General features: G+C 38.7%; 2 protein-coding genes across 2 annotated transcripts; both read right to left on the bottom strand.

Moving 5' to 3' along the window:
* Positions 1-14416: 14416 nt before the first annotated feature.
* CA2 (carbonic anhydrase 2) lies at positions 14417-29193 on the bottom strand. Its single transcript, XM_060127575.1, has 7 exons — positions 28797-29193; positions 27489-27686; positions 20787-20905; positions 20267-20359; positions 19209-19271; positions 16487-16642; positions 14417-15125 (listed from the first exon to the last, which is right to left on the bottom strand). Exons 1-7 carry the CDS (start codon positions 28828-28830, stop codon positions 15006-15008), a joined length of 783 nt encoding a protein of 260 aa, XP_059983558.1. The 5' UTR covers positions 28831-29193; the 3' UTR covers positions 14417-15005.
* A 14228-nt stretch (positions 29194-43421) lies between these two features.
* CA3 (carbonic anhydrase 3) lies at positions 43422-52761 on the bottom strand. Its single transcript, XM_060127786.1, has 7 exons — positions 52539-52761; positions 51604-51801; positions 49293-49411; positions 47502-47594; positions 46371-46433; positions 45357-45512; positions 43422-44403 (listed from the first exon to the last, which is right to left on the bottom strand). The coding sequence occupies exons 1-7, from the start codon at positions 52570-52572 to the stop codon at positions 44284-44286; spliced, it is 783 nt and encodes a 260-aa protein (XP_059983769.1). The 5' UTR covers positions 52573-52761; the 3' UTR covers positions 43422-44283.
* Positions 52762-72089: the final 19328 nt, after the last annotated feature.

Genomic DNA, 72089 nt, shown 5'->3' with positions numbered 1-72089 from the left:
CACTTACCATAGTACAAGTTTGTGTAAGTTTTTAATTTAAGGATATGTACTTAAAATTTCCATATTATTGTATAAATTTTATAACCATATTATATTTAAGTATTACCCTATTGAGGTTTCTTCTACATTCATACTATTACAAATAATGATGGATGAATGTTCTTAAAATTAAGTTTACTTTATGAAAATATAGATATAATTTTCTCAGATCTTCATATATTTATGAATCAAAGAGTATGAAAATTACCAAGGTCTTTCATAACAGTTGGTGGTCTTGCTGCATAAGTCCCATAGCTCTCTAAGAGGATACAGTTTCTACCAGCAATGTCTGAGAATGTCTGTTTCATCACACCTATTCAGCATTACTAATAGCTAATAGATAGCAAATTTTCTAGACCAAAAATTATATTTTAGGAAATTCCCTGGGGGTCTAGTGGTTAGGACTCTGTGCTTTTACTACCAAGAGCCTGGGTTCAATCCCTGGTTGGGGAACTAAGATCCCACAAGCCGTGTGGCATATATATATATATATATATATATATATATATATATATATATATATATATAACTTTATAAACAGTCCTAAGATAGAAGTCTTGTTTCTCTCTCAACCTTACAGAGAAACTAAAGCATCTAGTAAGACAGCTGACAACTATTAATGGAAGAAGCCCCTGCTGTGTGCCGGCCACTGTTCTAGGTGCTGTTGATACAAAAAGTTCTTACATTCTAGAGGCCAGAGAAATACAATAAACCAAGGCATATAAATAAATAAGATCTTTTCAAATAGTGGTAGGTGCCTTGCAGAAAATAAAATAGAATGATACTCTGGAGAGTGACAGAGATAGAGAACTGGGGGAGCTATTTTAACTAGGATAGTAAGGTAAGGGCTTCATAAAATGGCATCATTTCAGCTGAAACCTCAAATGAGAGGAAAGGGCCATTTGAAAACCTCAGAGAAAAGCATTCCAAGGAGGAAGAATAGCATGTGTAAAGGCCTTGAGGCACACACAAAAAATGGAAGTATACTGGAATGCAGTGAAACAGGAAAAGAGGGCAGCAAGTTCAAAGCGGAAGGCTCAAGCCAGATCGCATAGGGCCTTGAAGACAGGTTTAGATTTTCTTGTCAATTCCATGGGAAGTCATTGGAGGGTTTCACGGAGGAGAGTAATAAGATCTAATTTATGCTTTAGATCAGCAAGGCTGGTGTCTGTGTGGACAATAAACAGCAGAGTAACCAGAATAGAGGCAGAAGTCATGTTGAGATGTTATTGCAGTACTTCAGGGAAGATACAGTGATGGTTTGGACAGGATTGCATGGAAAGTGTTAGGGAAAGAGAAATCAGATGTGATTTCTAAGTCTATGGCATGAGCAATTGGGTGAGAGGTGATGCCATTTGCTGAACTGGAAAAGGCCGTGAGAATAGAGAAGATTGCAGAGCTCAATTGGTCTTTTTGGTCATACTGAAGTTTAAGGTGCCTGTTAGACATCCAAGTAGCAAAGTCAAACAGACGAATGGAAAGGAAAGGCTGTGGTTCTGGGAAGAGGTCTCAAGTGGAGATTAAAAATTGGGAGCCTTCAACATGTAGGTAGCCTTTAAAGTTGAAATCCTGGATGAGATAAACTAGGTAGAAAGTGTACCTAGAGGGAAAATGGGCAAAGAATAGGTTTGTGTGAGGCTAACATGGGACAGGCAGTACACTGTCAGGAAAACTGTGAGTGTGGCATCACTGAAGTTAACTGAAGTGAGTGTTAAAAAAATAGGGGTGATGCACTGTATCAAATGCATCAAGATGACAAGTAAGGTGAGGAGAGAGAAGGGTGTCTTTGTAGTCTTCCCTAGTGCCACGTCAGTGGTCCACTGGAGACAAAATGCTGATTGGAGTGAGCCAAGGAGAGAAGGGAAGGAGGAAGTGGAGACAGCAGGTATAGGCAACTCTTAGAGATTTGCTGTGAACAAGGATATGGATTTGTAGCTGAATTGGTTGACATAACTTGCCCAGGTGTGCACAGATAGTAAGTGAGTAGTCCCTTGCTTTGAACCTCAGAGTTTCTGACCCTGAATATAGGACAAGCTTTTAATCAAATATACTATGTTTTAATTTGTATCTAAAGAGTTTTGTGTATTTGCTTAACATCATCTCTTTAATTTTCATCTTTAACTAAATATTACTACAATCAATCAGACAGGTTAGTCAATTAGCCTAATATTGAGACCTATCAGAGTCAATGCTTAGATAAGAGGTTTGGGAATACTAGATGGCTGGGAAGGGTCCAAAGAAAGAAGAAGTGTGGCACAGATTTAATCACTGAAAAGATCCATGTCTGTCACTAGAAAGAATTAACAGTATCTTGTGTACTTTTGGAGTCCCATTTTCAAAAGAGAATACTTCCCATTTCCCAAGCACATGCCTTGTTGTAGAAAGAGCAGAGTTACAAGTGATTTCACCATGCTTCCTCTGAAAGCTTATATAGGACATGGGGAGAAAACTACTTTTCTTTGGTCTGCTTTAAGGTCAGCCAGTATATATGAAATAAGAAATGAATGTCACACGAAGTAGAGTTGACTCAGAATAATAAAATATACTGCCACTTAGGTTTGAGGATGTGGTTCTTGAGGTAAAATTTAAAAGTAGACTTTTAAAGATTGCATGTGATTTTATTGATAACAAGCATTGGAAAGGATGAAGTGAAGGAGGAAAGGAAAGGCACTAACAATTATTGTTCAGTCATGTGCCAAGCACTATGCTAAGTACCCTAAAATGTGTTCTTTTTTGATTCTCACCAAAGAATCAAAAAAGAACATTTTTTGATAAATACTAACCCTTTTAGGGTTATTATTTACCTACACTTTTCAAGATGGAAACGTTGAAACTCAGGAAAGTTAATTCCCTAATGTACCGTATCAGGGAGCCAATGCATGGTCTATCCAAATTCCAACTGCAACAATTAACTATAATGTCATCATCCACATTAGCAAAAACTTTGTCACATAACTATGACAAATGGCTTTATTTCTTATTTACATTTATTTTGAAGAAGAAAAATAATGACATTATGTAGGAATTCTTAGAGTTCTACTCAACACCATTTCATTCCATCTGACTGTGACCACAAGTGTTGGGCTACACCCCACAGGCCTACAAGCCTTGTAGTTGTCCAGCCTCAAGACCGAGGAAAGAGCCTCGAGACAGAGACATAATGGTTCATTGGATAGGGGATCTTACACGCCTGAGGCAAAAGAGTCCTGGAGCAACACCACACTGTGGATGGCAGAAGGCAGGCAGGACAGGACAGCAGTCTTTGCCACCAAGAGGAGGGGAAGGTTACCAGTTATAGAGGGAACTGACATCAGGCTGGCTCATCTGTTACCAGGGAAGCCAGCAGAGGAATATGCCCCTCACTGCCCCTTTGATAAACTGTCATAGTGGTGATGTTCTGATATAAAGATTTGAACAATCACTAGCTGGGGCCGGGGATGAATATGTAGGCATTTGCTGATTCAGCCCTATGATTAAGAGGGAAGGTCAGTGGGGGAATAGGGTGTAGGTGAGGCAGGGACTTGTCTAGAAGGGGATGTACAGAGATCAAGAGAGCAGCCATCTTGAGTGGCCTGATCATGCAAATCACATGTTATTCATGTAAGTGTGACACATGAGGGAAGAAATTCCTGCACCCCTGACTCAAAATGGGTTTGTGATCCATTTACAAGATCTTTCAGGAAGAGAGAAATGAAAATTAAATATAGTTCTGCTAGTATATTAATGAAAGAGACACATTTAAGTGGTCCTTTATTTAGATAAAAAAAACAATCCATAGAGGATTTCTCTGTGCATTCCTGGAAGACTGGAAGTCTTTAGCTCAGAGCTCAGCACCTAATAGGAGGAGCTCAAAAATATTCATGGAAATAAAGTGATCTCTGATTATGTGTGTACTAGGCACTTTGGATAATACAAAGGAAAAATAGCTCAGGCTACCTTAAGAACAGGGAGGCTAGGAATTCACGTAAATAGAAACAGAGAGCTGGCAGAGACCCAGGCAGACCTGGGGACCAGCTTCTCCCTCCTGTCTTTTGGGCTTCCAGATCTTTGCCTGTGGGCTCCCTGTGCTGTTTTCTTCCCCTCTTTCTATTAGGCAATCCTCTTTGTAATCTCGACTCTGATTTGTAAAGGTCTGCCTGATAGGCTCACCTACTCACTGTTATCTCTTTGGGCAGAAATCTTTATTCCAGGCCATTTCTTGGTCCAGATTTGAGCTGGGTCCCCAGTTCAGTCCAATAGGTGGTCAACAGTGCTCAGAGAACAACCAAGCCCCGCTTTTCTGAATGGAAAACAGCAGAAAGACAACTTCAGCTGGAAGGCGACTTGGCAAGGTGATCATGACCGATGCATTAGTTCCTGTGATCTTTCACCTAATGATCTGATTTAATTTGTGAGGACGGCACAGAGTTTGGCTAACTCTCCGCCCGGGTCATTTCAGTACAAGTCTAATGCTTTGCTTCCTGTCCTTGAAGAGCAAAGGAAAATTATATGAAGTATTGATTCAGAATTCTTTTTAAAAAGGAACTTACCTGAAATCTAGATGTGCCAGAATTTTAGACACTTAAGGAAGAAGTTTGAAAGTGAATTGTTTCTCCTTAAAGATTCAATGAGTTGACACAAAACCAAATTCATGCACTACTTACTTTATACAAAAAGCAGTTTTTCAACTAACAGAGCTATTAGAGCATTAATTTATAAAATGTAGAAATTTGATACACTGGTAGCAGTAGGTCGTATTCTAATGTATATAGAAATAGTTTTGCCCCAACTGTAAAAGAACGTGCCTTGTAACTGAAACTCTAGAATAACAAACATGCTGATGAAACACACAACATGAGTAAGAGACTCACTGCTTCCTAAGAAAATGAAGGTTTCTAACAAAATGCATTTGAAGATATTAGGGATGTGAGTGTAGCTTGATAAGTTTATTTTTTTTCAGTTTGGCACATACACAAATACTCTGTAAAAATTTCTGCCTCTTGGGAAAGTTTACATACAGTATGAACACATGGGAACTCTAAATTGTGCTTTCCTTTTTCCCCTCTTCTTTTTAAAAATTTCTGGACTTCCCTGGCGGTCCAGTGGTTAAGACTCCCCACTTCCACTGCAGGGGGCACTGGTGTAATCCCTGGTTAGGGAACTAAGATCCTGTATGCCGGCCAAGAAATAAAAATAAAATAAAATTTAAAAATTTCTGTTGCAGTGATTAAACCTTGCCATGTATATTCCATTAAATCCTTTAGAAGGAACTAATCATAATTAAGTAAAGTATATGTCCAAATAAGGAATATTTAGGAATTTCTGAAGAATACAATTTCACTTTGTCATTGAACAAAAATATTATGTAAAAGGACATTTAATTAGTGTTATGGGTTAAATTGTGTCTCTCCTCCCTCAAAAAGGAATGTTGAAGTCTTAACCCCAGTACTTCAGAATGTGGCCTTTTTTGGAAATCAGGTGATTGCAGACATAATTAGTTAAGATGAGGTTGTGCTGGAGTAGGGTGGGCCCCTAAGCCAATATGATTGATGTCCTTATAAAAAGGGGAAATTTGGACACAGACACACAGGGGAATATCAAGAGTGTTAGAGTTATGCTACCATGAGTCAAGGAACTATGAGAGGGACCTGGAACAGATCCTTCCCTAGTGCCTTCAGAGACCCTGACCTTGATCTTGGACTTCCAGCCTCTAGGACTGTGAGACAGTAAAGTGTTGCTTAAGCCACTCAGTTTATGGTACTGTGTTAACAGAAACCCTAGTAAACTAACATAGATGGTCAGCTGCTGCTGGTGGGTGGCTTTAGGAATCTCCTTCATTCAAGGAATCCATAAGAACGTTGAGCTTGCAGCTGTGGAGGAGCAGAGCTGGACAATACCCCACCCGTCTATTAGGATGAGTTAATGTATGTAAGAGCTGAAAATCTGCCTTTGAAAAGACACAGGAACACTGACCTCTTTGGGATCCAAGTTTATAGAAACATGCACACTGTGTAGCACATGATTAAAATCAGAATGAACCATGGAAGAGATAATACTACTGGGGCAGATGAAGTCTGGCCCCTGAGCTGCCTGCAGCATGAAGGCCAAACAGTCCTGGTGCTATGGAAGCATCCTGGAGGTAATGACGTGTGTGTGTGTGTGTGTGTGTGTGTGTGTGTGTGTGTGTGTGTGTGAGAGAGAGAGAGAGAGAGAGAGAGAGAGAGAATGCACAGACAGTTCTGTAGTGGGTGGGACAGCCCCAAGCAAGTTTAATGCCCTTCTTTTTCCAAGAGCATCACAACCTGTGTAGGCAGAAAGAGGTCTGCACTAAGGCCGTGGGACTAACAAGGCTCAAGCTGAAAGCCCTGGCCAGGGTGACAGTACCACCAGTGATGTGGTGAGTTCCCAGCCCCGACTGCAATAGCAGATCTCCCATTCCCTCACTGGGAGTAGGAACGATGGAAACACAGAATCAGAAACCTTCAGGGGTGCATCACCTATGGAATTTGCCCACAAGGAATGTCTGAATTTTTCTGCTTCCTCAGCAGGCAATAATAGTATATTATGCCCAAGGGATAATTTTGGAATAATTGTAGGCACCCATCAGACCTGCACAAATATCTGGAGAGAAAGAATCTATCAGCGCAGATCAAAGTTTCTGCAAGCCTATTAGATAAGACTGAAGCATCAAAACTTTAAACATTAATATAAATATTTCCAGACTTGTATGCAAATCTGGATATAGCAATCTTACTAGTATACATTTAAAGTCAATTTATTGTCTTTAATATGTATATAAAATTAATTATTTCAAGGACAATGGCATTTTAAAAAAGCCATATATTGTAACTTCATGGCTGTAACAACTATTTTGTAGTTAGTAAATTTACCTGAGAAGCAGGTAAATGAAAACTAAGCGAAAACAGTGAAGGTTTGCTCACTGGCACAGTGGAAAACCTTAGGGTTTTCCACTGTGAAAACTTGGGGGTGGCCCAAAAGAGGTTTCTTGAACACTACAAGATCAGCGGAAAAAATAAACGGAAGAACCTGTCAGGGCTGACAGCTCTATCTCTACACCAAAGAAGGCGTCAGATACTGTGTCTTCACACACTCATTCCATTCCACAGTTAATGAGCCATTTATCTGCTCTATGGCCTCCACTGTTGGAGATGTCATGGTGGGTGTTCCACAGCTATACCCAGAAGACTCAGACATTGCACTGGGCTCGCAGCATGATCAGTGCGTGTTCTGAAGTGAAAAACCCCAATACAATTGTTGAAGGCAGCATATGAAAGCCACCCCTTTGGTGATGCATTTCTAGAAGCCTGGAAAAAATCCAGTGGCTTTCTGCATGGTTGAGTCAATGAATTTTTAATATCCATAGTTAGCACTTATGGAGCACTTGCCATGAGCAAAGTGTGGTGATTAAGAGTTTTACCTAGATTATCACTTTTAATCCCCGAAACAGCCCTCACAAGTAGGTACCCTTATTATCTCCATGGAACGGATGAGGAAACTGAAGCTCTGGGGGGTTAAGTACCTTACCTATCATCTCTCAGTGAGTGATAGCTGAGCCTGTGTTCAAATGTCAGCAGCCAGACCCTCACACTCTTACCCTCTGCCTAACCGTACCTCAGGCAGCAGATGAAGGCTGATGTGATCCTCAATAAAGAGGATTTTGTCTGACAGGAAAATAGATCTTATTCTGAGCATGCATACAAGAGCGACTATCTCTTGAGCACTTACCATGTGCCAGACTACAATGGTGCTCTTCGTACAAACCGCATTTACTTCTGACATCAACCCTCTGATATATATTATCACCATTTTACACGTGAAAGAACAGGTTTGAGTCACGAAGCAACTTTTTCAAGGTCACACAGTCTGAAAAACATCTCTCAGTTGGACGCTAAAGGCTATATACTTCCTGCTCTAAACTTCTTTCTTGATGTTTCTTTTTGGTTTGTTTCTGATACCGTACCTATAAAACTCTATGGATAACAATGATGCGTATAAAACACCTTTTTCCTCGAAGCTGATATTTGTATTTTCATGCCCCAGCCGGCTAAGATAAGCTAAGAAAGTGCTCTCTATAGTAGTTAATCTCCCCCTTTTACTTGTTTACATTTAAAACAAGTAAAAATGTCAATCTGAAACGGATTCATTATCTCCTTTTCTGGTTGCATAAGAGCTCTGTAGACTTTGAAGCAAAGGGGAAAAAAGCTTGTTTTTCATTCATCTAGTATGTACTTCACAGAACAATCAGGGCACACATGAATTCTTGGGCGCATTGTCCAAGAATGCAGCACAGGTGGCATCCTGATCCCTAGGAGAAAGAGAGGAAAGATGACATACGGAGTCATTCACAGCTGTTTGCAAGCAGCAGCCTGGTCTGAGTTGGACTAATACTGAAGACTTTTCATCTTTAGTCACTTTTGGGGTCTATAACTTCTTACTTGTCATAGCTGATATATATATATATATATATTTTTTTTTTTTTTTCTTTCAGTACGCATGGCTCTCACTGTTGTGGCCTCTCCCGTTGCGGAGCACAGGCTCTGGACGCACAGGCTCAGTGGCCATGGCCCACGGGCCCAGCTGCTCCGCAGCATGTGGGATCTTCCCGGACCGGGGCACGAACTCGCGTCCCCTGCATCGGCAGGCGGACTCTCAACCACTGCGCCACCAGGGAAGCCCCTAGCTGATATTTTTTATTGTTTTCTAAGCATGATAGTATTCCTTTTACATGGATTATCTTCCAAAAACATTATGTGACAGCTAGTATTATAATCCTCAATTTACAGATGAGGAAAAGGAGATTTACAGAGATTAAATAACTTGCCCCACTTCATGCTCTAAGAGACAAAAAGCCAGGCATTGAATCTAGACAATCCATTATGATTAACCACAACATTTGCTGCCTTTCAATCCTGCTCATGTTGGTGCCACAACCTTGTTTAAGGACCCATCCATCTTTCAAGTGAGATTGTAAATGTCTCTTCTCTTTTGAGCCTGTTTTCAACTGACAGGGGAGAAGTGAATAATGAAACAGTGGATATTGTAAAAGGAATTTATATTTGACTTTTTAAAAAACTGTGATAAAATCCACATAAAATTTATCATTTTAATCTTTGTTAAGTTGCCAGTCACTCTGTGTGTGGGTGTATGTTTAACAAAAATTGTTTTGAAATTCTATATATATGCACAGGTCTCAGAGCTGAAAGGCATCATACCTCCTGCCAGAACTTTCTGAGAATAAACTTCAGACAACAAAACACACAGACTTGAAAACTTTTACAAAGGAGAAACTCAGGTGGAGTGAAGGGAGGGAGAGAAAGACAGACTAGTGACTGAGTGTTGGAGAGCCCTGCTTGGGAGGGTGTGCTGGCCTCTGCCACACAAGCCAGAATCATTCTTCTAAGAGGAAGTCCAGGAACAATGTCTTCTCTAAAAACACTGGGGAATCTTTCAAAAACACTGGGGACATCCGGTAGAAGCTGGCAGTTCCAGTCCCCGTGGAGGAAAGTGTGCAGGGGGCGGGGACTGCACTGGGCCCACTCTCTCCACAAGCAACCGCAGGCCCCTGGGGCTGAGGGCTGAGCCTCCTTCCAAGCATAATAGACCATGTAAACTTGTAAGGCAAGTCCTCAATAGCAGAGCCACCATGCTGCTCTGCAGAATATAACTCCATCAGGTATCCTGGTGATGTGATTCTCCCCCAAATCCCACAGAAAGACCATGCGACCCTAGGGTGTCACACATATAAAGGAAGTTGTGTGATTCTCTACTTGTTAAACATAAACCTTTCAGTACCAGAGACTACAGAGTTTTCGCTTGTTTCATTCCATCAAATTGTTAGAAATATTAGAAGAAAAGTAATGATGCTACGTGTCGTTGACTTATTTAAGCACTATTTACTTCATAATGAAGGTAGGGTTTCAGGACAGAGAGAGAATGGAGAGAAAAGGGGAAGAAACACAAATTAAATATCGTCTAGATTTTTACCAATTAGGCTAAAGAGAGCTCTTGAAGTCTCCATAACAACATATTGCTAGGTATAACAACGATAGTAATTTTGAAATATTTTCTGATAGACCTTCCTCTACTGGTGAAACCAACTTTCTTTATGTGCATTTTATCTGCTGTTATGACTGTGGGGAAGGGTCCTAGTGAATATTGCTTCCAGAAGAAAACAGTATAAGGGCAGCCCCATCATATATGAAGAAGAGACAGACTACCTTTCTGACCAATGTAAAGAGGAGAATGGGAGGGGAAGCTAGAAAAGAGGTCAGGTACCAATGTCCTCATCCTCACTGCCACCTTCTTTCAGGGTCAAATCTGGGTGATGAGGGGAAAGCAAGGCCCCCAGTACCTGGGTCAGAAGAGGGAGGCTGTCTCTGTTTGATTCTTCCTGTGTGAAAGGGGCTTCCCTTATACTCTGTTCCCTTTTGGAAACAGCATTCACCTGGACACTCTCCTAGGGCTATAATGGGAGAGTACAGGACTTTGCAATCGGGGCAGTGGTGGGGATAAATTCAGCTATAGACACCTCCAAAGACCAGATGAAACAAGTGTCAGCAGACACAGACTGAGGTCAGGGCCAGCCTAGGCAGGCCACCCCACGGCAGAGGCCATGCGGCCTGGTGAGGAATTAAGAGATAGAAAACCTTTAAAAATCTGCTTCAAACCAGAATAGATTGAGATTCTCTTTGGTGGCAGGTTTGAGTTTTCAACCACCCCACCACCACTACACAGAGCATTGTGGATGAGGGTGGGCCTGGGGAAGATGAGATGAGCCTCAGTAAGTAAAGAGCTACATTTTCTTTGCACACAAAGTGCAGAGTGCACGTCTGAGAGCAGGGCACCTTCCAACACCCACCCACTTGACTCATTTCAGATCTAGGACAAAGTTCACTCCCCTCAGAAGGCTTTTCCTGATTAATTCCATCCCACACGTGTTTGCCAAACACCAGCCATGTACACAGAGCTCAGCAGTGAAACAAAAGCTGCCCTCCAGGGGCTTTCAAGGCTGGAAGGGAGACAGATGTGTCACGATTGTAGTCCCAGGTGGAGAAGGTACTGGTGTTAGAAGCCATAGAATCACAAACTCTTCTGAATGAGAGATTGGGGGTTGATGTTAAGAGTTGATGTTAGAGCTTGGCATCCAAGGACGGGTAAGATTTCACAGTTAGGGATGGAGAGGAGGAACATTCTAGGCCAAGGAATGATTTCTACCAGGGCTCCAAGGCTGGACAGGTAAACTTTTGGCTATTCACAGTTTATTTTCATATGGATTTTCCATATAATTCCTGCATCTGTATTATGTTCCCATTGCTGCTATAACAAATCACCACAAACTTATGGCATAAAACAACAGATTTATTATTTCACCTTTCTAGAAGTCAGAAGTCCAAAGTGAGCCTTACAGGGCTAAAATCCAGGTGTCAGCAGGGCTGGTTCTGGAGGCTCCAGAGGAGAGTCTGTTCCTTGCCTCTTCCAGATTCCGGAGGCTGCCAGCTCCCTTTGCTTGTGGCTGCATCAACCCAATCTCTGCTTCTGTTGCCCCATCTCCTTCCTCTGCTTCTGACCTTCTTGTCTCCCTCTGATAATAACCCTAGTGATTACAATGGGCCCATGAGGATAGTTCAGGATAATCACCTCATTTCAAAATCCTTAATATAATCAAATCTGTAAAGTCTCTTTTACAATGTAGGGTAACATATTCACAATTTTGGGATGTAGGCATCTTTGGAGGGCCCCTGTATGCCTACTACAGTATCATTTATGTTACTTCCCTTCTTTTTATTCAGTGAGAATAACTGAGTTAGAATCCTATTAGTGAAATGCAAAAGAAAAATTCAAATATACTTTAAAAAATGTAAACATACTTATACCAATTACAATATCCATTAAGGCAGGGGTCCGCAAACCCCGGGCCATGGACAGGTACCAGTTGGTGGCCTGTTAGGAACCGGGCTGCACAGCAGGAGGTGAGCAGCGGGCAATCGAGCAAGTGAAGCTTCATCTGTATATACAGCCGCTCCCCATCGCTTGCATTACTGCCTGAGCTCCACCTCCTGTCAGCATCATGGTGAGTTGTATAGTTATTTCATTATATATTACAATGTAATAATAATACAAATAAAGTGTACAATAAATGTAATGCACTTGAATCATCCCCAAACCATCCCCCCCAAGTGGTCTGTGGAAAAATTGTCTTCCGAGAAACCGGTGCCCGGTGCCAAAAAGGTTGGGGACTGCTGCATTAAGGTGTCAAGGTGAACACCATTTAAAACTAACAATTGTCCTTGGAGAAATAAAGATTATATAATCAAAATCCTCAACAGTTAACATTAAATTGTTTCCTGCCTCCCAACATTACTTTATTAGTACTTCTCAAACGGAGGCTACCTGGGTCCCAACAGGTACACCTGATAACCAGAGGTGACAATAAGTTGCAGGATAAACACTGCTCCAGTGCCAATTTTATTAATTGTAATGAGCCAGTTAAAACATTTTATGTTAAAAATGAACATGGCTGGGCTTCCCTGATGGCACAGTGGTTGAGAGTCCGCCTGCCGATGCAGGGGACACGGGTTCGTGCCCCGGTCCAGGAGGGTCCCGCGTGCCGCGGAGCGGCTGGGCCCGTGAACCATGGCCACTGAGCCTGCGCGTCCGGAGCTTGTGCTCCGCAACGGGAGAGGCCACAACAGTGAGAGGCCCGTGTACCGCAAAAAAAAAAAAAAATGAACATGGCTATAATACAGAGTAGAATGGAAATTTTGAGTAAATTTAGTAAAACATGAGACTTTAAAGAAGCAATGATCAGCTCCAAACTGTGCCTAAGGAATTTCTTCTCTGCTTTAAGGAATATTTTGATGGAACATCTGAAAAGCACTGGTATAAATTAGAATAATTTGTGAAAGTTTTTTGTTTCTCAAAAAAAATTCAAGAAAATGTCTCCTGATTACATTTAATCCCAGCTGAAAGTGATATAAAATGTTTTCATTGCAGAATATAGAGATCATTTATTAGGCACCAAGAACATCATAATTCATCTATATATAGAACTCAGTTGTTGACAAGTTTCTGCTTCCATATATAACTGAAAACCAATATGTAGAAATATACACAAATTAAACTCTTCGTATTTAGAAGAGGCCCTCTGCAGCTCACGTGGAGTATTTACTTTTTTTTTTTTGATTTGAAAAATAAGGGATTTTTTTAACATCTTTATTGGAGTATAATTGCTTTACAATGGTGTGTTAATTTCTGCTGTATAACAAAGTGGATCAGCTATACGTATACATACATCCCCATATCTCCTCCTTCTTGCGTTAGCTCATACACGATTCTGTTTAAGGTTGGCTTTGTGGGTTCCATACTCAAAGCAATAAACAACAAATTAGAGGAGAAACCTTGTTCCAGGAAACTAAGTTGACAGACTCATACACACACACACACACACATACACACAATACATTTAAAATGTGTTATTTTCGACCACCTCTTATACACCAGACATTACCCCATATAATTATGAACATCCTGCGTGTTATTTTCTTTTTACACTCAGGATCAGAGAGGTTGAGAAGAGCTGGGATTCAAAACAAATCATCGAACTCCAAAGCTTGTGATCTTTCTTCTGCAGAAAACTCAGCTTAGTTCCTTAGGAAAGCAGGTGAGAGTGAGTTTAGAGAGTTTGCTATCTCTGTTAACAAAGAGTTTTTGTTCCTCGAAGTGTGGAACCTGAGTTATGTGTTAAATTTGGCTTCCCATAATAACTCATTAGCCAAACATCCCATGGTCCTGGCACGGAGCTAGATCCAAAACAGCCATAGTAGTAGGAGATTGGTATTTCATCCATCCACTCTTATTCCTACCTGTAATAGGGTAATTTACCTTCCTAAGATTCAAATGACTCTTTTACTTCTGGGTACCACTTGGTTTCCCTTTTTGAATAAAATGGATTTGTATTTATTGTATTTCCAGGGAGCATGTGTTGATTCAGGATATCCCCCCACCCCCCTTCTGCTGTTCATATCACCACTTCCTCTCTCCTTTGCAGGATCAGTCCTCATGGAGATCACATGAGTGAGTGCTCACAAGTCACTTAAAATAGTGCTTGGCAAATAATAAATGACCTTCAGGGGTTTTCCTTTTATGGAGACTCCATCAATTATGAGAAAGTCAATTATGATGGCTTATTATTAACAGTGAATTAATATGAATTATAAAAGTACACATTTGCTCCTCCACTATTACCCACTGCCCAGCATAAAATAAAATAACCCAAAATAGAATTCCAGATTTTATTAGAGAATATATCTAAAATACAATATTTATTAAGTTATGATATATTATTTGAATGGAAATATACTCTGTATCACAACTATAACAATCTTTACAGATAATACTTCATTTACATCCCTATATTTCAAAAGTCACTAAATTACAACATAATTCATATTTAACATAACATTGCTACAAATATATAAGAATTAAAAAAATTTTCTTTAATTTACCATATTGGAACCACAAACATTTATTTTATCTGATTTACATTACATAGGATCATGACTATTTTACCTGATTTATATTACACAGCTCAATTTATCTCATTATATGGCTTTGCATTCAATCATCCTACTTTCTTATGTTTTAAAAATAGCATTTTAGTGAACAATTGTGAATGCTCATTAGCCCACGTGCTACAAACAAAGTCAAGTTACTTTTCTCCTACTCCTTATATTATTCTCTGTTACAAAAAGGCTACTACCATAAGCAAAGCACCAGTCACAGCAATTCTGTCAAGCCTGACAATTGGTCTAGGTTTTCACATTTTAGTAGTAAGCACGTCAGGTCTAGAAGGGTCTAGAAAACCAAATAGATACAAAGCAGCCAGGGTCCAATTCACCAAGGTAGACTTGTGCTTAGCTAAAGGGAAACCCAAAGACTCTTCACTGGACACGGGCTCTGGGACCATTTTATTTGAAGGAAGCTTTGATTTGTCTGTTTTTCAGTGGCTGAGTCGGACGCCAGTTGTTCACCATCAGGTGTTCAGGTTCGCCCTCTGCGTTGAAGTTAAGGGTACAGAATTTCGATAACTAAAAGACAAAATCAAAGATGAAAAAATTAAAAATAAAAGTTTCACAGGAGTATTCAATTATGTGTTTGTGTTAAATCTTGAAATACATTCCCCAATATTCACAGTTCCATGTTGCAATGTTCAAAATTTAATTTGATTCCCAATAGATATATAATCACATATAGATCACATATATATGCTTTTATACAACAAATCAATTTCTATAAAATACACACAAAATCTTGCTGTCATTTGAAAGGAAATTTTTGGTGAGCTTGTTTTTTTTCCTCTTTTAATTCTATAATCAAACATCAAAAGCCTATAAAATAATTGAGATGTCAAGTAATAATAACAATTCTAGATCCCAATTAAGGTTTGGTTTTCTACCCCAGGGAAGATAAACGACAGCATCTGTACAATTAGATGAAGTGATCCAGGATCTGCAAATTCCGGGGCCTAATGATGGGCTGACATCTCTTCTTAAATTTATAGAAACACAGGAATGAATCTGCCCAAGCTGGGATTTCAAATCCTTATCATTGGTTAATTTTGATTCCCTATTAAATTTGTGTCAGTTCCTGGCACAGTGATGTGACATAGGCAGCCCTCAACAAGTTTCTTTCTTCTTTGAGGTTGTTTTGGCAAATTGGCACTTCCCTTTCCTTAAGCATGACTTGATCTAAATGAAGAAGGGTGGTTTGGGAAGTAATGTAGCTGCCCATGAATCAATAGCCTTGAACCTGATCTCTTTGGTCCACTAATATTCCCTCGATCACCCCCCAGGAAGTCAACTTCATGTAAGCCAACTACTGTAACAGGCACAGCCATGGTCACTGCATGCACTGATCACTTGAACAGCACAAACTACACTGTATAGGAAATGTGTATCTGGTCTAAGCTGCTAAAGCAACCTGGAATGACTTTTAATAGACATATTTTCTCTAAGGGATGACTCTTGCCTTTGTCAGGATCCAGAAATGTATTCTGACATAAATAAACTGCAGTAAGCTCTTAGGTGAGTGAGCAGTAGGCTGGGAATTATCACCCATACCTATGCACCCTTGAATATAAAATCTCTTTGTTCCCAGCCTCAGTTTCTTCATAGCTTACAAAAAAAGCATTTATTAGGTGACAGACACCTTTCTCATGTAATCTTCAATTTTATCCAACTTTAGAGTAAAAAAGAAAAAACTGCCTAAGGTTATAGTTAACAACAACAAATACTTATTGAGTGCTGATCATATCTGCTAAGCACTGTTGTTGGCACTAGTTGCACAGCTAGAAGCATCAGGAGGAGGATTAAAGCCCAGGTCTGTCTGACTCCAAAGGCCAAGTCCTTCTGCCTGGACTAAATGTTCCACCTGACTTTAGCAAACAGACCTGCTCACTGCTAACAGAGATGGGTTCTTTGAGCACGAGCCAGGTCACACTTTCCAGGAGAGGAGGGGTGGTCAGTGAACCAGGGTAGGTCCAGTAGTCCAAGCTTTCAGGAAGGAGGCCACGAGGATCAAAGTTAGTGAAGTCGGCACTCTTACCCTGGAACAAGGAAATACACGTGTTAGAAATGTCACATGATCAGAGTAGGGGGGAGGCAGGAGAATAGGAAACAGAAATATTCCCCTCTGGTACCCAGAAAACTTTCAATTTTTTTAAAGAGAAGTTCCATGTTCACCAGAAAACAGAATAAAACAAATTAACAGAAGACATTTGACATGGAAATTTAGACTGGCAGATAGGAGCAAGAGAACCTGACTATTAATTTCACCTATCCATTTTCTCACCTTGTCCTCTAAAACAGAGGTACCCAACCATTTTGGCTGGTTTCATGGAAGACAATTTTTCCACGGACCAGGGGAGGGGGTGGAATGGTTTGGGGACGATTCAAGCACATTACATTTACTGTGCACTTTATTTCTTTATTACATTGTAATATATAGTGAAATAATTATACAACTCACCATAATGCAGAATCAGTGGGAGCCCTGAGCTTGTTTTCACTTGACACCCACTGATAGGATTTTGATATGAGTCTGCAAGCAATTGATTTATCATGGTCTCTGTGCAGTCAAACCTCTCTGCTAATAATAATCTGTATTTGCAGCCACTCCCCAGTGCTAGCATCACTGCCTCAGCTCCACCTCAGGTCATCAGGCATTAGATTCTCATAAAGAGTGTGCAACCTAGATCCCTCGCATGTGCAGTTCACAGTAGGATTTGCACTCCTATGAGAATCTAATGCCACCACTGATCTGTAAGGAGGCGGAGCTCAGGCGGTAATGTGAGCTATGGGGAGCAGCTGTAAATACAGATGAAGCTTTGCTTACTTGCCCACCACTCACCTCCTGCTGTGTGGCCCAGTTCCTAACAGGCCACGGACTTGTCTGTGGCCGGGAGTTGGGGACCCCTGCTCTAAAATAATCCCTTATATTTTTCTTTAAGTCATTCATTGATCATAGCCAGTATTTAAAGTGAAATTGCTGCCGCTGAAATGAGGCAATTTTAGGTTGCTGTAACAGAAAATATATAGTATCCTTGATGAGGAGGTAATTGTCTTGCTGTCCTATTTGATGGCTGGGTTAGAACTGAAGAACTGTATTCAGTTCTGGACACCATGCTTTTAGAGCAACAGAAGCAACAGGAAAGAGTTACTGGAAGAGTGACAAGTTTGCTGCAAAGACACAACTGTCATGTAAGACTAGTTAAAGGGGACTAAAGATAATTAGCCTTGGGGTAGGTAAAAGGCTGATAGAGAATAGGATCAAGTGGAAGGAAGATTAGGTTTTGCTTTGTTTCTTTTTTTTTTTTGAGGTATAATTGACATGTTATATCAGTTTCAGGAATACAATGTAAAGATTCAATATTTGAATATGTTGTGAAATGATCACCCACGATAAGTCAACACCTGTCAACATATATAGTTACAGAATTTTCTTTTCTTGTGTTAAGAACTTTTAAATATACTCCTCGCAACTTTCAAGTAGGCAATACAGTATTATTAACTATAGACAATATAGTACTTATTTTGACTTATTTATAAGTCATCCCCATGACTTATTTTATAACTGAAATTTGTACCTTTTGACCCCTTTCACTCATTTTGGCCTCACCCCCACCTCTGGCAACCACCAATCTATTCTCTGTATTTTTGAGTTGGTTTTTTGTTTGTTTGCTTGTTTTGTTTTGCTTATTTATTTAGATTCCACATATGAGTTCATATGGTATTTGTCTTTCTTTCTTTGACTTATCTCACTTAGCCTAATGCCCTCAAGGTCCATCCATGTTGTCACAAATGGCATGATTTCATTCTTTTTTATGGCTGAATCCATTATATCTATCTATCTATATACCACATTTTCTTTATACATTTATTTGTTACTGGATGCTTAGGCTGTTTCTATCTTGGCAATTGTAAATAATGCTCCAGTGAACGAGGGGGTGCATATATCTTTTTTGAATTAGTGTTGTAGGATCAGGTTTATTCTATGTGAATCAAGGGAGTCAAGCTCAGGGTAACAGGTAAGCATTTCAGAAGATAGATGCTGCTTCGATTTGAGGATGAGTTTTATAAAGCCAGGTTGCTACTGTTGATGGTAGTATTTATAAGCAGATGCTCCATGACCTTAGCACAACTGTGCTGTGGAGCGGATTTAAACATGAATTCAAAGAGGTCATAGAATATAAATCTCCACAAAGCATGACTTGACTTGTCATGTTCACCACTGTATTTCCTAGATTAACAAAGTGACCAGAATGTAGCAAGTACTCAGCAAATATCTGCTGTATGAATGAGTGAATAATTTGACCAGATGATCTTTCAGCCTCCTTGCAATCATGATTTTCTCTGACTCTTGCATATGGATGTTCAAATGATGGGAAGCAAGATTAAATAAATACAAGTCTTAAAATTATACAAGTATTAGGATCAACTTTGGGTTGAAGATAAGTTAAATAAACGCATAAGCAACATTTTACCTCTATTAACTGCTCATCTAAGCACCACACATCAAACCGAGACTACTCAATTTGAGCAAAAGAATTTTCAAAAATGAGTGGGGTATGGAAAATAGGTACCTTATTCAGGTGGCAAAAAATTCAACTATACCTTTGCTTTAATGGAATCCAGCACATCAACGACTTTCTGGAGGCCTGGTTTAGCATCACCAATCTATAGAAAGAGATAAGGGACAAGATAGTGTATTCCAGTTGGCACTACACCAGCTTTTAATTAGGGCAGCTCTATGGTAAAATTTCTCCAAATAGCAAACCAAAACCCACCATTTGTTACACGCCACCCATCAGTCTTAGTTTGATTTCCCTTCTTTCACTGACAACCTCCTTCTGCTTCTGCCCCTGTAGTTCCCCTGAAATTACCTTCTCAAATGACACCAGTGATCTCCAACTGCCAAAGCAAAGAGCACTGTTCACGTGCTTACTTTAAGCTTCATGCAGGATTTTGTGCTATCATCTTCCCTCCTTTTAAAAATTCTCCCCTCTTTTGGCTTTCCTCCTGCTCTCCAGCCTCCCAAATCTCCCTTGACTCCTGTATTCGTTTTTAGTCATTTAATCAGCATCTTTCCTTACAGTTTGAAGTTTCTTAGGGTTGCTTGCTGAGCAGTTTTATCCTCCCTCTTCATGCTTTCCTAGGATGATTTCATATACACTTGTAGCTTCCACCTTGACACAGGACTTCCAGAATCATGAATCTGCAGCCCAGACCTTTCTCCACTGGGTTGACAACTATCCAGAGGGCAGCTCAACCTGTATGTCCTACTCTTGTTGCCTGAATTCTCCAATATGGAGTCACTGTCCTTCACTTCTCCAAAACTTGGTTTTAATTTAGCACTATCATAAAATAGTACTATCTAGCTTAAGGTTGAATGAAAAAAAAATACTAGTATTCATCCAAAATATGCCTCTTTCTCATTTCACATGTATATACCCTTCACATTTACATCCAAATGGTACCTATGAAATACCTCTGCAATTTTGTCCCCCATCTCTACTGCTACTAGCAGATGCACGGGAAAATAAGCCTGAAAATACTTCAGAGCCAAAGGCATTTCCTAGGCTCTTTGTAGAATGTCCTATTTGTTATGAATGTTCTGTCCAGTTAATCTTTTTTGAAAACAGGGAATAAAAAGAATTGGGCCATCAACTAACCTTCAGAAAAATACCCAAAACAGCCAGTCCGTCAGGCTGTTGCGCTGCTTTTCCAAACTCCCCGTACTTGGTGTTCCAATGAACCAAGTGGAGCTAAAGTAGGAGACAAAACCACAAACAACAAATGATTTACATGATAAAAGCCTACACAGCTATCTAGCGATCTTTTCTTCACAGCTAGAGGTTACTAAAGAAAGTGAAAATGTGGATAATTTTAAATCTAAACTTGTATTTTAATTCTAATTGGCATAATATCAAGTGATTCCTTCAACAACTCTAAGAAAAAGAGTTGCATACTTTTGAGGAAAAACAGAAAGTTTATTTCTAGATTTCCATTAAAACAGAATCCTCCAATTTGAATTTATTAATTTTGTGCAAATGGAGGTCTTAGAGAAAGTTTTGCAGCATTAATCGTAATATCACAAATAAAAGTTATAAAAAGCAAATGTGAAGGTCCTCTGTAAAATAGGGGTTTGAGTTTACAAAATTAAGCTTTTGAAAGAAAAAAAGTGTATCTTACCTCTGCAGCATATTTCTTTTTATCCACAGTATGCTCAGAACCTTGCTCATCAGATGAACCCCAGTGAAAGTGAAACTGAATCAACCTGTAGGTGCCAGTGAGGGGTCCTCCTTCTAGCACTAAAATTAAAATATATATATATATATATACACACACACACACACACACATTTACATACACACACACTCATACATATGCACGTGAAACACACACTACTGAATATTACAATCTTTAATCCCATTTTATAGTACTAAATTTATGCCTGAACCAACATTTTCACTCTGAAAATTCAATCTAGACTCAGGTTTAGTCTACAGAGCTGAAGAGGATCATTTCAACTGTTTTATTTTTTCCTCACTTGTGTTGACTGAAGGATGGATGCTTTTCCCATCTGTTTTCTGAGCACAGTGGCACTTCTCTTCCAGATTTTTTTGGGGCCTCCTCATAGGTTCAGGTTCAGGTTCAGAGAGAGGAAATTTTCAGGGGAACTATGAATTCCTCTGTGAATCAGTGAGGAAGTGCCCACAGCTACTCGTCAGTGCTGGTCTGCTGCACACCTGCAAGCTGAGGAATCTCTCCTCTGCCACGGCCCAGTGACTGACCTTCAGCCGGCCTTGCTAATCTCTGATACCAGTTCTTACCAGAATTTGTGAAACAATAAGCATTCCCTTGAGCTTAACAACATAAAATCAATTTTCCTTACACAGGCTTTTTCCTACACAGGCTTACAATTTTCCTTACACAGCAGATTGTCGCTGCTACTAATTAGCTTTATACCCTTAAAATGTTCTATTTGACTTTCTGATCTTAATTTGCTCATTTGTAGAATGGATACCTCCAATTATTTACTACTTCACTAAGAATTGACTGATCATCTGTGAGACGCAGTGCATAATGCTTTCTTGAAATTCTAACTTCAATAACCATCCCATGATTCTACTGTTCTGATATTAATGTAACTTTATTATAATTAAATCCATATTAGAAATCACATTCTTAGACTATAGTCTATCTGTAGATAATTAATGAGCTGTGTCTTAAGAGAGGATTAAAATAGTAAGAAATCACTGTTTCCCTCATTCCCTCCAAAAAGCCTTTTACCTAATTTATATGTATTAATGGGACTTAACTGATAAAACTTTTAAAATTAGTTTAGTTCTACTACTTCAATTTTATTTCTCTAGAACTGGGATTAGAACACCTTTTGCTATAAGTGTATTTTATTAGCTTTGATTTATAATTCCACAGAGTAATGAGCCCAAACTAATTTTGGCTTTGTAAAACCAAGGGACAAAGTCTGTACAAAAAGTTTGTTCGCTCAACTTCACCTAAATATGCTTAGATGGCAGCAATACCCATTCATCTATTCAAAGAAAAGATAAAGCTGGCTGGAAGATACTTAAGCAGTCAGGCCTTTCTAGGCTCCTGATACAACCTCTGGCTGCCAGATCTGCCTTACAATAGGCCAGGAGAAGAAAAGAATAAAAAAAAAGAAAGAGAACAAATTATAAATGGTATTACATTACAGATCTATTAAGAAACATGAATTTGGATGTATTCTGATAATATCACATCTCTTGAAACTTAACTTTTATTGTGTTTTTCTAAATCTGATAAGGAAAGAATTATCCTTATATCCCCAAAATAGACTTTTTCCAAAATGAAGGAATTCCCATTTTTCATAATTAAACAAAATACATGTTTATAAGGTAAATTGATACCAAAATTAATTCCTTTATAATAACTTTTTTAAACTACTAACTAACTGGCTGATCATAAAAACCATTTGTAACATCATTAATTCTACCAAATGGCAAAATTAGTTAAATAAAACCATAGTAAGCATCTGAGATAACTGATCATATTTCAGAAAAGATTTAGAATTAGGCAAGAGTATATGAGCTTTTATTAAATAAGGTTTTCTAATACTAAAAAAAAGAAAAAGAAACACTCTAAGTTCAAAGATTAAACACTTTCAGGGCTAATCTATTATTCCCAGATACCTGTTTGAACTCCTGTTAAAATAAAACTATGTTGCTATGTAGATTAGAAGCCCACTGTAATTAGGAAAGGTATTAAATTCTTGAAGTTTAATTGCTACAAAAAGCAGCATTTCTGGTCTTCTTCAACTAATTGGTCATTCCTCAGCAAATTCTTAGCATGGAGTTTAGTCAATGAAATCCCTCAAAACATTGTTATAATAATAAATTGCCATAAACTCTAATAAAGGTAGCATACATCTTTTTATTTGCGAAATAGGAAAGACAAGGTTAAAGATGGAGCTTACGCAATATTCTGGATCTACTTATTTTTTTACTTAATTTGATTGCTCCAAGCCATTTTCTAAACTACCCCAGTTTAAAATAAAACCTGTTTTTCTAATGCAAAAATAATTTTAAAGAATATCAGAAATTGCTGATATTCTTTTAAAAAAATTGTTTCTTTTTTCCTCTGTAAAATCTGTTAGTGGGGCTCTGAAGAGTCAATCACCTCTTGTACCACAGAAATGTTTTTTCCACAAGTGATAGAGATACATAAATGGGGTTTTCTACTCAAAGACTCAATGTCTTGTTCAAGACTTCTCCAAACTTAATTTAAATCCAAATCTCAAAACCAAGAGCCCCAGAAGAGTTTAACTTTTATGGTCTTCCATCAATTATACATACTATATATAAAACACAAAATAAGCACTAAATGTAATATTATAATCTGTCTTCCTATACATATTACTCATGTAAATTATACATTACTTGTGAAAAGTAAGAGATTCATTCCACTAATATGGAAATAAATTAGATACTTATATAAATTAAAAAATTTTTTCCTTCTTAATCACTTTATTATTACTTAATATAAGATGCATCCAAATAACAAACTAAAGACCTTAGTGAATGTCAATAATCTCTCCTAAATCCAAAATATAAATAAACTACTCCCAATAATCCTTAGTTTAAAACTAAAATTTAAGGGATTTCCTATTAATGAAGTAAATGAATAAGTCTACTAAAAACACATTTCTAGCAGGTGAATAATTTGAAATTTATTAAATCGGTTTTGGTTTTTCGGCAGTGGTCAATAATCCTAGGGCTACCTACTAAGGTTAAAAAAACAAATGTCAGTGTAGACAAATCTGAGAAATAGACACCCACATTCCATTTCTTTTTATGTAGTGAAATGTTTAGCTGTCACTTTCACTAGTGTAAGCACAATTAAGATTCAAGAGAACAGAAATTTTCAGTTTCAGGTTTATGGTAATTGTACCAGAGTAAAAAAAAAGTAACTCTTTGACGTGAACATTATTAAATACAGTGTCTAGGATGCTTTTGTCAGTTTTATAGAAGCTTAGGGTTCTGTTCACACCATTAGCAGTAGGCAGGACAAGCCCTTCCATTTTTTGTTGTTCTGTTTCCTTTTAACTTATAATTGTTTGTAAAAGGAAAATGTTAAAGCTTCAAAAGCAAGTCTCTGAAAATCAAGCAGGAATCTTGTATGACGATCCATTATATCATACAAACAATGATCTGCTTGAAATGAGCACAGGTGAACTCAGCTTCCTTCCTTCTCTTTCTTGAAATAATAAAAACAGATAAAAATATTCCAATTTCTAAAAGCAGAAATGATGTGAGAGTTGTATATGGGTTGGCCCAATAATTCGAACATTGGTTTTTCAATTATATTTGCCTCTAACTTTGCTATAAAGCAGGAGAGTTTTAAACTCATTAATAAAAGTTAATAAGTTAGCAGGAGTTAACAATTTGACTACTATTCTTTTATCCCAGATGAAGCATGTAATAAAAGATCTCAAGTAGGAAGATTTATTTTTTAATAATTTAAAAAAAAACCTAACAGGATTAACAATTTTTCATTAATTTAAGGTGGTTTATTTTTAAAGGAATTTAGAAGATTGATGAGAGCTTTAACCCAAGCTTCTAGTTAAAGCCTATTAACTCCGCATTTTAAAAGATTTCTCTCAAGCTTAAACATAGCAATAAATTCTACCAGTTCAGGTCCTTATACCCAAGTATTTAAGTTTGGGTATAAGATAACATTTAGGATACATCTGAAAATCTGAGTCTATGAGAAGTTCTAGAAGACTGAAATCTCACTGGGGGTGGAGGGGGGAAGTAAATGAACTGAAGCATTTAACTACAGAAAATAAAGGATATCTAAAAATGTTAACACCATGAAAATAATTCCTAACAAAAAGCTATGATAAACTGTCCATTTTAAAAAACTGAGTGACCAAAATGAAAAATTATTTTTTGACTTAAGTGAACATAAAAGTATATCAGTTTTTAAAAACATGGTACAAGTACAAACACACTAAATATTAACTATGATGGTCCTTCAAAGATTCTTATTCAATTTCTATTTTTAAGTGGTTGCCATTTAGTCTCATTCCAACAAACTAGGAAGGAGATGATTAGCAAGTAACTTAAACTCTTGAGCATTCTGTTTCTTCATGTTTATTTTAAGTGGGTTTGACTAGAGTATCTCTACCATTTGTTCTAACTTGAGAGTCTAGGATCTTAAAAAAAAAGTCTAAAGGGTGTTTCTCTGCATGGTATGATTGGTTTTGTTTCACTTTTTTTTCTTTTTTCTATCCTGTAGGTGTGTTTTCCCTTAACATCAGCGTTTAATATATTCTGTATTCTAGAAAAAAAAATGCTTCCTGTTTAATCAAAACAACTGCAAATGTTGAAGAGATATGGGCAAAAGTACAAAGGAGTCTTCCGTATTTAAAGAAGAACAAGTCTTTCTAACATTCACTCCTCTTGTTTTTACTGTACCTCTTGCCTAGCTCTCTCAAGTCCCCCATGTTTCCTACTTCCTTTTGTCTGGAGTCTCCTCCAAGAAACTGAAATCCTTCAAGCCTCATCCTTCAACCACAAACTTTATTCACCCTGAAAAGTCTTTTCTGCCTTGCTCAGGCCAACTCCAAACCTGCTTTCCATATTTCCTTGGGATACTTCCTTGTTGCACTTATCAAAGTGACTGTCAGCATCTATTATTTCTATGTCTTTCTACCTGAGGTATCGCCATTATGGCCTCTGGGGATGCAGGAGAGGGACCAGGACTCCATCCTGCCCTCAAGATGCCTAGCTTGTCTTAACATATAAGTGGTATTTGTAAGAATTTTGTTTTTTTGCATAAAACTAGGTGAATAATACCTCTGTCTCTAAAGACATGGGTTTGAGCCTCTATCTGAACCACTTGATTTTCATCTGTTTCACAATCTAAACATGGCCAGTTGCTTTAGTAATGTATGTGTTATTCACCAGAAGTAGTTAGACAAAGGTGGCTAGCTCTCATCAGTTCCTGCTTATGTAGAAATCCATCAGAACTTGACATATTCATGGTAAGACATATTACTATGTAATAATGTCATATATAAAATCAGTACATAGTTTAATATAATAAATGGCATGTTTGGGACAATATAAAAGTAAGATTTTAAAATGCCATCAAGTGATGGGAAGTAATTTTAAAGCTAATTAAAAACTTAATTCAAAAAACTTATCAGAGGTGCAATAGCTACAGCAATTGCCTAATAAAGGCAGTCAAATGGTGTGTAGACCCGACAAGAGCAATGGTCATTTATTGAGGAATTGTTAGGTGACAGGCACTAGGTTTTATATGTCTGTCCCATTCAATCCTTCCTCTGTAATAGATACTGCTACTCCAATTTTACAGTTAAGAAAACAAAAACTTAGGTTAAGTTACTATCACTCCCAAGAGGGGAGGAAGGAAGAATTTTTTCAAAACTGTACTGAATACTTTGGATAGCTACTGAAAGAGAATAGTCAACTCTATTATAATGACGATAATTACATTTATATACCATGTGAGTACTATAGGTCATTACTCCAACATTCTGACAGCATTATTGAATGTTGTCTCTATCTTCCCTCATTTTGCCCCAATGCTCCCTGCCCCCCACCCCCAGACTCCCACACCACCACACATAATGTGTTTGTAGCTCCATTCACTCAGTGCCCTTCAGAGGAAAGCACTCAGGAAAATAGGACACTGGCAACAAAATCAAGGGGATTGTTCTCCTATTTCTAAGCAAGAAGAAAAGAACAATTCAAAGGGCGCTCTGTAAACAGCCTCACTACAAATAAATTATGGTAATTGGTTTTGTCAGTAATGGACCAGGTATGTCCAACCAACTCTAAAACATTTTCCTTTGTGGAATGAATTTCTGGGTGGATACCAAGATACACGACCACCTTTATCACACTAGCCCAATGCTGAGAAAGTATTTGTAAATACAATGTTTCCAAGAATGTCAGGATTTTAAAGTATTAGGTTTCCATCACTCTTCTCACTGCTACCTTGCAGATCACCCTAGGATGTGCTTTTTCTTGGATAGGCATCAATTCTGGGAAACAAATATTTTAGAGTCTTAAAAGTTCAAGTTTTGCAAATCTCATCTTTGCTGATCTCTGTTGCCAGGGCACCTTGCCTTTTGTGACTTTTCCCAGGCATATCACAGTTATTCAATGCCCTACATAGAAACCAGGAATTTTACAGGGAGAGACAGCCCCTGCCACTTCAAAGTAATTAGCCTACTCCTCAGAGACTGCAACCTAATGAAGATTATCAGAGTGTAGTATTACAGGGGTCCTGCTGCTGCTCCTGTGAAGCTGGGAAAACAGCTACTGGCTGAACTGCACAAGTTATTTTTTAAACACTGACCTGCTTTGTCCTGGGAGTCATCAAACTCCACGTTGAAAGAGTGACCGTTGTTGATAATTCTGCGGGAAGTCGCTTGCTCATAGCGAAGAGACAGAGGCTTCAGGGTAGGGTCATGAACGGCTGCCTGGGTGTGGATGTCAACAGGGGACTGGCGCTCTCCATTGGCGATGGGGAAGTCCTTATGCCATTGTTCGGGTCCTGGGTTTGAGAACAGACGTGTGAACTCCCCAGTGTGGGGAAGGGCACATGCAGACCCCTAGAAAAGGGCAATGACTCTGGAGCCAAACTGCTCAGCTCCAGTTTTGGCGGCACCACCGAACAGCTGAATAACCTTTGGGAAAACATTTAATCTGTACCTTAGTTTTCTCATTTGTATTAGGGGGTAATAATAACATCTAGCTTATAAAGGTTGGTGTGAGAATTAGAATCAATACATGTAAAGCTTTTAGAACAAGTAGTGAGCGCCATATAAATATTAGCCATTTTTATGCTCCTTTTACTGAAATTGAGCAACTGACACTGGGTTTGTGATTAGGATTTGGGATATGCAAGCTCACTTAGGACACTCCAGCAGATCGGAATTCCTTCCTCTAGTCCTCGGACTAGATGTAAGGACAGAGTCAACTGCTCAGGCCCGGGCACCCCTCCTTTAATGGTCAGGATCCCCATGACCTGGGGATCCCCAAACCCCTAAAGATGTTCAAAGATGCGCCAGACACATCTTTCCCTTGCGTTTGCTGGCCCGGGAGAACCCAGATCTGCGGCCCTGATAAAACCGGGTTCCTGGTGACCTCTTAACATAAGAAGTCGAGAGCTGAAGGGAAAACTCAGAAATCAACGCAAAGGATTCAGACCAGCCCAAGAAAATGCCCCGGAACAGTTCGTGCTGAGAGTCTTAGCCACAGGTGGTGCTGAGGATGAAGTTGCTGGTGGGTGGGTGAAGGGGGTTCCCTAATTTCTCTGCGATCAACAACTAAAATGTTTCCTAACAACCCTTCCTAGTTTATTCCTGGGTCGGAATAGGATGGTCTCCGGCTCGTGACCCTGGAGTGGCTGTCCGTGGGTCCCGCGGCTGCGGCTGCGCACCCCTTTCCCCGGGCCCTGCGCGCCGCAGCGGGACTCAGGGATTCCTCGACGGTGGTCTAGGGATCTGTGCTGGGGGCATCCTGTGCCTGGGAGCGGCGGGCGGGGCGGGCGCCGGAGGCGCACCTGAGCCTCGGGTGCTCCGGACGGCAGCGGTAAACAGTAGGTGCGGGCGCTGCGGGTACCGGGGCCCCGGGCGCCGCGCCGCCCGCCGGCCGCACTCACCGTTGTGCTTGCCGTATCCCCAGTGATGGGACATGGTCGCGCCGTAGGTCCGGGCAGAGGAGTTGGCGCGGGTCTAAACGGCGGCTGCTCTGGCGCCTGCAACGTGTGTCCGCGGGTCGCGCCGTAGCCGGCTTTTATAAGGCTCCCGCCAACTTCGTGCTTGGGGGCGGCCCGGGGGAGGGGGCCCCGGGTGGACCTGGGCGACGCGGGGAGGAGGTGACAGGCGGAGGTGATCTCCCCGCGCTCGGGGCGGGCCGGGCTGGAGAGGCTCCGGGGGCGGGGAGAACGCCCTCCCGGCGGGCGCTCGGCCAGGTTCAAGAGCTCCTCTCCCAACGCCCGGCTCCCTCGGCCCGCGGCCCGGGTCCCCGGTCCCTGGGCAGCCAAGAGGCTCCGAGCTCTCTGCGCGCGTGGCGGCGGCGGCGGCGGCGGCAGCTGCTCCTGGGCTCCTGGGTTGGACTGGGCTGCGGAGCGTCTACGTGCACCCCATCCCCCTCCGGGGCGCTGAGGCTGGCGGCAGAGCTGACAGCCCGGGACCCGGGCCCGGTGCCTTTCATCCCCTGTCCCCTTTGTGACCGCATCCTTGGCCTCGGAGCCCTTCCGCCCAGCCCCATCGGCCCCACCCGCGCCGAGGTCTCCAGCCCGGAGGGTTGCTGACCGGTATCCCCGGCCCTGGGCCGGCAAGCTCGGTTAGGAGCTATGACCTTGGGGCAAATAGGGATACGGTCCCTTGAGGCGCTGGGGAGCGAGCCGCTTAGGGCTGAGAACCACGCTCCCCCTGCTGGAAGGCCGGGGAATAAATCAAGAAAGAGGAGAGAGTCTCTTTTGCATAAGTCCAAACTGAGGCGAGCAAGGGAGAATGCATTTCCTTGAGAGCTGTCAAGGTCTCATATAAAGTGCTCATCACCTCCCATCTTCTTTTTTCTCTTTAAAAAATTAACTTTGCGGGAGAGACTTCCTAGTTGAGTACATATTAATTTAAAGCAATCAAAACTTCTAAAGAATCACTTTTCTAACAGGAATTGGGTAAAAGAAAGAATTTCTTGCAAAAAGATGAGAATTTCCTCGGCTGACAAAGGAAACTTGGCATCTGGCATACCTAAAAACCAATTGAAAGAAATTTAAGACAGGATATTTTTGAGACAAGGCAGCATTATAGCTTTCCTGGGCCCTAGGCATTTTGCCTTTATGGGTCCCTTATTCATAAACATACACACACGCACAAGCTCACACACACATACATGTATTTATGGCTGTATTGATATAAAGATTAATACCTTAATATTATATATTTAAATTTTTTCTTTGATCTAAATGTTCAATTTTTTTCTTCTGATTTTAAAAGAAAATATTTTCATGGATATTGAAAAGTGTTGTGAGCCTGAGTCACTGTTTTTCCTGTACCTAATGGGTAAGTCAGGACTGTTTTGAGGTGGGGACAGAATTCATTTCCCTCAGGGGACTTTGCCACAAAAAGTGGAGAAGGATTTTCTTTCCTGTGGATCTCTGTGATCTTTGAGAGCATAGTATTAGAGTTAAAATTGGGGCAGCAAGACACAGTTTTACACAGTTCTATCAGTCTTAACATCATATTACTCTTATAGACAAATAAAAGGATAAATTATAATATTAGTGTAAATTTTTGTAATGTTGATCTCAAAATCATTATTTACTATTTATTTCAGTCAATTCTACACAAATATGATTCATATTTAGATTTACTTGTTTTTGTCCTAAGTCTCCAGAAAAGTGTATACCTCTTTGTGTTGGGGTCTTCTGGTTGATGTCACCGTGAATTCTTAGGCAATGAGCTATTTTTGATTTCTAGTAACATCAGAAAATGTAGTTTGTAGTTACAAAGAACCTTTTATTTATTCCTCTGTAGCTGCCTAGTCTCTTGTGGAGCCCAGTAAAATAATTTTGATTCTTTGCATAATTTTGAAATATTTACTTAATTCAAAAGGAGAGGGCCTTGCAGTTTCTACGAGACTCTTCACTAGGCCCTGGGGATGAAAAGTTGGTAAGTGCTAAGAGTTGAATACTAAGTCTATGAATGTAAAGTGGGTTCTAAAGATTCTGTGAAGCTAGCTAGGCTTTCAGAATCCTTGGAATCCTTGTGTCTCTCTCATTTTCTGTGGAGCTGGATTGTGGCTTTACTAACATGGAAGTAATAAGAGTATATTTTGATTATTAAATATCTTTAAAACTTCAAACACCACCAAACTGCAGTTCAGAAAATAGATTCATATTATTCAAGTGAGTTTCTCCCTTCTCTCTCACTTCTAGAAAATGAACTCATTTTCAGTGGAGCAGGCCCTCCCCACAGAGCTGTGCTTGGGGAGAATGTCACATGCTCACTGCAGGGCAGAAATTATATCTCACCTTTGGATATTCAGTAGAGATCTACATTTTTTTATTAACTTTTTTTATTACAGTGATTGTCAATACTTTTTTCTGTCCATTTTTTTTCAGTGCTGGAGATGGCTTTGTGCCTTCATGTAGATACATTCAGAATGTAACTTTATTTTACTGAGGGCATTCTTAGCAGGCAGTCATAATTCAGTTATGTTCAAAAGACTACTCTAAGATTGGATTTTTAAATATAAAAAATATTAATTTTCCTGTCCCCATGTTTCTACTAGAGGGAAAGGCTTGTTCATTTCAGAATAATTCTAAATAAAGAAACTGTACAGTATCTGAAGAAAGGCACTTTTTTCCTGCCCCAGGAGGAAGAAATGGCAGGCTATAGACTAGGGAAACATAATATAAAAATCTTGAAGTCCATACTCTAATTATCATAATAAAAAGGCTTCTAACATATTAATCTTGCTAAAAATATAAAATAAAATGGAAAAGTATTTGCTTTTCCCCCCTCAAAGTAAAGATATTTTTAATATATTTTACAAGGTGAAATATACATAGTTTATTAAACATTTAACTACAGAACTAATAAGATAATAAAAAGTTAACTAGTCTCATGTTTGTTACAATCATAGTTTTCAAGTAAATATCTATGCAGGCTAAGAGCCAATCCCTTCTTGGGGCTCCTGTAGGTCTTTGCACACATATTCATCCATCCAAGTATTTTCGATAGCACATTCTAATCAGACACTATTATGATCATCAAGTTGTAATTCACCATCCCAAGAAGCTGCTGGCTGCTCATTTGTGAAGTAGGAATAATGACACCCACCTCAGGGTTATTATAAGGATTCAATTAGAGACTACGTATAAATCATCTGCTACATCAAGGCATTCAGTAAATGGCTATTCAGTTCACCCCAGACAGTGCTAAACCGTTAGAATATAATGTAATGAATGCAAAATTAAATACCTGGGCAAGGTTCAGGGAAACAAGAAGAATGAGCTTTCCGCAGCATGCAGCTTTTTGTGGGGGGAGGGAGGAGTGTTTGGGCTATGGAGAAGTCCATTCTAGCACACTTGCATATTTGTTTTTCTTATTAAACTGAGCCACCTGAGGCTGGGAACTGTATCACATTATTCACCTCCGAATCCTAGGTATCTATGACTTTTATCTGGCATGAGCCCCCGGACGCAACTAGTAACTACCCAAGTAATGCTGTTTGAAATTATGAAGTCACTAATCCAAATGGAGGCAACAGCAGTTGCTCTGTACAGAAGCCAGTCGGTTAACAAATAACATTGTGCTGAAATTAGACTTGGTTTTGAATCTGGGCTAATTTACTAGCACTCTGACCTTGGGCAAATTGCTTGGTCTTGCAAAGATCCAATTTCCTCATTTGAAAAACTAGGATAATAAAATTACCCACCTGCTAGAGTAGGCAAGGACTAATGTACATAATTTGTATAAAAGATTTAGCACAGTGCCAATATTTAGAACTTGATAAATCCTAGTTATCATTACTACTATTATATGTTTTTTGAACTCCTGTTATGTGTTTACTATTTTTTAGGTACTATGTGGGCTATAAAAACTGTAGTCATCTATCCATTCATTCATTCAATAAATCAGTCAAGTACTGTTATGTGCCAGGCTGCAGCACACGAGCTGCAGCCATGCACCAGATCCACAGAGTCCCTGCCTTCGTGGAGCTTACATGGGGATGGATGGGGGTAGAATACAATAAATGAATAAGCAACAAGAAAAGTGAATTTCCAGTGAGGTAATGAGTAACAGGGTGGATGTTATTATAGGTGCAGTGGTTATGGTAGACCTATTGAAAGCAGTGACATTTCTGGAACCATTAAGGAAAGACCTGGGGAAGGACATTTCAAGCAGAGGAAAAAGTAAATGTAAAGACCCTGAACAAGGACATTTCTAGAACAGAAAAACTTGTGATGGGAGCACTGTGATTGAGGAACAGAAGACAAGGAGGTGAAATCAGAGGCAGGCAGGGGCAGCTACTTGCAGAGCCTTTCAGACCCTTTTCCCCGGGAAGGATTTTATACTAATTGCACAGGGAAGCCACCAGGAGGTTGGAAGGAAGGAAATGATACAAACTGCAATAATATATTGTGCTTCAGAACTAAAAGGAGTTTAGCGATTATCTAGTCTGATTATTTATTTTATGGATGAGGAAATTTGTAGAGGTTCCCAGAATGCACTTGCTGTTCCCTCACTCCCTTGCCTTTGACCATCTGACGATGACTTTTCACAAAAAGATTCAAACTCCTTTTCCTGACCCATCAAGCCATTTTAATCCTGGTTCTGGCTTCCTTCTTAGCCTCTGAGTCTCTTGACATTCTTCTACTGTAGGATGGGAGGCAGTATCACATAGTGGCCAAGAGCCCAGGCTTCCTGAGTTTGGATTCAGCTTCTACGACTTACCTTCTACTCAGCCTTGGATGATTTATTTCACCTCCTCAAGCTTCAGTTTCTACATTCAAATGTAATAAGAGTACCTAGGGTTGTTGTGAGTGTTAGATGGGCTAATTCGTGTGATTTAGTCACATAAGCTAGCATGATGCCTGATGTTGTTAGCTGCTCCGTTAGGATTCTTGTTAGTGTAGCAGAGAAGGCATAGAACTGTGCAGTGGGAATGAATTTTCTGAGAAGATGGACCTGAGTCCAGATTCTGGCTCTAACACTCACGTGCTGTTTTACCATCACCTTGAGTGAGCTACACGATCCTTCTGAACTTTACTTACTTTATTTGTTAATTAGGGGGAAATTCTAGGTCTGAAGCATTATGATGAGAACTAACATCTGGAAGATAGCAGATATGGTTCTGGAACATTTTCTTTATTGAATAAATGGTATAATTATTATTATAGTACTTCCCATTGTAAAATCATGAATTGGCTTTTCTGTTTCTCTAACTTGGATGAAAAAACTCACATTTACTTAAGGAATATGTTTGGAGTTCCTACTCTTATAAAAAAATAACATTTCTGGAAATCTGATTATGCTGCAAGCATGATTCTGAAGGTTTTACACAGCCCTGAGGCATAGATGTAGGTCATTTTGCCCCAGGTTGTCCCACTCTACAGTTTGAGTACTTAGCCATCTGCTGTGTGGCCTCAAGGTGATATAGTAACAGTGCATTCGGATTATGCATGCATTACTATTCTGTAAAACAAAGTTATATCGACATACTTGTCATTTTTCGGGTTTCCTATCAATCACTAAAGTGGCAGGAGCTGGCATCAAGTATACATCTAATAAACAGATGAGTTCAACTTCCCTTAGTAAACTGCTTTTCAGACGTTTAAAACGTTAGTTCCTAAATGTGTCTTTTTCTTTCATGGAAGCTAGTAACATTTCAACTTTTCTGTAGTAATTAAATCTATTTAATTTTTAAGAGTAGTTGGTGAATTCAAACATTGTTTCAATCAACCAGAACTGGAATGAAAATATCAAGTGAGACAATTACACTAAAAATGCAAATTATATATTTAAAATATTTTATGTTCCATGGAAGCTACCACACGTGGCACCATGCAGTATTCAATTTAATAAAAGTCCACCTCTTCTTAGAGCATTGGTTCTCACCTGGAGGCAAATCTGACAGTGTCTGGAGACATTTTGCTTGTGATGGGGGGGGTAGTGTGATACTGGCATCCAGGAATGTTGCTAAACACCCTATAATGCACAGAGCAGCCCCCTGTAACAAAGAATTACTCAGTCCAAAATGTTAATAGTACCATGATCATGAAACCCTGTCTTAAGAGTATCTGTATGGTAATGCTTTTGTAAAAGTTATGTATGTATCCAGCAACACATGAGCCCTAGGAGAGTGCTTTGCCCATAATATGCTCTCACTCATTTTTGTTGGTTGGATTGGATAGAAAAGCATAAAATCTCATGTCTGCACCTTACAATGATTGTTTATTCACTTTGCTTCAGCATGTATTCAATAATGGCTTTTCTACCAAATCATGAGAGCTGTTTATGTTAGTAGTAACTTTATCACATGATTAAACTTCTCATTTGCTTATAAATCACCACCTTGAATGGGGAATTTTTGACTTCCTTTTAGTAACAAGAACAATTTAACTTTTCCATGCAAGGGGAATTATAAGCATGACAAGCAGATTTTTCCCCCTTATCAAGGGCAGGAATCAGGATTCACTGGTGTCATAAACTAGAGGCAAAACATAGTTTCCCACCCCAAATTTTAAATTTGAATATATACTTTTAATGAATTGTTGTTGTTGTTTTAGGCTGTTGCTTAGGGTGCCCTCAAGTGTCTCCATGTAGTTATGTCTTTTCCCCCAGTGAGAACCTTAGCCTTTAGCCGTCATTTTACTTTACAGGAGTAAAGTAAATTACTTTATGCTTCTAGAGCGTCACTCATGCCAGAATAGCCCATGGAAGGCTTAGATCCAGATAAATTTGGTTTTCTGGAAACTGTCTTAAGAGTATACAAATGGGAAACCAGCACTTTTATAATCTTAAAATATATATGGATAGGCCACAGGAAACAGAGATGGACATTTTATAATTCTGTAGTTTGCTCATTTTGTACTTATCCAGGTTAATCCTAAACAGAAAGGAAGTTTATTTTATGCAAGAAAAGATATCTTGAAAACATAAAAGATATTTTGAAAGTTTTGGATGGCTAAATGAGGATTTGGGGCTAAAAGAGAAGTAGTCCATAACCTAAAAATATTGCTCCTGATGTTGAAACTCCATAGCATTTCTGTTATACTTCTTTGTTTCATATTACTTATGTGCATTTGTTTTACCACTTCACAAAAATTTTCTTTGTTTTACAAGCCGCAACATTTTCAAAGTTATTCCACACAAATTTTCTCCATATTTCTGAGTGCCTCTGTCTCTCTTTCCCTTCCTCCCCCTCCTCCTCCCCTTCTTCTTCTTCTCCTTCTTCTTCTCCTTCTTCTTCTCCTTCTCCTTCTTCTTCTTCTTCTTCTTCTTCTTCTTCTTCTTCTTCTTCTTCTTCTTCTTCTTCTTCTTCTTCTTTCTCCTTCTTCTTCCTCTTTGTCTTCTTCTTCTTCTTCTTCTGCTTCTGTTTCTGCTTCTGCTTCTTCTTTTCTTTCTTTCTTTCTTCCTCTTCTTCTTCTTCTTCTTCTTCTTCTTCTTCTTCTTCTTCTTCTTCTTCTTCTTCTTCTTCTTCTTCTTCTTCTTCTTCTTCTTCTTCTTCTTCTTCTTCTTCTTCTTCTTCTTCTTCTTCTTCTTCTTCTTCTTCTTCTTCTTCTTTTTCTTCTTCTTCTTCCTCTTCTTCCTTCTCTTTCTCTTCCTCTAGAGCATAGTGCCTTGTACAGAATACACACTTGAATGAATAAATTTCCATATTTTAAGGGACAGAAGGAATAGTATAGTAAATATCCCCTGAGTTATCTTTGATAAGATGGGATGCCTTTTTCTTTTTCTTGTCTTTCTCTTTGGCCATCTTTGACTGAGCTAAAAGAGTTTATAACCAGTTCAAAAAACCACCTAACCCAAGGTCAAAACTGGTCACTCAAAGCTGTGTGCTAGACTTCTCACAATTCACAGCAGGGCCTATTTGCACTATTTTTCTAACACGTATGATAGAGTTATCCTTTCTACTTCTACACTCAGCTAATCCCCACTGGGTGAGACAGTGAATGCAACAGTGGCCCAGTGAGGTGAGGAATCATAGAACAGAGTGAAATTGATTGGCTGGCAGGAGACTGTCTAAGCCGGTCTCGTTAGTGGATGGCTCCAAACCAGCCGCCTCCACATGCAATGCACACACCTTGGGGTGCACATGAAGGACCACTCCATGGCAGGAAAAAAAAAACATGAGAATGTTTCTCTTAATAGCTATTTTTTCACTCCCTGAAAATTTCCACTTTATTTATATTTTATAACATATATAGCAGTATAATACTGTAAGTATATAATTTATTTTTAAAATTCTATATTGGGGGTTCATGTTCTAAAACTGAGCCCTAGTGGCTACATCATCCAAAAAGAGTCTGGAGTCCACTATTGGCCTACAGGCCTAGGTGACCCAGGGCCAGGTTTTGCAGGTCGCCTGTGCCCTTGGTTCTGCTATCTTTTCCTTCTTTCCAATGACACTGATATCACTATTTACCATGTATTTCATGCCCAGTGTGCTGGGTACCATGGCCATGCCCGATAAGGCCTTCCCCTCAGCAGTCACAGCCACATTTAGTACAATTTCTCTTGAGTAATGTTTGAAGGTGGACTCTTTCTTTTCATTTTTTTTCTCTTCCTTGATGCTTCCAGGTAGATCCTTGACCTACTTTTATTTCTTTTATACTCGACACATAATTGCTTTTGAAAAGCATGAAATCCTTTAAAGAAAAGGGTTTTTTTAGTCACGTGCAAATACTTTTAAAATTATATATCAAATATTGAATGCTTCTGCCCAGCTAAAACCGCGACATTCTTAGCAAGCTGCAAACGTTCTTCTTTGCTCCTTGTGCTTATTTTATAATTCCTCTGAAACTCCCCACCCCTACGAGGGCCTAATCAATGTTCCCTATCAAGCTGCTAAGAACAAGAGGCTTAGTGCACCTCACAATCTTGACAACAGGCCCTTTGTTAGAGAAAACAAACTAATAGAAAGAAATTAGACCTCTGATGAAATATCATTAAAATACTTCCTTAAATTAAAAAAAATTATAGAGGCAACCAGAGATTTACACTTTTAGTTATGAATTGAGCTGCCAACTAGCATTTCCTACCCCCCTCCCCACCTGTCAAAACAGAACTTGAGTTTGATTTCTGGTAAATTCACTGCCTGAGTAAATGTTTTTCCTCAAAGAATCATCCACTATATTGTAAAGCTCCAGGTAGTAATTACAAGTGTGTGAGGATGTATGTGGTGTATATGTCTGTGTTGTTTGTGGAGGGCAGGACATTTCTGAATTGACCACTATTTGCTTGGGTGGGGTGGAACCTGTCAGTTGAAACTCTTTACTGAATTTTCAAAAGTATCATACTTTGCCCATAACACAAGCATTTGAGTTAAAGAGTTATCTTTATTATGTATGTGGAATTGCTATGAGCACAAAGGTGAATGTAATGGAGAACTAAAATGACAAATGAGAAAATAAAGGCAAATTTATAAAAGTTCAAGCACTAGCATGAATCGTGCCAGTTAGTATCACCAGAGCCCAATGTCACAGGCTCATTGCCAACTACCTTCAGTTTGCATATTAGAAGCATGGGTGCTAAGAGATAAATACTCTGGTAGAGAATCTCCTTTTATATCTCCTAAAATATGTCTCTTCTATACTCAGTTAAATTTGCAAATGATAAAGTTTGGATACATGTAAAACTGTTTCTCTTCTGGCACCCACACTCTCTGTACAGACAAGCCTGGGTGGCTGCAATGGAAACCCCTGCTTTTCTCCAAGAACCCTTCCAGATATCAGTCACTGACCTTCCTAGGATGAGGACATAGCTCCCACCAGCTCAGGAACTTAGACTGGCATTCATTATTTTAGGACTCTCACTGCCTCTTCCATCTGTCCATCTGTCCATCCACCCGTCCATTCCTCCCTTCATTCAACAAGTACTTTTCCAGCACTGACTATGTTCCAGATAATTGTGTTAGGTACTGGGGCCTCTGTAGTATAACAAGACAGAGAAAGTCCTTACCCACCTAAAATCTCCCTGCCCCCACTACTCATCACACTTACATCCACACATGTACACACAGAGTTACATTACAGATAGATTGATAAGTAATCTTGTTACTCTTAAAATTAATTAATTCCTGGTACAAGAACCTGAGCCCTAGGTCTTCACTGGACGAAAGTTTCCGTATTGCCAACTGTCGAAATGCACCTTTTCCTGCTTAGCTCTCAGTTCTTCCCTGGGCTGGGCCTCACCCTTCCATCTTCTCTGCTTGGCTTGCACAGTCTCCCTACCCATGTCAGGCCTCTTCTCTGGGGTCCTGTGTTCCATTAAACCAATCACACACACAGGAGGGAGAAGTGTGAAATCTTTGAACCCAAGTTGCACTGTATTTTCAGACACTTCCATTTGTCATATACTTTCATGGGACTCAATTGTCCTTGGGGGAATGACTTCCCTTGAACAAATGTGTTTGTAACCATCCAAATTTCAAATGAGCTGAGTGAGTAGGATAGAAATGTACGGGCATGCTGAAACAGAATATGTACATTTAATGGCCAAAATATTTTTCCTGAGCTTCCAGGCTCCTCTACCTGGGAATAATTTAAATACAAGGGAGAATCTGATTCCTCGTTTACTGCACAGAGTCGATTCTCACCTCGCTAAAATTAGTTTTTAAATCACTGGGTTTTATGCTTCTGTAGTGCACTTGGTCCTCTGTGACCGCACCATTACACTCACTCTTACTCCTGCTGATTATCTGTGATTATCCACCTGGTCAAGTTGTCAAGTGATTGCCATTAAATGCCTTCAAATCTGAAGTAGTTAATTAGTTCTCTAGTCATTCCCTGGATCCTGGATTTTAAGCCTCGACTGTTTTATTTCCTTTTGTACAATTGAAGCTGAGTTGCCCCCAAATGGATAAACTCATCCCCCAGGATGACTTGTGCATCTCATTCAGGATTCTGATTTTATGACATGCCTAGACAAGTCCCAAATTAATTTCAAGGCAAGAGACTTCCTGTACTTACAGTGAGGATAGATTTTCCACTTCACACAGCACTCCGAGCTACTCTATCCTGCCAACATTCCAAAGTCAGCCAAACAGAGTGAACACCATAGTTCTCTCACCTCTCTATTTTGGTTTAGTTTTTGGATGTTTTGCTAATCATACATTTCCTCAGAAGGTCAGGTGCAAAGCTCTGGAATAGAAACTTCCTCCAGAAAATTTTCTGATCCTCCCCAAATCACCCCTTCTAGCTTTGTGCTGGTTTCTAATGGAGCCACAACTTGTTTTTGCTGCTGAAAAGTATCAGACAAGAGTTATCGCCATTGTTTTTAGAAACCATTTCCCCAATGCCAAGCACAGAGGGAACTCATCAGGGGAGCCCATTATGGTAACTAACTCCTTAGTCTTATCTAAATTGATAAGATTCATGACCTTATTCATAGAAACATCAAGAAAGAAACATGACTTTAAGTATTGAATAAGCCATTGGAATTTTTCTTGGTCGACGTAAAATTAACTTACAGAAGATAATAGTTAACTGCTGTTAAGAGTTTTATTATGTCTGGAATAAATACTCTAAGAGGTTTACATATATTAACTCATTTAATACTTAACACTCTGAGCAGGTACTTTTATCACTCAGATGAGGACAGCGAAGCACAGAGAAGTTAACCTGCCTGAGGCCACGTACTGGGGGAGTGCTGTGTACCTTATACCCAGGCCTCCAGAAGACTGAACAGGATTGTAAAATGTTCATTTCTCATTTGTCTCAGTTTTAGTGTACCAACAACTAACACACAGGCCTCACTTTTGGCTATTAAAATTCTCGGAAAGGGGCTTCTCTGGTGGCACAGTGGTTAAGAATCCGCCTGCCAATGCAGGGGACATGGGTTCAAGCCCTGGTGCAGGAAGATCTCATATGCGGTGGAGCAACTAAGCCCGTGCACCACAACTACTGAGCCTGCGCTCTAGAGCCTGCAAGCCACAACTACTGAAGCCCACGCACCTAGAGCCTGTGCTCCGCAACAAGAGAAGCCACCGCAATGTGAAGCCCGTGCACCACAACAAAGAGTAGCCTCTGCTCTCTGCAACTAGAGAAAGCCTGCGTGCAGCAACGAAGACCGAATGCAGCCAAACATTAATTAATTAATTAATTAAAAAAAAACCAGATTTACCATGTGTTTTAAAAAATTATATATCAGAAATATGTAAGACTCTCTCACCATCTTTTCTGTTGTGGATAGATATTGATGGTTAATACTGAACATTTGGGAAAAGGAAATAGGGTATTCAGGATTTAAAACTAAAAACCCTCATTGCTCTGTGAATGACATTTCATTTGTCATTTTTCTAATTATTTTGCTGTCATCTAGGGACCCAAGTGAAATTTTTTAAATGTGTTGCTGCCATCCAGTGATCTAAATGAAAATAACATGCAAACTTGATTTTGTCTTATTTGCATTTTGAGTCTTTAAGTGCTACCTTAGGGGTCATTTTAAAAAAATCATTACATCTTCATATACTAAACTTGAAATTTTTAGAATTTCTAAAAATATGACATTTGCAGTTTTTCTTACTTCTCACTTATTCTTTGTCTGCTAAAATAGTGTATTTTGCTCATGTCCACAGTTCCTTTTTAATATCAAAAAAGACGGTATTAGAGGAGAAACTAAAATCTCATTAACTTTATTTATACATGGTATCTGATGTGGTTTTGGACCATATGTATTTCTTTTAGAACAATTTTATTTGTGCCAATTCTTATTTGAGTAACTGACATACTAATTTTTCACATCTATCCAAGCTTGTTTATAGTTGATCAATTTCACCCATATTTATTTAATTATGTAAATGATTATAGTTAGACACCAAAATCTTCAGTTTTACATGTTCTATGTAGAATACTTCCCATTCATCTACATAAGTATTCACTGATTGCACGTAAAGAATTTTGGATCAGTGGTTCTGAATAGTTATTTACCTCTTCATAAATATATTCTGTCTCCCCATTAAAGGGGCAGGAATTATGTACACCCTCTCAAAAGGTAGTAATGCCCTATATTCAGTAAATTCTTATTGTTGATGCCCTATTCATAGACTTTTAAGGATATAATCATCTATTATAACACACGTCATTCAAATTAGTTTCTGCCCTTTGCTGAAGTTTTAAAATATCTGAAATGATTATATCTGAAGAAAAAAAGTTGGCAAATGTGGAAACATTTTTCACCACAGCAGCTCCTAGCCATGTCCCCTCTGTAGGCTGTGTATGCCTAAAATGTAATTGTTTGGAAGACTGTGCATGATCAGGAAAATTGTCCCCCCACTGAATAAGGACACAAGTGTGGTTTCAATATTCTAATGGACATTTATAATAATTCAGCACTTTGAGTTGCAGGGAGAAGTTGAGAGGAAGTTTTAAGTTGGGTGATAATTGTGATCATTGGCAATGACTTGGATGGGGGGGGCAGGGAATATATGTTCTACTGGAAGGCTACCACCTGAAGCTAAAAGATCATTTTCCAAGGAGACCCAAACTGAATGAGATGAGCAAAAAAACAGTATTAGTTTTAATCCTGTGTTGATAAAGAAGATGAGTATTTGTCCTGGGTTCATCTATGTTCATGAAATCAAATGTTTATTTAGTGCTTATCCAGTGCCAGATACCATACTAGGCAAAAAGGGGGATGTGTACAAGATTAATGTTTGTGCCCTAATGGAGCTCATGGTCTAGGGAGATACCTTCTCTTGATTAGACATTTTCCCTTAAAACTGTTCCAGCCTGTGTAAGCTTGTGTAAGCACCATTGTAGCTAGAATTAAGTCATATGTTCCTCCACCACATAAGAGTGTACATTGGGTACATTTTTACAGTGTTCCCAGCATTACCAAGTACCCTGAGAGAATCATTTTGTGTATTACCACTAACTGATGAAAGCTCCACACCTCCTAATTTCAAGGAGTTTAATTAATACAACCAGTTTGCACTGACCAACCTGGTTTTACTTGACCCAAGTGGTAAACCATTAAGTAACATTAGCCTCCTAGGACTCTGTCACATGACTTGACTTCCAGCATTGCAGGACTCTCCTGACCCAAGACCATTTTCATTCCTTAGGGTAATTCAATTATTGCTGCCATTTTTGAAAGTAAGTTAACATATTAGCCAGTGATGTGATAAAAGATTTATCAAAGCCACTAACTGCAAAATTAGACTTTATGTCTAAAGATATTTTTGAAGGTCCCAATGTATGGATTTTTGCAGTGTTAGACTGGTGTTACCTTGATGCACACTTAAAAAAAAAATGACATAAAGGCTACAGTCTGACTTGATTCCATGCCCCTAAGTTAGCAACCATGGTACTGGTATGGACCCCAGAATCCTAAACCAACTTTGAGGTCTCTGGAAACTAGTCCACACTGTCAAATGTATGGCTACACATTCATCTTCTGGACTGCAATTTCCTTGGAAGGGCCCCAGTAATTGCTTCAGCTGCTCTACAAGGAATGTAGCTTCCAATCCAACTCAGAATTTGAGTCACTTCAGTTATAAAAAAAAACTTACAATGTTCTCCCTCCTTAAAAAATACAACACTCAACTGTTTACATTCATGTCTTTATTAGTTTTGATGATCAGTACAACTGCTTTTACTTCAAGTGCAGGCATTCACTCCTGCATGTTCTAGGAATCATTAATCCCACACTCAAATTAGAAAGATATCAGAGGCAGTTTTTATTTTAATAAGCATGCAAAGATAAAAGTAGTAAAATGAAAAATAAATGGCCCTCCTTCAGGTACAGAAAAATATTAGGATAAAGTCAACATCTTTATGAAGAAAGTGTTCAAATAATGGGTCAAATTTTTTAAAAAACTCCTAGTCTGTGTATTTTACTTTCATTGATAATCAAAACCAGGCAATCTTTACAGTAGTTTAAATGTTAATAAGTGATGGACCTCTTATTGGTTTTATTTAAAGGTTAAAACACATCATCATCTCAATTCTTGGTATCCACAGTCATTTTAATTTCTGGCTTATGCTGAATTGCTATACGATCTTCAGACACCTCTACCCCCACGTATATAATTACTCATTATTTCTTTAAGATGGATAACTCATAACATGAAAAGAGTAAACTGAAGTTCTGTGAAATTTAAGATGACACAAAAACGGTGCCCAACAGCCATTTTTCTCTACCTTTCCTCTTCCAACTCTGTTTCTTCTTCTTTGAAACCTTACTAGAAATGTTGTTTTTACAGGAAAGGTGATTATTAAAAAGGCCAAATGCTTTCATATTAGATCTTGTCAATAGTTAATTCCGGTTTCTTGGTGATCACATCTCTCATCTTCATTGCTTGGTATGGAAAAGTGAAATATACTTGGAGTAAGAAGCACCAAAAGGAGACAAGGAACCAAACTCTGCAGTGTAGGTTTCCTTTCCTGAAGAGGGCAAGCTCCAGCAGCCTCATTTGAAGGAGGCCTTCACTACCCTGCCTTTGACAGGCTGTGGAGGGCGCCAGTTCCTCACCAGGGGCACCGGGGGCTCATTTTCCGCGCTGGAGTAGAGGCTCCGCAGCTTGGCCATCTGCAAGGGGCGAGGGAAGGCTGTCAGCGTGACATTCGGACCAAGTGGACACATTAAGCATGTGACAAAGAGTTAGAAATCGCCAGCTTTCTAAACAAGCAAACTACAAAACTTGTCTCCAATGTCCAGTGAGAGTTATTTGGTTCTGAGTAACAAAAACCTTTTTTTTTTCTTTTAAATTTGTAAAAACACTTTTCTTCCTTTTATACAGGATCACCATACCCTCTGGTCAAAACCTTTTCCTCCTGAATTCTGAAACAATTATTTTAATTCGACAGATCAGTATGAAATCTATCCCTTATGTAGGAGTGGAAGACAGTGCAAACAATAAGCTCAACTGGCCCTTCATTGCATAAGTTAATGAAGTCAATTTACATGAACACTTAGAAGGGAGGCCTGAGGAGAGAGGTCCAAGGTGTTGAAAGCAGACAGACTGGAGCTGCAATCTCAGATCCTGCCCTTGGCTGTGTGATCATGAGCAAACTGCTTAACCTATCTGAGCCTCAACCTACTTAGCTGTAAAACTGGGGAACCAGTATACACCTCACAAGGATGTTCAATCCCTTCCACCAGCATCTTCTCCCCAGACCTGTATTTACCATTCCATCTCCTAAACAGGGCTCAGTATTTGGGAGTTCTCCAAATTAGCAAAGTCTAACTCATATGGATCTGTACCCTTCAGTGTTTCTAGAGCACAAACTTGGGCATTGTTCAGCATCACCACCACCTTTAAGTGTTTTTGCATTTAGCCTGGTACCCTTTGGAAGTTGAGTTTTAGAAAGTTAAACAGGCTGATCGTAATTAACCGGGGCAAACTATGAAGTCTCCCGTCGCAGAGCTGTTTGGTAAGCATCTACTGCTTTATATTTTCAGTTTAGCGTCTGTATCTCACAGAGCCCGCCGGCGACGGTAAGTCAGCGTGCTCTCAAAGCCGGCCCGCGGCCGCCGCTCACCTGTTCGTGGCTCACGGTGATCGGCTCCTTCAGCAGGAGCCACACGATGCACTCCTCGCAGGGCGGCGTGGTGAAGGAGCCGTGGTAGGTCCAGTAGTCTCGGCAGGCGGGGAACAGGCAGGACGGGTCGAAGTTCGGGAAGGGCGCCTCCTTGCCCTGGGAGACAGCGGGACCCAGCGCGGTGAGCGGGCGCATGCGCATCGCCTGCCGCAGCGTCTCACCGTTTGGGGAGAATGGATTTCAAATGCAATAGAGAAAACGGAGCTTGTGAACAAGTATGTGCCTTTCAGAAATAAAGGGCAGATGGGGAGGCCGGTTTGCATGGTATGACTTTGCCACAGCCAATTTTATTCCTTATTCACTCTAGGTAGCACTATAAATCTATCATTTCTCAAGAAAAAGGACAAACTCATTCTAAACTGTAACAGAAATATTTCATACAAGTTAATGCTGTGGTTCTCGATGATACAAAACAGGCTTGCATTTTTATTGAATATCATACTCAGAATACTTACTTTCTCTGGTGGTAAAACTATAAAGTGTTTGATTAGAACAGAAAGAATTAAAGTGAGTCTGCTAAGTAGAAGAACCTACTGTTAAGATTTAAAATATACAGGTGCCACCCAGGAGAGAAAGGGAAACACTAGGACCCAAACATTTAGTACCTCTGCATGTGTGTAAGTGTATGTGTGTGTGTGTGTGTGTGTGTGTGTGTGTGTGTTGGGAAGGGGAACACCACTCAACTTCTCTCTCAAACACTTCGTTAAAAATTTAGTTATCTGACAGGTTGACTATGAAGATTAAATAAACTTATGTATGTGAAACTGCTCTAAAAACTATAAACCATAAAAATATACATACAAATATAATAGCATTTGCTTTCATATGTATGCTTAGCATATTCATCAAACTTACTAACAGATTTTAGGTGAAAGAAATACACTTGAAAATGTAAAAAGAAAAAATTGACATACCCTGCTTTTATGTTCTGGGAGGGAAAATGATTTTTTTTACCTTCGTCTTAATTTTGTCCAGCGCATCAAGTAGCAGTTGGAACTCATGTTTCTCATGTCCTATCTGTAAAAAAAAAAAAAAAAGAAAGAGAAAACCAACAACTATATTTTTCTCTTCTCCATAATTTAGGATTGTCTTAAAAACTAATTTTAATCCATCCATCTACCACTAGTGTTTACAAATCTGTCAGAATATCTTGTACTAAGCAAAAACATAAGTTTATTCCCCCCCCAAGATTTTAGAGTATATATTTTCTGAACTAAACTTAGACTCCAGGCCTCTGAAGTACAAAACCACAAATTACATGTTGATTTACATCTATGTCCTTGACCTTCTCTGTGAAGTCAGTCTACTTTTCTTTTTAATAGAATTAGAGCTAGGATGGACTCAATGTATCTAAAACTAAACTGATTGTCTTTCTGCTCAGACCCACTCCACTTCCTGTAGTACTGTGTTCAAGCACTGAAAATGACCCAATGAATTCAGAACATAAAACAAATTAGGTCATTCAAAAAGAAAGAAGCTAGATTTTCACCTCTGGCTTAAAATCTAGATTATGTTAGCACGAAATTCATGTGTTAATGACACTAAGTCCTCTCTAAACCAAGACTGGCTCAACAACACACACATTCCATGTGCTATCTTAGCCTGGGATCATGTGAGTGGTGGCCACCCTAAGCCGAGTGGATGTCCAGCCAGGGACTCGGCATCACAGATGTTCCCAACATTGGCTTTTCTGGTTTCCCCTGCAATTGACGTGGAGTAGCAGGAAAGGGTAATGAACAATGCTGCCCTTGCCCTCACTGCCACTGAAATAAGCTCCTTCAAAGGCTCCATCTCCACTGCCCCTACACACACACCACACACATACACACACGCACACACACACACATACATCCTGCATCTTGAGAAAATTTAGAAGTGCTAGGGGTACTGAAGTATGGCAAAAGTTACTCTTCTTCTAAGGGAGAGCAAAAAATTTTGATCTGATCTTAACAGAAATATCTTGACTAGTTGAATGAATACTGAAATTCATTCCTCTCTCCCCTTTAAATAAAAGGAGGGAGTAAAACTTCAGCATTGATAAGGAACTAAACTTTGTAAAAAATATATGGTCAATTTTTACCTTACCTTCAGAAAAATGCCAACCACAGCTACTCCATCAGGTTGCTTCAGAGCACTTCCAAAACTGTTATACTTTGAATTCCAGTGAACCAAATGAAGCTGAAACCATAGAACAGAGGCTATGAGGTAAATTCCCAAAATAAGGAAATAAGTATAAAATTATTCACAATAAACCCAATAATTATACAGTCTAAGGTTGCTGAACACTCTCACAGAAGTTGACAGAATTCTAAAAATTAACATGCAATATTTTGGTAAGACTTTTAATGGTTCAAATTAAAAGTTATGATAGAATCGGTGAAAACTGAACTTTCGTTAAACCAATTCAAAATATTATTTTAGTTGTGTATAACATTAGTCCTTTTTCTGACCAAATCAAACAGTGAAACACAGAGTTATAAACAGGAATCTGCTAGCATTCTAAAGTCACAATTAACTGGGAAGTAGGAGAGGAAAAATAAGGGGACAAATTCTTACGTGTCTTCATGCCTCTCTCCTTTCAGCAACAAATGGTCTAGAACCGGGTGGTAACCTTACCTTAATAATGTTAAGGTGATAACATAGACACTAGTTAAATTAGTCAAAATTTTCACATTGCATTATATAGAATGGCAAGAGAATACAACAGTTCATGACAATTTAGAAGTATTTTATTCAAGACCAAAAGTGTGAGATAATCCCACATGTAAAGACCAAACTGCAAGCCTTGCCCACATTTGTAAGGAATATACTAAACTTTCCCCATTTGTGGGGGGAGATGTCTGGAAGGCATTCTCAATTAACTTATCCCGTCACTGGCTGTCTAGATGGGCTGTAGAGAAATGATCACAGGGAAGTACTTTGGGTCTCCTATAGTTTAGTTTAACTGTTTAGTCAAATTTAGTTAGGCTGCCTAATGATGCTGCCTAAATGAGTGTCCACAAGTGGCTCCAAGGTTTCTGTCTCAGCTCCTATGGTTGACCAGAGTCTGCCTCTGGAAGAGTTGGGCAGTACAAATGGAATTATCCTCACCTCCAGGGCATATGTCACCCCTTATAGGCTTGGCTTTATACAGAGAACATGCAGGAGGCTTGTCTTATTTCCTTGTAATTTGGTGCCTTCCTTTAATGGGTTAACTGGAACAGAGAGTAGTATTTGTTCATATTAAATTGTGTGTATCTGTATCTAGCTATCTCTGTATAAGTACATATGTACATATAAAAACATACACACACATATGCACACCCTTCATTAAGAGACTAGAGCATGAGCATTAGCCAGAATTACTAAGTGCTATTTTTAAAGCACCACAGTCTTGTAACAGAGGCAGCTTAGAGCACTGGGCAGGATGATGAACTATGAAGCCAATCAGCATAAGGTAGAGCACAGGTCTAGCACTCATGCGCTGTGTGACTTTGTTATGTAACCTCCTGTGCCTCAGTTTCCTTGTCTGTAGCCCATCTCATAGTGTGCTGAGAGGATCAAATGAATTAGTACTTGTAGGCACTTAATAAGTATTAGCTACCATTATCTTTTCAGTGCCAGTCAGGTCCCTGGCTTTTTAAACATTATTATTATTAAGCTGCTATCCAATTTCTAAATACAACCTTGAAATTCTTCACGCATGACACTAACTCACCTACACTCTCTTAACTGTCTAACCTAGAATGTTTGGCAGCTTCAGTTTATGCTAAACTATTGCAGCTCTTTTCATAACTACAGACTTGAAGCAAACGCATTGGATGCTATTCTGTCATTATTGTTGTTTTCAGTTTTCACTGGGTGAGATCCAGAGTAGGTAACGGCAATTCCTCCTACCTCCGCTGCGTACTTGACTCCATCCACGCTGTGCTCAGAGCCGTGATCATCCGAGGAGCCCCAGTGAAGATGAAACTGGCGAAGCCGGTAGGGTGCAGTGAGAGGACCACCTCTCAGCACTGTGATTCAGAGAAGCTAGGTCAGCAGTGAACTCACACTTCTTTTACGGAGCCCTGCTTTAAACAGCCCTTATAGTCTAAGCTTTATGGGCTGGGCTGATGGTGCCATTCCCAAGCACACTGGCCTCTTTCTCACAAAGTCAAGTCTTGGGATATATCAAAATAAACGCTTTCTCTTCTCTGTCCTTCTGATTTTGTTGCTTGTTTGATTATTTTTTAAATGTCAATTTAACATGTATGAAAATAAAATTAAAACAGGAGATGGGCAATGAAAACAAGCAAAGCACAGGTCTGTTGTGTGGGTGCATTGGAGAGAACAGGATAGCTGAGAGCCAGGCAGACTTAGGTTCCAATCCCGGCCCCACCCCTTGCTAGTTGTGGGATCTCAGGCAAATTGCTAAACTCCTCTGAACCCATTTCTGCATCTCTCTGAAGGTGATAATAATACTGACCTTTCAGAGCTGCTGTGAGGATTAAATGAGATTAAGGGCTTTAAACTGCTCATCACAGTGCCCAGCACAGTCATCACTGAACAAATGTGAATTCCTTCTCCATGTCTTGCCTCACTACACTTTTCTTTAGTACTACAGGCAAGAGCTCTCATCCATGTCTAATTCAGACTGTGTTTACTCAAATGAGATGAAATGGAAAATTCAGAAGTTTCCCAGGGAATCAATCAATGTGGGCTCCTAAACAAGATGATTCTCCATAGCATGAATGTGAGTTTGCTGTCCAAATACCCCAACCTGGCACTTAACTTGGTTCCACTTCATTCAGCCTGGGGAGTGATTTAGAAGTTCAAATATTTTCTAAAGGATATTGGAAACTATACAGAAACCCTAAAATCAAAATTTAGCAACATAAGCTAGATCAAAATAAAATTCAGAGTGTAGCTGTTCTAGAAAAGATTGGCCAACTGTTGGTGCTGAAATGGCACACTGAAAGCCATAGTATAGGTCTAAAACAATAGAACAAGGCTTGTATAAGCTTGGTCATGTAGGAATGAGTGGTTTGATTAACTGCATTTTTTTCTATCCAACCACTAGAAACAGTTATCATTTGGTCATATGAGTCTAATTTATTAGGATGAATTATATGAAATTGTCAATAGTCAATCATTTTTGCTTACAAAAAGTCATTTTCATGTGATCCAACCTAACAGATGCTGTTTAATTTTGTTACTAATCCTTCAGAATGGAACTTGATTTAAATGGAGAAGAGAAAAAAAGTAGCAGATACCAACGAGATTATTGTTTAAGAAAATATATTTTTATGATATTCCTTACCTGGAACCTGCTAGTAGGTAGAAATTATAACTATTACTCTTTAGCTACAACATCATTGAGAATATTCATTCCTATACATCAGTAAGGATAATTTTAATTTTTTTACAAATGTGGTTATAGGAAAATGTATTACTGTATATCAAGCACCAAAATGCTAAAGGTAGATTCTTACTTCATTCACAGTGAAATAAAGCATTTCTAATTAGCCTTCTTTTATTTCATTGATTTGCTTAATAGTGTAGGTGAAATAAAGAGATTTTTTTTTAAACATGAGATTTTTCATTTTCACACAAATACAAATCACAACTCAAGGAGAAATTGTCAGATTCTTCAAAAACACTCACCAAAATGTTTAGTCAGATGAACCCCACTGAAGCATTGAAGGCAAGTCTTCTTGATTCATACAGTGGGTCTACTCTCTCCCCTGGATTGGCCCCTACCCACACAGCAGAGGAAGAGGGTACCTACTTGGTTTCTTTGCTATGTTCCTTGCTCTGTAGAATGGAATCTGTGCCACTTTGGGGACTGGGAGCCTTGCTCTCCAGGCCTTGGTTAGGAAGCAGAAAACCCCTCAGGTGTAGACCATCAGAGCCTGAAGAACACTCATTTGGACTCATTACCATCACCTCCCTATCAAGCTTCATTTCAGGAATGCATTGCCAACTTTTAGCTTGGGCATGGGGCCATTTTGTAGCAGCCTGGGTGACCAGCATTAGAGAGTGAGACATCCCTCTTCTATGTATAAACATAATTCTTCAAGACTAGAGCAAAGTTAAATGTCATCTCCTTTTTCAGAGAAGAAGTGCACCCCGCTTCCCACCAATTCTGTTGCTGTGTCATAAATCACATTTTGCCAATATGGACGTTGAAAATGGTCACGTGTCTCTACCTAAGTGTGATACTTACTTGACCTGTCATAAGTATCATCAAACACAACCCTGCAGGTCTTCCCATTGTTCAGGATGGTCTTGGCAGAGCCGGGGTCATAAGATGCTGACCATGGCTTCAGGGAAGAGTCGTGCTTGATGTCTTTAGTGTGCAATTCAATGGGCGACTGGTTGTCTCCCTTGGCAATCGGGTAAAGTTCATGCCAGTGGTCAGGACCTGGGAAATCAAATTGAAGGGATTTATTTATTTGGTGGCACAATCCAAGCCCTCTAAGTGACTAAACCAACAAAATACACAGAGGCTAGCCAGTGATTATGAAAAGGTCTTGTATATCAGATTGGGCAATACAAGGCTTAGTGTTTAAGACCTGTTCATAGTTTTGTTAATAGTGTTCCTGGAGACTGTATTTAACTCCGTGTATTTCCTCAAATTTTCCATGTATTTGCTCAAATATAGCCTCAGAGCCTTATTTTTGAAGTGGACTTCATCACGTTTTACCAATGCCATCTTCTGTCATATAGCTGGAATAAAATAACACTGACCCTAAGTAGATTTCAGAGCATATCCATATTCCTTTTCCCATGGGTAGGCAAGAGCTGCAGGCAGAGCAGCTTAGACCAATACCAGGCTCAGAGAGGTTAAGTGCTTGCCCAATACATGGAGAAGGGGACAGTGAGAACTGGCCCTCGGTGGTCTGACTTCTCCGTCAGAGGCACTGTGATCTGGGCTAGTTACCGAACCTCTCTGCGCTTGAGTTTCCTCCAATGGGAATAATAACAGCTCCACACCACGGAGAACTAAATCAGATATAAAGTAAAAGGGTCAGCAGTGTTTGGCACTCAGGAAGTGCTCGGTAAATGTTAGTTTCCATCGACTCCACCGCACTTGCTGGAGTTGCGCACTTTCTGAGCAGCACCATCCCGGACTGACCGGGAGCCGCTGCCCACACTCACCGTTGTGGTCGGCGTAGCCCCACTCCTTGGCCATGGTCGTTTTCTTGGGCACTGGACGGCTGCTGCCTTCTCTCCTCCGCCGTGCCGGGTCCCTGCGAGCCCTCACCTTTTATATAGGTCCCCCCACACTTGCATGGCCTTATTAGGTCAGCGACGGTGGGGTGGGGGGCTAAACAGGATTGGGGTGGTATTTGGGAGGCGGAGTGGGAAAGCCAATGAATTCCAAGAGCTGGACAGCTGTCGGGGTGGGGGGAGATGGGCGGAGGGCATCCTTCCCCTTTCTCCCCTCCCCCTCCCCTCCCCTCCCCTCCCCCTCCCCTCCCCTCCCCTCCCCCTCCCCTCCCCTCCCCTCCCCTCCCCCTCCCCTCCCCTCCCCTCCCCTCCCCTCCCCTCCCCTCCCCTCTCCGGGGAAGCGCTTCTCCTGGCCCTTCTATTCCTCCCTCCCGGCTCCTAAAGCTGCACGGCTCTCTAACCCCGCGCGCCGCTGTGCAGAAATACCGGCGACTTTCGCCTCCTCCTCTCCTCCCTCCCTCCCTCCCTCCCTCCTCCAAGCTTTTTTTTTTTTTTTTTGGTAAGGGGGGATGGGGCGTGTTAGTTGTGCTTAGCCTCCAACTAAAATCTGCACCCCGCCGGCACTTGCAGCCTCTCTTAGAAGTTGCTTTTAGCGCAGGCTGCCCGTCTGGCTGCGGTCTCCAGATGCTTCTGCGGGTTGATTTCGCTCCAGCGATCCGGTTTCGGTGGCTGGAAAGAACACGTTTGTTTGCCTGACCCATGTTTGACTCCCTTGCAGGCAACTTGTAAAATCCTAGCAGCAAAGGATGGGAAGAAAGAGGCCGGAGGGCAGGCTCTCTAACTCTGTTATTCTTGAGAGATTGACGATGCCAGATCCCTGGAACCACACCAGACAGCATTTCTTAACCTCATGGGTCCCTTTGGTCCTCAGGACTCCGAGGGCTGGGTCTCGGGAATCGGGGAGAGATCTGGATGCAGGTTACCGCAGAGCAGGAGCCTGATTTACCGACTGCGTGAGCTGTAAGTCTGCTCACGAAAAGTCGAGAACCTTCTGGGTTGTTGGAAGGCCACGAACATAAAGTGAGCAATATTGTGTAAAACGTATGACCTCATTTTCCAAGACATAATGAAAGACTGGAAGAAAAGAGAGAGGAAAAGTTTTCCAGAATTGCTTTGTATTTTTTTTCTCCCCCTCCCAAGTTGTTTTATAGTACGATAACCCACACAAAAGGAGAATAGAACTGGAATATCCAGTGTGCACATGTCGAAGATATCTTTTTAAATGTCTGGTTGTAGTTCACACTGCAGAACCAGTGTAGTAGATATTTACGGTTTTAAGAATATATAAAAATTTTTCTTTGTTCCAGGTTAGTATTAATTTTATTTCTAAAAAAGACAGCAAGAAGAGATAAGCCTAATTCCAGTGCTGTCTTGAACAAGGTTGTAATATACATTTTTTAAATTACTTTGACTTTTATTGATGTTAGGTTTTTGCATTTGGGGATTACAAAACTTGAAAAGGAAATCTCTCATCATGGTAAAGATAGCTCATCCCCAAGGCATGTGGAATGACTAACCACACTCATAACCTGGACGCCAGGGGAGTCACTCCCCAGCGTATTTTTGTGACCAGGGATTATTTGATCCACACAATAGCGATGTGGAATCAAGAACTGAGATGGTTTGGAAAATCCAAGCAAACAGCAATGCAAATACCCTTAGACTCTGAGCTCAAATATGTCAGTGTTGGATTAGAAAGGCTACTGAGTTGGCATATCTGGGCCATTTTTCTGCTTCACTGTGATAGTGTGCTGCTGTAGTTTGTGGTTAATAGAGGTTATATTCTGCATAATTATTTGTATTAGTAAACTACGATCCTGTGCCAATTCACGAAATTGTTTCCATCTCTCTTTTTCTGCTATATGTGTTTAGAAGATTGGTAACTAAATTTCATGTTATTTGATACAGTAATGATACAGATAAAGTTTTTAAATAAAGTCTTTATACCAAGCAAGGCCAACAATCCAGGAATTCATCATATTGTTACTATTTATGCATAGAGTTTTAAAATGAGTTGTCATTAATTAAAATTTTAAAAAGACTGCAAAATAATAAATTAAACACTTGCACAGTAGCACATAATTTCACATAAACACTAGTTAGAATTTGCAAAGTGAAATGTATAATAGGTTTGGGCTTGTGGTCTTGAAAACTAATGTTGGTTTTTTCATTGTACTTTCTCATGAGAGTTAATCAAAATTGGAATTTCAAGACAGTTTATATCATGTCATTTTAGACCATAATATATTTTTCAGAAACCCCAAATTAATCATCTGCATCTTAATTGATTTACTCCAGCATGTTTGTCTATAAATTTCAAAATTCCCTGTTAACAGAGCAAAGAGAAAAATCTAAATTTTGTCCAAGACACTGAGATTTCTGGAGTTGAAAACTGTTAGGTATACACTGAGAAAAATAATGCCAGAAAAAGAGCTACAAATTATCCCTTAGCATGTACATAGTATTTCTCTTAGTACTATTATTGGAAAGTTGATGTATTGGGCAATTTGTAAGATTTATCCCCCAAATGAGTGTGTTCATACAGAGAAAGGAAGAGAGAGAGAGAGAGAGAACAGAGTAATCAAGGAAGATAATTTGGATAAATAAAATTATTGGGAGGAGAGAGTGTCTGAATGTAGAAGTTTGAGGTGGTATGTTAAAATTATAAACTCGAAAGATCTAAGTTGATAAAATTTAGACATATTTTTACTCTCGATTTGGCATTTTATTTTGCAAGATGCTAGGTAATATAACCAAGTCAAATCTTCTGCAAGTTGATACATTTCATGTTTATAGTGCATCAGAAACAAACAAAAGAAGTGAGAAATTGCCTATTTATTCACCTCTGCGATCAAAGCATAAATTAGGATTTGAAGTAATTACATAATTATGCTTAAATATCTTATATGTTATAGGGATATGTATTTTCTACCACATTTTTATTTTCAGAGAACAAATTCTGGGATACAAATGTAAATATGGCTAATAAAAAATCAAAAAAATAATTTTTGGCCTTCAGTTTATCTCTTTTTTAATTTATTTTTTATTGAGGTAACATTGGTTTATAACATTATGTAAGTTTCATGTGTACATCCTTACATTTCTAATTCTTTTTTAAAATTGAAGTATAGTTGATTTACAATATTATATTAGTTTCAGGTGTACAACTCAATATTTTCAGATGTATAATATTTTTATAGATTATACTCCATTTAAAATCATTATAAAATATCAGCTATATTCTCTCTGTTGTACAATATATCCTTGTAGCTTATTTATTTTAGACATTGTAGTTTATACCTCTTAATGCCCTATCCCTATCTTGCTCCTCACCCATTCCTTTTCCCCAATGGTAACCACTCGTTTGATCTCTATATCTGTGAATCTGTTTCTGTTTTGTAAATTCGTTTCCTTTATTTTTTAGAGCTCACATATAAGTGATAACACACAGTGTTTGTCTTTGTCTGATTTATTTTACTAAGCATAATACCCTTTAGGTCCATCCATGTTGTTGCAAATGGCAGAATTTCATTCTTTATTATGGCTGAGCAGCATTCCATTGTGTGTGTGTGTGTGTGTGTGTGTGTGTGACACATCTTCTTTATCCATTCATCTGTTGATGGACACTTAGATTGCTTTCATATCTTGGCTATTGTAAGTAACGCTGCTATGAATATTGGGCTGTGTGCATCTTTTCAAAGTAATGCTTTAATTTTCCTCGTATATGTACCCAGGAGTGGAATTGCTGGATCATATGGTAGTTCTATTTTTAGTTTTTTGAGGAAATTCCATACTGTTTCCCACAGTGGCTGCACCAGTTTACATTCCAACCAGCAGTGTACTTGGGTTCGCTCTTCTCTATATCCTTGCCAAACATTTGTTATTTGTACTTTTCGATGCTAGCCATTCTGACAGGAGTGAAGTGATATGTTCTTATGATTTTGATTTCCATTTCTCTAATGATTAGTAATGATGAGCACCTTTTTGTGTGCCTGCTGCACATCTATATACCTTCTTTGGAAAAATTCAGTTCTTCTGCCCATTTTTTAATCAGGTTATTTGGTTTTTTGATATTGAGTTGTATGAGCTGTTCATATATTTTGGATATTAACCCTTTATTGGACATATCATTTGCAAATATTTTCTCCCATTCAGTAGGTTGTCTTTTTGTTTTGTTGAAGTTTCCTTTTCTGCGCAAAGATTTCAAGTTTGATGAGGTCCCATTTGCTTATTTTTGCTTTTTGTTTTCATTGCCTTAGGAGATAGAGCCAAAAATATTGCTATGATTTTTGTCAAAGAGTGTTCTACCTATGTTTTCTTCTAGGAGTTTTGTAGTTTCTGGTCCTCCATTTAGGTCTTTAATCCATTTTGAGGTTTTCGGTTTTGTGAGGGTTTTTTTGTATATGTTATGAGAAAAATTTCTAATTTCATTCTTTTATTGTAGCTGTCCAATTTTCCCAGCACCACTTATTGAAGAGACTGTCTTTTCTCCATTGTATATTCTTGTCTCTTTTGTCATAGATTAATTGACAATAGGTGTGTGGGTTTATTTCTGGGCACTCTCTACTGTTCCATTGATCTATGTATCTGTTTTTGTGTCAGTACCATACTGTTTTGACAACTTTGTAATATAGTCTAAAGTCAGGGAGCATGATACCTCCAGCTCACTTTTTCTTTCTCAAGATTGCTTTGGCTATTTGGAGTCTTTTGTGGTTCCCTGTAAATTTTAGGATTATTGTTCTAGTCTGTGAAAATGTCATGGGTATTCTGATAGGGATTTCATTAAATCTGTTGATTGCTTTGGGTAGTAATGACAGTTTAACAATATTAATTCTTCTAATCCATAAACATGGGATACCTTTCCATTTATTTGTGTCATCTTCAATTTCCTTCATCAGTGTCTTATAGTTTTCAGAGTAGAAGACTTTCACCTCCTTGGTTAAGTTTATTCCTAGGTATTTTATTCTATTGATACAATTTCAAACAGAATTATTTTCTTGTTTTCTCTTTCTGAGAGTTCACTTTTAGTGTATAGAAAAGCAACTGATTTCTGTATATTAATCTTGTATCCTGAAACTTTGCTGAATTCATTGATTAGTTCTTATAGTTTTTGGGTGGAGACTTTAGGGTTTTCTATATACAGTATTGTGTCTTCTGCAAATAGTGACAATTTCACTCCTACCCTTCCCATTTGAATGCCTTTTATTTCTTTTTCTTACCTGATTGCTGTAACTAGGACATCCAATACTATATTAAACAGAAGTGTCAAGAGTGGGCATCCTTGTCTTATTCCTGTTTTTAGAGGAAAATCTGTCTGCTTTTCACCATTGAGTATGGTGTTAGCTGCGGGTTTGTCATAAATAGCCTTTATTACATTGAAATATGTTCCCTCTATACCAACTTTGATGAGAGTTTTTGTCATGAATGGGTGTTGAGTTTTGTCAAATGCTTTTTTTGCATTTATTGAGATGATCATGTGATTTTTATTCTTCCTTTTCTTAATGTAGTGTATCACTTTGGTCAATTCATGGATATTGAACTATCCTTGCATCCCAGGAATAAATCCCATTGATCATGGTGTATGATCTTTTTTATATATTGTTTAATTCAGTTTGCTAATATTTTGTTGAGGATGTTGGCATCTATATTCACCAGAGATATTAGCCTGCAATTTCTTTTTTTGTAGTGTTTTTGTCTGGTTTTGGTATGAGGTAATGGTGGTCTTGTAGAATGAATTTGGGAATGTTCCCTCCTCTTCATTTTTTTTTTTCTTGGCTGTGCTGTGTGGAATGCAGGATCTTAGTTCCCTGACCAGGGATTGAACCTGTGCCCCCTGCAATGGAAGTGCAGAATTTTAACCACTGGACCTCCAGGGAAGTCCCCTCCTCTTCAATTTTTTGAATAGCTTGAGGAGGATAGGTATTAACTGTTCTTTATATGTCAGGTAGAATTCCCCTGTGAAGCCATCCAGTCTTGGATTTTTGTTTGCTGGGAGGTTTTTTGGGGTTTTTTTAAATTATAAATTCAATTTCACTACTAATGTTTTTTCAGATTTTCTATTTCTTCCTGATTCAGGTTTGGAAGTTTGCATATGCCTAGAAATTTATCCATTTCTTTTAGGTTGTCCAATTTGTTGACATAGAACTGCTCATAGTATTCTCTTATGATTTTTTGTGTCTCTGTGGTATCTGTTGCTATTTCTCTTCTTTCATTTCTTATTTTGTTCATTTGAGTCCTCTCTTTTTCTTGATGAGCTAGCTAAAGACATCAATTTTGTTCATCTTAAAAAAATCTCTTGGTTTCATGATATTCTTTAATGTTTTTTGTCTCTATTTTATTTGTTTCCACTCTGATCTTTATTATTTCCTTCCTTCTCCTCACTTTGGGCTTTGTTTGTTCTTTTTCTTATTTATTTAGATGGTAGGTTAAGTTGTTTATTTGAGATTTTTCTTGTTTCATTAGGTAGGTCTATACTGCTATAAACTTCCCTCTTAGCACTGCTTTTCTGTGTCCCATAGATTTTGGAAATTTGTGTTGTTATTTTCATTTGTCTTGAGGTATTTTCTGATTTGCTCTTTGATTTCTTCATTGACCCATTGTTGGTTTTTTTAAATTTATTTATTTAATTTATTTTTGGCTGTGTTGTGTCTTTGTTGCTTCACGCAGGCTTTGTCTAGTCGCGGCGAGCGGGGGCTACTCTTCATTGCGATGTGCAGGCTTCTCATTGCGGTGGCTTCTCTTATTGTGGAGCATGGGCTCTAGGCACATGGGCTTTGGTAGTTGTGGCACATGGGCTCAGTAGTTGTGGCTCACAGGCTCTAGAGCACAGGCTAATTAGTTGTGGTGCATGGGCTTAGTTGCTTCACAGCATGTGGGATCTTCCTGGACCAGAGCTTGAACCTGTGTCCCCTGCATTGGCAGGCAGATTCTTTAACCACTGCACCACCAGGGAAGTCCTGACCCATTGTTTTTAAATAAAATGTTGTTTAATTTCCATGTGTTTGTGTTTTTCCATTTTTCTTCCTGTAGTTGCTTTCTAGTTTCATACCATTGTGGTCAGAAAAAAATGATTAATATAATTTATATCCTCTTGAATTTGTGGAGACTTGTTTTGTGACCTACATTGTGATCTATCCTGGAGAATGTTCCATGTGCACTGGAAAAGAATATGTATTCTGCTGCTTTTGGATGGATTTTCCTGTAGGCATCTATTAAATCCAACTGGTTTACTGTGTCATTTAAAGCTACTGTTTTCTTATTAATTTACTTTCTGGAAGATCTGTCCCTTGATGTAAGTGAGGTGTTAAAAAGTTCCCTACTATTATTGTATTATTTTCAATATCTCCACATATGTCTGTTAATACTTGCTTTATACGTTTAGGTGCTTCTATTCTATTCTTTATATATTAGGTGCATATATGTTAATGAGTGTCATATCTCTTCTTGTATTGATCCCTCTATTCTTATATAATTCCTTTCTTTGTCTTTTGTTATAGACTTTTTTTAAAGTCTATTTTGTCTTATATGAGTATTACTACCCCAGCTTTCTTGTCATTTCCATTTGTATGAAATATCTTTTCCTGTCCCCTCACGTTCAGTCTTTGTTTGTCTCTAGCTCTGAAGTGAGGATCTTGTAAATGGCATATAAATGCGTCTTGTTTTATCCAGTCAGCCACCCTATATCTTTTGCTTGGAACATTTAGTCCATTGACATTTAAAATGATTATTGATAAGTATGTACTTCTTGTCTTTTTTTTTTTTTTTTACTGGTTTTCTGGTTGTTTTTGTAGTTCTTCTCTGTTCTTTTCTTCTTATTATAGTTTCTTCCCTTGTGGTTTGATGATTTTCTTTACGGTATGCTTGTGTTCCATTCTCTCTAGTTTTTGTGTATCTATTGTAGATTTTTGATTTGTGGTTACCATGAGGTTTGTAAATGTTGACCTATAACTATATCTACTTGATTTAAACTGGTAGCCATTTAAGTTCAAATACATTCTAAAAGATCTACATTTTATTCCTCTCCCCCACATTTTGTGTTTTTGTTGGCATATTTTATATCTTTGTGTTTATCTCTTCACTATTTATTGTCTTTATAGTTGATTTTATAATTTTTTTGTTCTTTAATCTTCATACTAAGTTATATAAGTGATTGAACCACAGCCTTTACTATATATTTGCCTTTATTACTGGGATTTTTTCTTTCCTATAAATTCTTACCTTTTTGCTGTAGACTTTCCTTTTCCACTTAGAGAAGACCCTTTAACGTTTCCTTTAGGATAGGTTTAATATTGATGAACTCTTTTAGTTTTTGCTTCTTTGAGAAGTTCTTTCTTTATCTTTCAATTTTAAACAATTTTGCTGGGTAAAGTATCCTAGGTTGCAGGTTTTTCCCTTTCAAAATTTGAACATATCTTTCCACTTCCTTCTAGCCTGTAAAGTTTCTGCAGAAAAATCAAATGATAGTCTATGGGTGTTACCTTGTATGTGACTCTGTTTTTCTCTTTCTGCCTTTATATTTCTCTCTTTATCTTTAAATTTTGTCATTTTAATTATGATATGTCTTGGTGTGGGTCTTTTGGGTTTCATCTTGTTTTGGACCCTCTTTGTTTCCTGTACTTGGATATCTGTTTCCCTCTTCAGGTTCAGGAAGCTTTTGGCCATAATTTTATTAAATACATTTCAACCCCTTTCTCTCTCTGTTCTCCTTCTGGGAACCCTGTATTATGAATGTAAGTATGTTTGATATTGTCACAGAGATTCCTTAAACTGTTCTCAGTTTTTTTTAATTGTTTTTATTTTTGCTGTTCTGACTCAGTGATTTCCATTATTCTGTCTTCCATATCACTTATGTGATCTTCTGTATCATCTAGTCTGTTCTTAATTCCTTCTAGTGTGTTTTTCATTTCAGTTATTTATTCTTCAGCTCTGATTGGTTATTTTTTATATTTTCTAGTTTCTTGTTAAAATCCTCACTGATCATTTGTTGTTCTGTAATTCAGTTAACATTCTTATTCATAACTAATGCTTTAAATTCTTTATCTGATAAATTATTTATTTCTGTTTTGTTAGCTGTTTTTTCAGTTTTTTTCTTATTCTTTCATTTGAAACAAATTCCTCTTTCCTTTGACTTTGCTTAACTTTTTCTGACTCTATGAAATTAGGTGAAACCATTACCTATCCTGGTCTTGAGGGGTGTCCTTATATAAGGCATCCCTATATAGTCTTCACATGCCAGCGGCTTTGGTGGGAAGGCTGGATCTGATGTGGGCATGAGTCAAGTCTTTCCCCAGGGTGTGCTGGCAGCTACCACCTTGGTAGGGGGTGGGGCTGGAGATGGAATGGCTAAAGCCAGAGCCAGGTGAGAGCAGGTTTTCTCCTCTGCTCAGTGGCCAACACCACCCTATTGGGGGCAGGAGTGCGTTCTAAGTTGCTGGAGCAGAATCCCTGAGGATCAGTTCTGCGCTGTCTCCATTCTTTCTAAGTGTGTGCTCTTCCCTCTCCCAGCACTGGTGCCCTCACCCCAGGAGGAACAGTGCTGGAGCAAGAGGGGCTGGAGTAGGTGCTCAGCATGGGTTGGGGCACTGGCTGTGGCAGTTCCAGCACCAGTCAGAGTTCTGGACTGCTCCGATTCACTGCCCCTGTAAGTGCTAGCAATGGCTGCCCCTACCCCATTCAGTTCCTAGCTGGCTACATCCCTCACAACTGCATACTTCTCTTGTCCACTGCAGCCCTCATCCCAGTGTAGAACTGCTTGCAGAGCAGGCAGGGCCTGAGTGAGCACTCAACTCAGGCTGTGGTACATACTGGGGCTGTTGCAGGAAACCAGCAAGCTCTGGGCAGTTTCAGTCTGCTTCCTCTGCCTTGTTTCAAGAGTAAGCAAGCATGTACACATGAGCAGAATCTAGGTTTATTACAGCCCTCCTGTTAGTCCCATTGGTTCTCAAACCTGCTAAGGAGACATGACCCCTAGTGTTGGCCCCAGGGCTAGGGTGCTCCATATGTGGTTTGAAGTACAGTAAGTCCTCTATATATCAACGACTTTCATTCCAAGAGTGCATTTGTAAGTCCAATTTGTTTGTAAGTCCAGCGAAGTTGACCTAGGTATCCAACTAACACAATCGGCTATATAGTAGTGTACTGTAATAGGTTTATAATACTTTTCACACAAATAACACATAAAGAACAAACACAAAAAATAAAGAAAACATTTTTAAATCTTACAGAACAATACCTTGAAAAGTACAGTAGTATAGTACAACAGCTGGCATACAGGGGTTGGCCTCGAGTGAACAGGAAACAAGAGTTACTGACTGGAGGAGGTAGAGGAGGTGAGACATGGTAGAGCTGAAGGTTCATCAGCAATAGGAGATGGAGGGCAAGCTGCAATTTCACTCACACCTGACTTGGATGGCACAGGTTCTGGTTCCTTGCTGGATTCAATTCTATCTACCCTCTTGAATAAACAATCTAGTGATGTCTGGGCAGTAGCTCTTTTTTCTCATCATAGATGACATGGTAGCACTGGATTGCATTCCGAACGGCTGCTGCAACCTTCATGTACCATTCTACGTTTGGGTCCTGTGTCTCAAAAACTAACAGTGTCTCCTCAAATAAAGAAAATCCACTTGCCATTTCCTGCTTCATGAATCTCTTCAATTCTTCAATTATTTCTTCCTCTTGTCTCTCTTCACATCCTTTTTCTGGACCTCCAATTCCATCAGGTCTTAATAAGCTCCAATTCCATCAGGTCTTAATAAGCTCCTCATGTTGCACAGCAACAGTACTCTGGAGTAAAGTACACAAAAGCACAACCACTTGTAGAGGATACATGCACATGACACTGTACTCCAGACATGTGAACTAACTTATGTGATTGAGACATGTGAGCACACGTTCACATCTTTGAAAGTTCTCAACTTGAAGGTTTGTTTGTAGGGGACTTACTGTACTCACTCTCAAGGGAGGATCTCTGAGCCCATGTAATCCCCTGCTCTTCTGTGTCCCCTCCCTGGCTCACAGGTCCCAATCTGATCCCTTATCTTCCCTTCCGACCTGACTCCATGCAGATATTGCTTAGAGCCTTGGTTGGATAAGAGTCTTTCTGCCAGTGTCCAGTTTGTTTTCAGTGAGAATCGCTCCACATATGGGTGTATTTTCGATGTGTTCTTGGGGGAAAGTAAGCTCTGCATCATCCTCCTTCACCCTCTTGATCTCCACTCTATCTCTAATTCTGTATACACTACAGTGTGCTCACCACCAAAAATTTAGTTTCTACCCATCACCATAGAGTTGATCCCTTTTATCCATCTCTCCCTCTAAAAATCAAAATTTTAAATTAATCTGTTTAACTATCATATATAACTAAACTTTTACCTTCTTCCAGGTAAAAGAAGGTAAAAACCTGATAGGCTCAGTCCCTGAGTTTGTCACCAGTTTGAGCTACTTGGACAAAACCTTACATTTTGGCTCCTGTTCACAGCAAATTTGTTGGAGAGCAGCCTGAGACCTTGTCCCAAATGGTGTCCCTCACTAAATGTATTGATCTGAGATAGTCACTTTATTTGAGAGTGGAAGCATGAATCCAAAGGTGAAGAGCCCCTCCCCCCAGATCTATGCAATAATATTTGATCATCAGTGTTCATAAATTCACACTCTTTTCTTCCAAATACAAATTCTTCTTTTGAAATACAGTAATAACATCTTAAACTGAGAAAAATGCATTAATTGAAATTTATGATACCTTTTCTTAGGACCAAATTTAGATTATCAATTCTAGTTTTCAATAACTTAATGACAGTATTTGCCTGCAAAATTAACAGGTAGAATTGTGTTTTGTTTTGACATTTCATAGCATTTAGGTGGCCATTTGCCTAAATTTTTCTTTGGCTGCAAGCAGCACATCTGTGAAATGGAAAGAATAATGCCTGCCTTACAGGGTTCTTGTGAGACTTCAGTGAGATACCATAGTAAAGGACTTATCACAGTCTAGGCCAGTGTATTTTTACTCAGCAAAGTTAGTACCCTTCTGTGGCCTTGTTCATTTTATCCAGTTTCTCGTTGGACAATCAACTACCCTCAAAATTCTTCATTCCTTTTTGGTTATAAACAGTGCCTTTTGTGCATGTCACAGAGCACAGGAGCTAACCCACAGACATTACTGAGATGAAGGATGCATTCTGCTGGGATAAGATAAAATTAATACCCACAGCATTCACCTTCTCCTTGAACTATTTTGAGCTGCTCTATCTAATGGACCCTTCATGCAGTGGGAGTTGAAGTAAAGTTTTTTAACCATATGTGACCATTTATGTGCAAAATGTATTAATCTAATATAACAAAATTAACTGACACTCAAAAGCCCTGTGATAAGAACTAAAAAGACTCTTATTCTTACAAAGTTTAACACTTCTTTGGTATATTATTTGATAAATGATTTTTTAAAAGTGAAATGCAAACTCTCCTGAATGGCATTCAGGGTCTTCAGAAGTCTATCCAACCTGCTTTTCCACTTTATCCCTCCTTTTCCTTCCAAATTCAACTACCCTCTGCTTCAGCTACAGAGTGTCCTTCACTCTTCCCATAACACACTTTATTTTTTCCTACCTCTATGCCTTTTCATACACTATTCTTTTTGACTGCATTGTCCTTTTCATTGTCTATACCTGGTAAAGCTAAACTGTTTACATCAACCGTTCTGCAGACTACATAGTGAGTGTTTACATAAAATTTCACACTGAAATGGCATTGGTTCATCTTTAATATCAGTTCTCTGTTAAACCTGCTTTCTTTTCCTCTCTGCTGCCATTCTAACTCAAGGCCAAGCCACTTGTTAGAGTTGCATTGACTTGTTTTTTGTATTATTTTTACTGGAGGGGAGAGGGTTGTTTCCCATACAGTATAAATTTTTTTGCCTTCCTGAACAAAATCAAGCATCAACCTCACTTTTCTAAGAGCTAGAAAGACTCCAATTCCACTTCTGGCTCTTCCTGTAAAGTGTTGCTAGCCTAGGCTAGTCAGTTAGCTTCTCAGAATAGGAATAACTGCCCTGCACACTACACTTGGTTATCATCACCAAAAGAAGTAACATATGTGCAAGCACTTGAAAACTAACATTTCACATTTGTCATTATTCTCACTTTAAACAGTTAATTGAATAAATATTTAAGAGCTGTGGAGTTTTCATTTAGGAAGAAATTCAAATTGTCTTTTTTTTTTTATTGTAAGGCACAAACCTGGTAAACCAAAAAGCATGGCTTTTAAAGGTATTAAGAGACATTAGAGATTGCTTTTCATCAAATTTCTGAATAACAGCAGAAAAATATCTGCATTGTTTAAATTGTATAGGCTTTTAATGTTATTAAGTAATTTTTTCCCCAAAATTAAGTAATCAAGACTAATAGAAGTCTTTGAATTAGTGTAATATGCCACACAGCTATCTTATCATATTTATTCCAAATAAATAATAAAATTTAAATAATCTACTCTTAAAATATTTTATGTTGATAGAATTGCAGAATTTTCTGTATTTTTTTAGTTTTATTGAGGTATAATTGACAAGTAAAATTGTAAGCTATTTAAAGTGTACATTGCGATGATTTGATATATGTATACATTGTGAAGATTCCTCGGATATAGTTAATTAATACATCCATCACCTCACCTATTTATCCTTTTATATTGTGAGAACATTTAGTTCTACTCTCTTAGCAAGTCACCACGTTATACATTAAATCCCTTAGACCTTATTCATCTTTAAAAAAAATTATTTATTTAATTAATTAATTTATTTATTCTTGGCTGCGTTGGGTCTTTGTTGCTGCGTGCCGGCTTTCTCTAGTTGTGGCGAGCAGGGGTTACTCTTCGTTGCAGTGTGTGGGCTTCTCATTGCGGTGGCTTCTTTTGTTGTGGAGCACGGGCTCTAGGCGTGCGGGCTTCAGTAGTTGTGGCACACGGGCTTAGTTGCTCTGCGGCCTGTGGGATTTTCCAGGACCAGGGCTCAAACCCGTGTTCCCTGCATTGGCAGGCGGATTCTTAACCTCTGTGCCACCAGAGAAGCCCAGATCTTGTTCATCTTATAGCTGAATGTTTGTACCCCTTTACTAACCTCTTCCTATTTCCAATTTTCAGTATTTTAAAAATAAAAATTCCTTCTATAAAAAAATGCTATTTAAATATCTTCATTTCCTTCACTGTAAATGCTATTGATCCTAGGATAAATTATTATTTTATGTCCCACTAAGAAAAAAAATACTGTCAATTAAGCCATCATGCACTACTTTTAAAAAATTCCTTCAATAGTGTCTCAGCATGCCTCATACCCTAAGATATGATTAATTTTTATCAGCTGTCTTTAGAAGAAGTTATTTGGACACTTCTGATTTTGACTCTAAATGATAAGGACTATCTTGTCATGTAAAAAACTGTAATTTCTGATAACTTCATAGCCATGTATCTCACATTTCTCTACGTGATAAAAAAAATTCATCTGACAGCATTGAAGGTATAAATGAGCCACTTTTGGAGCTGATAACTGCATTGAACTTCATGGGGAAACCCAGATTCTAGTCCCATCCTTAACTATGTGTGTAACTTTGCAAATTTGCCTAACATCTCAAATAATGTTTTCTTATACATAAATGAGAGGACTGGACTACAGATTGGGAATGTCCCTTCATCTTTGAATATCTATGATCATCAAATATCACATATAATATTTGAATTCTCTAAGTTGATAGACCTTAATCTTTTGAGGAATTAATACTTCTCACAGGTACTAAGACATTAACATGTATTCATTAAAAACTATATAATTCTTATTATCATGAAAACCAAAAAAAAAGCAAAAAATCTAATTTATATTCAAATATGGCTTTATAACATTGTTTGTTACTTTGTTTTACTCAACCTAATATATCCTCTTGATTTGTAATGATATGGGGGAAAATTAATTATTTACTTAATTTAATTTTTAAGAGAAATTATTAATTTCTCTTATAAATTACAATCAACTGAAATCCCTGGCATATAGTTTGGTCTTTGGTATTCAAATAACTTTAAACCAGTGTGAAATTTTGAGGTAAATCTTCTCAAACTAGAAACTTCTTTAGTTGACTATTGTCAATGTAAAGAAAAACACAACTATGAACACAACATGGTAAGCTACATTGTCTTCAAGGTGATTACAGTATATACTTATTCATTTGAAATGTAAGATTAGGAAGGGGAAATTCCACTTGGAGAGCAAGTAGCTGCACTGAACTATTGTTTTTATGTTGTGCTCTGCTACATAAGTTATCTGCCTTGTTTTAGCAGAGGAACGTTTATGATAAAATTTTAATATCTCCTTTGTGAAATCCTAGCTCACCATGTCCCCAACAAAAAAGTAGCTTGAAAAGCATAATGCAGTATAAATAGCTAATCATATGAAACCCTGTAAAACTAAAAGTCTTGAAAGACATCAACATAAATATTGATGTCTAAAACAAATGTGTTTTGTTACATGCTAGAATAAATATTTTCCTGGAGCCAATTCAATGTGTAACTAGAATTGAAACTTTTGGAATTAAAGTTTCATATCAGAACTGTCTTTAGTAAAAGGTGTTTTTCTTCATACATCATAAGTATCATATGAATTCAAAAGACTTTAAGGAATTTATATTTAACACTAAAAAATTATTTTCTAAGATCCAATATATTTCAACCTTGAAATAAAATATTACTTAATGGAAACCAGAATTAGTCTTCATAACTTAATTTTTCAGAATATCCTATTGAAAATGGAATATAACTGAATGAAAATTACTTTTATGACATGTAAAAGTAAATTGCAATGTGGAAGAGCCAGAGCTTCTTTAGACCAGAGAACCTAATCATTGTTAGCATTTATGAATGTCAACAACCTGGAAAAATTGCAAAGCGTATGCACACTTCAGGGCCAAGAAGGTTCCAATTTAGACTTGATACGTAAGAAGCACAGACAAGAACCAATGGGAAAGTGGGGGGTCGGATGGGGAATAACATGATCAGAGACCAAGAGTGTCCTGATCCTGACTGGAAATCTATCCTGCTGCCTCACCATCCCTCGTTAATCCCTCATTAAACTCCTATGTTCTACTGACATTAACCTTTAGGACAGTTTATCCCTCTGTACTGTCAGAGCTTGAATCCTCAAGGGTGCCCATTGTGACCAGACTTTTGGTTTTCAGTTTCATGCATAATTATTAATCATTTATTATTGACCTTAAAGACATTCTTCTTTTCAGAAGGTGCCAAGGACAGGGTAGAGAAGACAAAAAGTTCACTCAGAGGAATCTCCATTCAAATGAGATGGATGGACCTTGCTGTCCCTCTTGGGCAGAAGCACACACATGAATACCTTGCTCACAGCCAGATTGATGCATGTGGTGCTTCGAAAATAAACAGAGCTAGATTCTTTGTTTGGTGATCACTGTATTCGGACTCAAAATTACTTTTATAAGGTATTCTTTCTTCACACAGGAATCAGAACTGAGCTGGAGAGGAACAGCTGGTCAGATCTTTTCACCTTTGGCCTAAGTCTCCACTTTCCACATTGATATTTGATTGAGAGGTTGAGTAATGGGCATTGCTGTCCAGGGTTCAGCACTCAGTTTGCAACCACCAACACTGCCTTGTCTGGGACATGGTGATAAGAGAAATAAATGTCAGCCTAGCATATCTGATATTGCACAAACTTTCTCCTTGCCATAATTAAAAAGTGGCATGAACCCAAAACTAACTTTAAAAAATGAATCCGTCAGCTCTGATTCAGGAACAACAATTTCTTCACACTTTCACATTGCTGAAATGTTGTGTTACTAACAACTACATTGATTTTTTAAGGTACATTATTTAAGTAAATAAAGAAGGATCTCTCTTTGGCAGTGGTAACTTAGAAAGAGTTGTTTATTACTACTTACCTTGTAAAGAATTTTATTGTTCTTTTAATAAGAACAGAGTAATTTTTAAAATCCAGAAATATAAGTATTGAATTGCATGGAAAATATAAATTATAATCATTTATTTCATAAATTTAATATACTTTGACTCGAGCATATACCTTCCATTTAGATTTTACTACAGATGTAGGTAAATGATATGTTACAAATCTTAGCACAAATTCTGTCTCTCAGAAACGGTTTCTTTGTCAACTAACAGATAGAAATTTCTGAGGTCATCACATTTCATTTCATAATTTTCAAGTCACTGTAGTGCAAAAATTTATTTATTTTATTCAATGACTGGTCCAACATTGTCCTCTTAGCCTGTGATAAAGGTGACTAATCATAGTAACTATTACTTCTGAAGTTCCTATTAGTATATTTGACATACCCAATTCAGCAAATTCCAAATGGAATAATATTTTATCAAAATCCAGTAGGTTTTTAAAATATATCTAAAGAATGTAATTGAAAGAATATCACCTATTCATGCATTCAACACAGTTTTTTAATGCCTTCTACGTGCTTCTATAAACTCTGTTCTAGGCACTGGAGATAAATTAAGCAGCAACAGAGATTGTGCCCCTCATTGAGTTTACATTCTAGTTGGGTGGCACTGACAAAAAGCAAATAAACAGACAATAACCATTGGCTTATAGGGAAAAATCCACTGGAGAGACTGGAAAAGATAGGTCTTCTTTAGATATGATAATTATGGAAGAGTTTCCTGAGGAGGTGAAATAAAAGAACTGAAACAGGAAAAACATTAACTATTGCAAGAATTCAAGAAAGAGCATTTCAGGTGAAAGGAACTCCAAGAACACTTTGTCTGGAGGGTAGTAATCAAGGGAGAGGGTGGTGTAAGGCGAGGATAGAAAGGATGATAGAGGCTAGGCCATGTAGGGCCATATGGGCTGCAGGGAAGTGTTGATCTTTTTTACTTCAGTGCAATGGCAGTTGTTGAAGATGCTAATGAGGAATACAACTTGATTCACCTCTGCAGATCACTCTATTACATGGAGTGGAACTGGAGGTAAAAAGCAAGAGGGGAACAATAGTTTGCATTAATTTGATTCTAGTAAAACATTGCTTCATGTGATGAAGCTACAGATCTCAAATAGAGTTTGTAGTACCACTAGTGAAATTTGTGTGGCTGCACAAGGAGGAAGAAACAAGAAACAAAACTCAATTTCTACACTTCAACTTAGTTACCTTCAAAATGAGACGATGGAAATATATAAACATACCTTGTTTTCTTCACATTAGGAGATAATGAATGGCTATCAGTTAGAGATTCAGGTTAACTAATAGGTCATTGATATTGTGCCTGGTGATCTCCATTTTATGACTTCTCTTGAAATATGTCTAAATGCACATAGACCAGAGCAGCCTGAGAAAAGGAGGTATAAAACTCTCCAGTTCCCTTCCAACTAAAGGAAGACCACAGATTCAGCTGTGTCAAGGAACAGCTGATGCTTGAGCAAGTTTTTATTTGTCCATTCATTGGCTTTTATTTATATATTTGGTTAGTTAGTCTTAAAATAGAATTAAAGAGGCCTCAATGCATTGCAATTAAGAGGTAGAACTAGAGCTCCAGAGACCTGGGTGCCAACCTCAGCTCCGCCATTTACTTAGGGACAGTAACTTTGCTGAGCTCCAGCTTCCTCAGTAGTAGAGTGGGGATGTGTTGCTTTAAGGATTAATTAAGATAACACCTATAAAGTGTTTAGAATACTGCCTGATGTTAATAAGCATTCAGCAATTACTAGCTTAAAAGACATAGACATGTAAAAGAGGTAAAATTTTGCCCTGGGTTAATTAGCTTTCAATTAAGTTAAAATTTCATGAAGGCAGAAACCAGGACTGTTTGGTCATAACCATATGCCCAGTAGCTAACCCATTGCTAGACACCAAGTAGCCATGCAATATTGATACATACCACTGAAGGAAGGAAGAAAGGCAGGAAAAAAGGAAGGAATGCAGGAAACAAGGAAGAGAGGGAGGGATTTTCTAACTAATAGAAAGTGAATTGTCTGAAGGAGGATCCCATTAAGGAAAAATAATTGCTTATATTCAAGACTTTTGATAAAAGACTGAAAAGTGTCGAAGATTTCTTGAGATTATATAGAATAGGGATTCTAGAGCTATTTGTATGCATATGTGTTGCACCTAGGGTATTGCATACATGCATAGTGTTCATTCTAGTGTTTGATTTCAATTTCCAAAATATACCTCTAGTGTATCCACTCGTCTCCATTTGCACTGTTACTATCCTAGCCCAAGACACAGACATCCCTCATCTGGACGATTGCTGTCTCTTCTGTGTATGCCTAGAATATACTGAACTCCTTCCAGCCACAGCGCCTTTCAGTTTGCTATATCTTCTATTTATTTATTTACTTATGGCTGCATCAGGTCTTAGCTGTGGCACGCAGGATCTTCGCTGAGGCATGCAAGACCTTTGGCTATGGTGCTCGGGCTTCTCTCTAGTTGTGGCGTGCGGGTTTTCTCTTCTCTGGTT

The sequence above is a fragment of the Lagenorhynchus albirostris genome, chromosome 17 (genome assembly GCF_949774975.1).
Source record: "Lagenorhynchus albirostris chromosome 17, mLagAlb1.1, whole genome shotgun sequence".
NCBI classification, from domain to species: domain Eukaryota; kingdom Metazoa; phylum Chordata; class Mammalia; order Artiodactyla; family Delphinidae; genus Lagenorhynchus; species Lagenorhynchus albirostris.
The sequence above is the reverse complement of the archived record's forward strand: the minus strand, read 5'-3'. Positions and strand labels throughout refer to the sequence as shown.

Bases quoted from the DNA above. Each gene is read 5' to 3' on its own strand.
- CA2 (XM_060127575.1), bottom strand. From the start codon at position 28,830: ATGTCCCATCACTGGGGATACGGCAAGCACAACG. The intron at 19,272-20,266 runs GTTAGTTGATGG...CTCTTTCTATAG, and splicing joins TTTTGGGTATTTTTCTGAAG to ATTGGTGATGCTAAACCAGG. The intron at 16,643-19,208 runs GTATAGTTGAAT...TCCTTGTTCCAG, and splicing joins TGGATTCCATTAAAGCAAAG to GGTAAGAGTGCCGACTTCAC.
- CA3 (XM_060127786.1), bottom strand. From the start codon at position 52,572: ATGGCCAAGGAGTGGGGCTACGCCGACCACAACG. The intron at 47,595-49,292 runs GTAGGAGGAATT...CTATGGTTTCAG, and splicing joins GAGTCAAGTACGCAGCGGAG to CTTCATTTGGTTCACTGGAA. The intron at 44,404-45,356 runs GTGAGCGGCGGC...CGCCCCTTGCAG, and splicing joins TCACCGTGAGCCACGAACAG to ATGGCCAAGCTGCGGAGCCT.